Source organism: Adiantum capillus-veneris, chromosome 17 (genome assembly GCF_014529385.1).
Source record: "Adiantum capillus-veneris isolate H3 chromosome 17, ASM1452938v2, whole genome shotgun sequence".
Taxonomy (NCBI): domain Eukaryota; kingdom Viridiplantae; phylum Streptophyta; class Polypodiopsida; order Polypodiales; family Pteridaceae; genus Adiantum; species Adiantum capillus-veneris.
In genome coordinates this window covers 27,154,683-27,226,771 of record NC_140947.1, presented here as the reverse complement: position 1 = coordinate 27,226,771, position 72,089 = coordinate 27,154,683, and the positions used below count along the sequence as shown (strand labels likewise).

Sequence of the window (72,089 nt, the reverse complement as noted above, 5' to 3'; positions counted from 1 at the left end):
CCTCGATTATGAGGTAGAAGAGATAAATCCCTAGTCAATAGTCAATCTTGCTTAGCATGTAGAGGATCTCTTTTTACCCTACAACATCTTTCCAAGATGGATGACTAATCCATTTGGTGCTTGGGAGATGTAGCTGCCGCAAGCATGTCTGCTCTTTACTCCATTTCATTATCCCAAGTAGAGTGACAAATTCTACTTGGTGTTTGAGAGACGTCGTCATCACAAACATGATTCTAAGCATGCATACTATTTAAATTTGTGCATAATAAAAAGAGAACTAGTCTTATAAGACAAAAACATTGGTCATTTAAAAGAAATTTGTACATTTGCTTACTCTAGTGTAGCATTGTAAGCATTGACAAGGTTTATACTATGCTTAAGCTGTATTCCTTGCATCCATCTAGCATCTTCAAAAAGATAATTTTCGAGCTTAATAAGATATCGTTGGATAATCTTACCATGTCGTAGTACTTTGTCTTCATGCCGAAGGATAGCTTCGGATTGTAGCACCTCTTCTTGGTCTTCGATTTCGAGAGGGTCTTCAATAATTGGTTCACTTGGTGGCTCTGCTTTGTAGGGCTTAGTAGGCTCACATGAAAAGCATTGTGTATGAGCCAATGGTTGGGCAACTTGAGTTGATAAGCCATCTCATTTATTGGCTTCAAGATTTGAAAAGGACCATAGTATCTTTTTGCTAATTTAGCATGATACTTTTGATGGCCTGTAGAATTTTTACTCGTCGTTTGCCTCAATCGAGCCTTGGAAAATTTAAGTAAGACTCAATCATTTTCTTTGAATGTTAAAGCCCTTCTGTTCTAGTTAGTAGCAGCTTTTTGCCTTTGTTTAGAGATGGATATAGCCTCCTTAATCTTTTGAAAATATTCTTGTAGGTCATGGCTATACTCATCGACAACGAAGATTTTTCCATGTACTTTAAGTAGCAAGGGACTTTCAGGTCTTCCCTCAATGATTTCGAAAGGTGTTTTTCCCTTAGAAGCATGTACAGTATTATTGGACGCATACTCTACAAGAGGTAAATACTTTTCCCATTGTGAGCGTTGATCTACTTCGGTAACATAAGTCTTTAGTAGATCGAGTATCGTAAGATTGGCTATCTCACTTTGGCCATCCGTTTGTGGGTGATAGACAGAAGAGAAATTCAATCTTGTTCCTAGATTTTCAAAGAGACCTTTCCAAAAATTACTGGTCATTCTAGGATCTCTATCTAACACGATGGAAGTTGGCAATCCATGGTGTTTGAAAATCTGTGATATGAAGTGAGTTGCCATTTGGTGTGCCTTAATAGTCTTTTTGACAGGAATAAAGTGTGTTTGCTTGCTAAACCTGTCAACTATTGTCCATATTCCCGTATTCCCATGGATAGACTCGGGTAATCTAAAGATAAAATCCGTGGATATACTCTCCCATGGTGAATTTGGGATAGGTAATGGCTGGAGTAATCCAGGTTGCTTCCCTCTAACATACTTGGTCTTTTGGCATACCACACATTTTGAAACATACTCTTGTATGTCCACTTTCATGGTAGGCCAATAGAAATACGTCTCTACTCCTCGGAGAGTAGGTTGAATGCCTCTATGCCCCGCATAGGGAGGAGCATGGGATTCATACATGACTTTCTCACGAAGGGAGTGGGTAACACATAGCCTATTTCCATGGAGAAGATAACCACCTGCAAGGTGAATGGTTCCTCTTTCTTCCCCAAAGCAAGGGCGGACATTACATCTTTAAAGTCAAGGTCATTAGCATACTTATCTATCATAGAAGATAGATCATTGTGAGTTGCTATAGACACCGCATTAACTTTTGGTCGTCGTGAAAGTGCATCGGCCACTTGATTGTGCTTACTTGCAATGTGAACAATATGAAAATTAAATTGTGAAAGAAAATTTGTCCACCTCATTTGTTTGTCGGAAAGCTTGGTTTGCGTCATGAAGTACTTGAGACTTTAATGGTCTATTCGTAAAATGAATGGAGTCCCCAATAAATAGTGCTTCCATGTGTCTAGGACATGTAGAACAGCTAAAAGCTCTTTTTCATAAATATTGAGCCTTTGGCTCTCATATACTATCGCATGTCCTTCTTCAAGCAAGATTACTCCAAGGCAATCACCACAAGCATCACATTGGACCTCAAATGGCTTTGAGAGATCCAGAAGCATGACGACTGGTTGGGAGGTAAGCTTCTCTTTGAGCTTTGTCAAAAGCATTTTGTTCCTTAGCAGTCCATGAATACTTAACGTCTTCTTTGTTAAGTCATGTAATGGTCCTGCTATTTGAGAAAATTTTGCTATGAAGCGTCTATAGTATGCACACATACCAATAAAGCTTCTAGCTCATGTAGATTCCTTGGATTAGGTGTGAGTGCGCGAATGCGTTGCGTGTGCAGAGAGTGAGAAGGAGAGAGAGAGGGAGAGTACACAGGATGTGGGTGGAGCTCCCAAATCTCACTGTATGAGCACAATGTGAGAATGAGTGAGAGCTCCTTATTCTTTATATGTATATAAAATAAGAAGATAAATGTGGACGGTCGAACACTAGTTAGCAGACACGAGCAAAGAACGGTGAGGCACACCGCCTTTACCTAACATTCTTCCACTAAAGGCTGTGTGCCGATAAGTGGCGAGAATACTAGCCTACAACTAGTATATACAAGAGGTGAGAGAAGACGACTCTCAACCTATGCCCACTGGCTCACTCTGTAACCGCTCTAGTGTAGATGCAACATGCATACTGCTAGGGATAGAGCTACGATGACACTCCTGATGCAGGTATCCAGTGACGATCTGCATGGCTCCACAATGCACAATGCGAGTGTTGATCATCGCACAACTGACAACTCCCACTGCAAATGCACCAACGGCATAAGCAAGATCAGGTCTCGAGACCAAAAGGTCAAACACAAGAGACCCGAAAGCCGATGAAACATGCACTATGTGTGCCAACCTATCCCTGTCAGCAACCTCAGTGCCATATGCATCCTCATAGAAACCACCTGACTATGCATCACCATGTCAACATCGTCTGGCAAAGGCATATCTGCTGAGAATGACTGCAAAACCGAAAAATCAGCACCCATTAGGAAAGAAATTGACTCATTTTCGGGCCTTTTAGCTCTAGTGAGAGAATGCTCCTTAGCCAATAGGAAGAAGGCTAACGTTACGTTGAAAAAACCTTTTTTCTCATTTTGAAAATGTCTATGAAAACCATTTTGGTGAAATTGTCACTATCATCAGAAAAGTAAGGCGCTTGATAATGACATCTTGCACAAGCGCCGAACGTCTTTTTATGACCCGCTGTTGCTATCCTATAAAGTGAAGTACTTGTACTTGTGCATCTCGCATAAGTATCAATCACCTTTTTATGAAGTACTCGCAATTTAAATTTGAACAGATTGTACTCGATAGTGATTGATAGGTATTATTTAAGACTATGAAGGAGTCAAAACCAAGCGAATAGAGGCCCTTCAGGGGTCTCTGGGACCTCTATTCGCTTGGTTCTAACCTCGTGAGGCCCTAGGATTAAGATATCGTATTTTTTTAAGCCCACAGATACATCCGGAACGTCCAAAAACCTTAGGATAGCTCTTTAAAACGCTGAAATCTCGACTCTTATGTGTTTTCTCTCATCGCATATCACATCACTCATTAAGATTCACAGACATGGATTTTTGTGTACACTTAAGTTGGGCTCTCGAAAATCATTTTGTACGAGCATGCATTTAAGTGATTGAGCAAACTTTTACGTATGTACTATGAGAAATAAAATTCCAAAAAAGAACTTTTGCATTTTTCATAATTACCTCTTTCTATGCTGAATTGGCGTTTCTTACAGGGCCCAAAATTGAGTCCAAGTTTCTCCTAATGACGGCAATCACACAGCTGTCTGAAGGACACTGTCCTCCCCAAATGTATTAGATGCATCATAGAACAATGCATAGGTCTCTGGCTCAACAGATGTCACCTCAACTGATGATTGACAAAGTTGTGCATCCCTAAAGATACCACTGTCTGTGTGAATGTCACCACAAGACAAATGCACAACCTGCTCTCCATGCAACACATCCGCAAAAGAGACACGCCTTGTCTCTCGCTCCAAACATGGCTGCAAATACACAGAGACTACACCGCCTCGTGTGTCAAAAATATGCAAAGGGTATACCATACCACTCCTAGCACCTCTGGCTATCACCAATGATCCCCTATGCATTTGAAATGACTGCTCTCCAAGTAGTACACAGTGTCCACTACTTTGCAATTGATGCATTGAAATGAGACTCTGGCTGAGTCCTGGTACATAATGTACATCTAGTAGCATGAGCAATACACCGCTAGGTAAAGACATGCATACATCTCCAACACCCTCTATGTCATATGCGAACCATCAGCAAACTGTGCACAACCAAGTCTCCCACTAGAGAAAGAGCAAAATAAATCACGATGTGGCGTCACATGGAAAACTACATGCTCGTCTAGTAGAAAACGCGTAAACAATGCGCTATCCCAAGACACAAAGTAGTCTGAAGGCAAGCTACACTGAAAAGTGACATGCTCGTCACATGCATACTCTCTAGCATCTTTCCTCATAGTAGCACCATGCATCTGCCTCTTTCGTTACCTCATATGCCTGGAGCAACGACGCCTAATATGGTCATCGTGGCCACAATGCCAACATGTCAATTGCGATCGTGAGTGAGAACCGCCTCTAACATGAAGCATCTCCATATCCATGCCAAAACTATGGCAAACAATGTTCGAGATCACAAGACTCTCCACCAAAGAGTCTCAAGCAAAGAAGGTGAGCAAACAAACAAGCTCACTAGCCTCTACAATAGGCATATATATCTGGCAAAATTTTGGAAGAGTCTCCTCTGTAACCTGGAGCAAAAAACTCAAGAGTAAATCACAATGGAGACAACAATAAATGCCCAAATGGCTAATCCGGGACTGTACTCGTCCGGAATCACCTCACAAAGTCATACACAGAGCCAAACCGCTCTAGCTGGAGTATCACTCAACGACGCTACAAATGACATACATATGTGAGTGAAAAATTGTGTGCCAATGAATGAACAATGTGCTAGAAAATCGTAGCATACACAATCCTCACTCTTGTGACAGTGGGTACAAGAACACCAAGCTGTGTTCAAGCTGACAAAACTTGTCAATATGAGAGCTAAGATCGATCACAAACTATGGCAAGTAAACTCCAGCCACTATCCCACAAAAGCATACACAAAGAAAAAACTCAAGACACATGTTGTGTCGAAATAGGTATGCAAGCCAAAACAATGCAGAAGATGTCCTCGACTGCAAATGGCAACACTTGTGGGAGTACTAGACTCAACCTGTACTAGCTGGGAGTCAAAACTGGAAGCTCCAAATGGCCGAGCACTCACAACTTAAGACCAAAAATGTAGAGCGAAACACGCTCGTGAGGCACCACCCAAACGGAAAAACACTGCACACGCAAATCATGAGTGCTACAACCAATCACAATCTCGATCGCAGCAACGATGCGCACAAAGCTACTGAGAAAATTTCGTTAGAGTTTCCTAAGCAAAACGGCTACAAAACTAATAACCAATGTGACTACACGCTCAAAACCATGAGCAACCAAAGCGCATCAAATTGCACTTCAAAATGCATACACCAATCCCCACACTTTGCATACATCATTGCAAACACCTGCAAATCTAGTACACAAATACATGCTCTACCTGTGACTGCCAAAAAACATGCTCAAGGCATACATTGCCAAGCTCAAATTGTAATCACATGAGTCTCCATGAGCATCAAACCACATAAGGCATACATTGTATCCTCAACTTTCCGAACACCCTGCAACCTGTCAGCCCATATCTCCCAAACCGTTCAGAATTTGCAGAAACTTCCTTTTGCAAAGTTGTAGACGACGCAAAAATGGTTGGAATGAAGGAATGGACCTAAAAAATGTGTTGTTTTTACAGGTCAAAACAGATCTATAAAACTCTATAGTTGTGTACCCTAGACGTGCAGGCAGTCTGAGTGACGTATCTCAAAATTGGTAAAGATTTCGAGAAAACTTTCTTTTGCAAAGTTGAAGAGGTCAAAAAAACGGTCAAGAATTCCAAGAATTGGCTTGAATGAAGACGTTTTGATAGGCCAAAATAGATCTGCAAAAATGTGCTGCAATTTTTTGCTGCTTCTTCGTCTGTTTCCCCGCAAGCTTCAATGGTGCTCCCAATCCCTGAGCTCTGATACCAATTGTGAGTGCGCAAATGTGGTGCATGTGCAGAAAGTGAGAAGGGGAGAGAGAGAAAGAGAGTACACAGGATGTGGGTGGAGCTCCCAAATCTCACTGTATGAGCACAATGTGAGAATGAGTGAGAGCTCTTTATTCTTTGTATGTATAAAGAATAAGGAGATAAATGTGACACTGGCCGACGGACACAAGCAAAGCACGGTGAGGCACACCACCTTTACCTAACATTAGGCCATGCTTTTATTACCTCTAACTTTAATGGAAATATATGGATACCATCTTGAGAGATAATATGACCTAAGTATTGAATCTCTTGAAGGAAAAATTCGCTTTTCTTTTGGTTGGGAAAAAGCTTGTTCTCGCTCAATGCTTGAAAGATCACTTGGAGATGTTGCTTGAGTTCCTCCACGGACTTGGAGTAGATGATGATTTCATCAAAGAACACTCCAGTGAATTTGTGGTAGGGTCTAAAGATTTTCTTCATTAATCGATTGAACGTGGCTAGTGCATTAAGCCAAAAGGCATGACTAGATATTCATAAAGGCCAAACGTTGTACGAAACGCGGTCTTTAGGATATCTTCATCCACTATCCTTATTTGATGATAGCCACTTTTAAGGTCAAGTAGGTGGAGTCTTGTAGCTTATCAAACAAATCTTCTACCCGAGGCACGGGAAATCTTTTTTTGTTAGTGATATGGTTTAGAGCTCGATAGTCCACACACATACGGTATGTACCATATTTCTTTTGCACTATAAAAGGACTGGAGAACAAAAGGGATAGGAGCTAGGCTTTATCGTCCCTTTGTCAACCAATTCTTGTACTTGCCTCATGATCTCCTCTTGTTGAGATTAGGAAACTCAATAAGGAGGCTTGTTAGGCGGTGAGCTTCCTGGTAGGAGCTCAATTCGATGGTCATCATCCCCTCACTTTGGAGGTAAGTCCATAGGGATATCATCGAGGAACATCTCTTGGAATTCTTTTAGAAAAGTGTTCTTAGATGCACCACTATCAAAGTAACACACATGATCCACACGTTCTACAATACATGCCTCGTGAAAAATAGGTCATAATGAGAATATGCACTAAAAACCCATTCTGCAGCATGCACAACATTTGTCAAATCTACATTGTAAGAAACATTTAGAATGGTTACATTTGCCTCTTTCTTCTAAGCCTCTTTAGCCTTAAGCTTAGGACATTGATTGATGATATGATCATTTGTTGTACAGTAATGAAATTTTAACTTTTTTTCTTGTTTTTACCACCATATTTCTTGGACTTAGTTTTATTTGAAGAAGCACAAGCTACAGAGGCATGCTTGCTACCTCCAAAAGCATTGGAGATGGCAATAGTGGTATTCCTCTTTTGCTATGCAACCACAAATGCCTATTCAACATATTTAGCCCTAGTTTTCTAGATTGAACCTCTTGTAGAAATACATAGATGAGACCATCAAACTTTACGTCATCAAGTTTGTTCTTTATTACAAACTTAAAGGTGGAGGAAAATTTCTAATAAGAATCTAGCAAAGCATCAAGACCTATATACACAAGAGTAATGTCCAGAACACACTCACCAAATATGTACAAGAGATACATCCATATCATCCTCCTCTTGCATAACCTTGGACTCTAGCTCCTTACATATGTAAGAAATTCTTAGTCACATTTGTACCTGCATACAAAGAAGCTTGTCTATCACATGTCCATTTTGATGTTCGTGCTGAGGTTGTGTGTTGGCACTCCTTCACACACAAGCAACAAACTTCACAGAGGAAACGTGCATGTGGCACAATAAAAAGATATTTAGCATTGTAAACAACAAGAGTAACAATGAAATTTTGTTAATAAAGCATGATTTGGAATTATAAACTTCAAAGAGTACAGGTTTAAAAGAGATTATATCACCAAAGATTGGGATTGATGTCTATGAAAAAGGCTTTGATAGGATAAAAGTATTAAGGTCTTTGGAGTTGAAGACAAATAAAGCCTTCACAAACACTAAAAATGTTCTCCACCTGCTCCCTCCTTGGTTGAATTCACTACTTTAGTAGTCAAGAGAGGTTGCAAAGAGGGTGGCAAGCCCAAGTAAACTAGAACAAGAGATTTTTAAAAACCTCCACTTTATCTTCATTTTTAGGATTGTTTTGGACATATTCATTACATATTGGCATTTTTGAACCTTCCACTATTTAATACGTTCTTATCAAGAATGGCTACACTGCTCCACACTGTTTTGATGTTCCCTCATCTATCAGGTTTAAGTAGCAACCTATCAAGAGCCTACACAATAAGGTAGAGACTATCACTATCCAAGTAGACAATACATGGTTATGTAAGCAAGAAGTAGCATATGCAATACCAAGATGTTAATAGTAAAGTGTAACAATCATCAACTAGTAGAACACTATATATCAAGAATGGGAACCATTCTTAGCTTTGTTGCATCTTCCACTCTAGCAATTAGCAAAACAAACAAGCAGAAAAAGTACCATTAGTACTACCAAACTATTGAAACAAAGAGTATTAACACCAAATCTTAGAAAATTTTCATATGAAGAAAACAAATCAGTATCACATCTACTACAACCTCCCTTGATATGCTTGAGATTCTTCTTCCGTCCTCACAATTTATGACTTGGTATGTTCATTTAGCTACATTCCTTATGGCTATAAAGATCCTTCATTAGTGTTGACGACTTAGGAGAAGATGATAAGATTGAGTATGGTGAAGAAGATGATGAGCTTGAATTTAGTGAAGAAGGAGATGCAAAACAGAGCCATTTTGGAGAGGGAAAATCTTTGTATTTTCAAGAATGAGAAGGAAACAAGACTAAGAGGGAGAAAATTCTTGAAAGTGAAGTTCTCAAAAGAGAATAGGGACAAATGTCAATTAATCATGAAGTGAAACGTGTTCTTGACAATGACCACCAAAGTAAAAAGTTAGAGATTCACCCCAATATTTTTGAATCCAGCAATGCTCTTCTCATTTTCTAGAATTCAAACCAGTATTCTCTCTCTAGCATTTCTTATGGGGCAAAAAATTGACCTCAAACTTCCCATATGGTCGAATAGAACCATGGAGCCTGGATCTCACCTCACCACAAGCCAAACCGATGAGCATGGAAAATTGGGACTAAGACGGTTGAGACCCGAGTTTGGTGTGTGCATGGCCTAAGGCGGGGTGCAAGTCAAGATGATGGACTATTGAGTCACGGAGCCATTAAGACCCTAGGACTCAAGTGGTGCCTTGGATGTGCCTAGGTTGAAAATCCCACTAGACAACCCTTCAAGCGGATCTATTCCGTTATAGTTGTGTATAATTCAAGGCATCCTGATATACCTCCCAAGCACAAAGGTTCGTGGATACAAATCCCACTTTCATGTGGTTGCCCATTGTCAAACATAACTCCACTGACTTGGTCCAAGTTGTTGACATCACAAGTGGGTATCCAACATATTTATTGTGTCATCCTCCTTTTCTTCCTCCTCATCATCAACATCCTGGTTCTTAATATACTCTACCAACACTTGATTTATTAGGGCTCTTTTATAATGCTTTGACTTATCTTCCAGATCTAACTTCATTGTTTCTACTAATTCATGCAAGTCCTCCATATACAAAGCCAGATTGCCATCAGAATCCATAATATCCACTAGGGATTGGTAGATATACTTTTCTATTATAGCCTACTTGAGAGTGTGATGATTGGCCATTAATGACTTTAGAGTACCTTTTCTTTCATCCAGTCTACATTGAATCTCTGCTTTTTCTTCTTTTGCAAACCGGTTCTCCTCAACTAATCACTTAATGTCATTTTCAATGTATCTATGTCCTTTTGCTAAGAACCCATGATCCTTACATCATTGTTATGCGTAATAGAGAGTTCTAGCATTTTGGCCCTAAGTTTCTCCGTCTCCCGCCTTGTCTTCTCTAGCTCAATTTTGGTCTCCTGAAGTTCAATGTGTAGGGTAGTAATTGCCAAGCCGGGAGCCTTCTACTGGGCCTCTGCTAGCAGCCCCATGGCATTCACAATGGCGTTCCACCCAGACATCATGGTGGTGACACATCCATTTGTGATGGCATCAATATATGTATGAGAGGATTCATATGCAATGACAGGAGTGGGGTAAGGCACCAGTGCCCTATTTTCTTGTTGGACCACTGTCCTCCCATGCAGTGGTTTCTTCTGGAGTCTCTGGAGTTTGTCTACTCGCGTTTGTTGCACTGAGGAGGATCTAGCAAGGCTAAATGAGACTCTGATGTGGCCTTGTTCCCCGTGTTAGCTGGTGGAGCTTGCTCATCCCCAGTGGTCTTCTTCTTCTCCTCCACTGATGCTGGTAAAGTTTGAGCCAAGTCAATAGGCTGGTCTACTAATGCCCCTTTGCCCTGTCCTTGTTCAGCCAGCTTGGTTCAAGGTGTCTATTTTTATTTCAGTTGAAGGACATTTGTATTACAAGGATGAAGATAAGGTCTTTAAGAGAGTGCCTCACCCAGAGTATGTAAATCTTTCATGTGATTCCCATGTGCTCTCCTATGGACAACACCTACTTTCTGACCAATTGACTAGGCTCCTTAAGTTCCAGGGATTATGGTGGCCCATAAAGCAAGATGCAGCGGCACTTGTACAAGTCTACATGCATTACATAACCACTAAGTTTCACAAGCACTCTATCTTGTACCACCATATAGGATTGTTGGAATATGGCATGCATATCTACTGATACCTCAAAGATAGTATACTCAACACAAACCATTGTAAATCCAAACAATGAAACTTCATCATTGAGTCTAGAAAAGATACCACATATGGGGGGAATAGCTTTACCAATCTAGCCCCGATTCCAAGCTTGCTACCAAGTTGATTTTGAAATCTGGCTTATGGTGGCCTATTCTACACATGGATTCCAATTCCTTTGTAGCCCAATGCAATGATTTTTAAAGGGCACATATGTCAACCAGCTATAAAAAACAACCCCCAACCACCCTTATCACTAGTACTCATGTTTTTGTAAAATGTGATATTGATTTTGTCGGACCACTTCCTCGAACCCAAAACACTAAAGAGAAAAAGAGTATCATAGCTACGGATTACCTTACAAAATGAGTGGAAGCAATGCCCATCACAAAGGCGGACACACATACCACAACCAAATTCTTGTATCAAATTATCTTTGTGTGCTTTGGCCTACACATCAAAATTGTTAGTGATCACGACTATTATTTCTCCAATTTGCAATGAGTTGATTAAAGTTCTCTTGAAAGTGTTCCTCATGACACATAACCGGTCAACACCTTACCATCTTCAATGCAATGGGCAAGCAGAGAGTATGAACAAGGTGTTATGTGCATCTCTCACAAAGATAGTATGGGTGAAGAATTTTCTAAGCATCTTATGGGCCTACCAAACCATATGTAGAACAATGCCATTTGAACTAGCCTCTAGGTTCTTTTGTCTTTAACCAACGTCACCAATGGGGGAGTGGTGCACTTATCTACACGATGGTACATACACCTATGAAATATTTCATTAATGGATCTCAAATTTAAAGCTATGATGCACCACAAACCGACAAGATGCTTCAACGATTGCATGTTTATCAAGACATAAGCACAAGAAGAGGTTGCTGAGAAAGGTCACAAAGCTAGACTCCGATGACACCAAGTAAATTGTCTCATCACAACCTTGAAGGAGGAATTTGAACCATCTCCTCTCATCAATCAACAAGTAAAAACGCACCAGATCACTGCACTACTACTCTCTGGAGCTAACACCAACATTCTCACTTATGAAACTGCTAAATGTGCCCCTTGATCACACCATACTACTCACCCTTCAAAGCTTTGCTAACACACCAATCACCACCATAGGCTCAGTCTTGAGACCATCATGCAAAAATTCACAAGCTCCGTGCTTTTTCCTATGGCACTACCTTCTAGATACTCTACTATGGCTATCCTAGGACGATCTTGGATACACACCACTAAATGCATTATTGAATGTGATGCCAACCATGCCACTTTTCAGACATCAGATGGCACAATGAACATGTTAATGTAAACCACAAAAATGGCGGTATCAATCCCAACCCTACTCATCTTAGATTAGTAGCCACTAATGGTTCATCAAGAGCTATCACTCTTTCTCAGTGGATGTTATGATGTAGATGCTTACACTTCTACACACCCTCTACCGAGAAAACCATCTAAACCTCAAACTTCAAGGTCTACCCAAGCCAATCAATCCACCCAAGCCACCAACACTACCTAGTGGTACTTTCAGTCAAGGCCACAGATCAAAACGTATAGAACCACAAAGAATCACTCAAAGGTGGGTGTCAAAGAAGCTGTTGCAAACCCAAAACTACCATGGAAGTTTCAAAATGATATGAATTCCCAAGAGGACACCTCAACCACCTTTACCTACACCAATTGCCCACCCAAAATTTCTAACCACAGCAACAACACCCTCAAGATTGGGCAAGAGCACTCAATACCAATGGGTACACAAGAACAAAGAACCCTAGGCCCAAGTGCCTACCAAGTTGTACTTAGTGTCCATGGGGCCAACCATCAAAAAACAAGCTTGGGATTTATAAGCCTTGTTAATTGGAATCCATGCTACTAAAAAACATTATCAAGTCGCTCTCAAAAACACAAAGTAGTATAAGCTTCAAAAGTCCGGTTACTTTCTTCAAAATACAAGCATGGTTTAATCGTCCAATGGTGCTTACCTAACTACTACTCATCCAATGATAGACATGTGCTATTCAATATTTTTTCTTTGTTTGGTATGTTATATCCATCTAACTAGATGAGCACATGTTATTATGGTCGCTCATGCAGTATGGCAAGATAGGAGTCTAACAAGTGGAGACGACTGAAGTAGGTTAGTGTCTTCATCATCAAAAGCGCAGTGACTCTTTCTTGCTATTTTGTTTTCCACAGCATTTCATGCCATCAATCATATAAAATTTCACCATACATTAAACATGTATTAGGCACACCTTACTCTTCCAACCCATGCACTAGCACACCTATGGATGGTGTCGTGACTACACCTAGTTATAACCTCAAGGGATTGACCAAGGAAAACTTACCATACCATGTAAGTGCAGTGACTGATTATTTTTTTTAAAAGCTAAATAAGCATGTAAGTTAGGGATAGACCCCCAATAATTTCCTTTCTAGGGTTATAAATAGGGGGCTTGAGATATAAAGTCTCTCGAGGGGGAAAGAAAAAGGGGAAGGAGAAGAGACAAAGATGTATTAAAAGGAGAGAAACATATCCTCTCTCTAAGGATTCTATCAATAACATACATCACCATTGATATATACAGATAGCGAGTTTGATCAATACATTAGAGGCCAACATTCCTAACACAAACTTTGTAATTCTCATATGATATCGCTTGAAAGTCATTCATTGATATTACAAAATCTACATCCTTTCCATATAGACCACCTCAAGTTGCCATCAAGGATTACCTAACGATTACTTGAATTTTGTTGTCTCTTATAGCGTTAGGGTTATTTGAGGCTTAGCAATAAGGAGACTCCCATGAAGGTAGATTGACATAAACTAATGCTTAAAAACACAAAGGAGAGTTTTACTACACAACATTCCAAAGAACCATACATAAGCTTATATATAAGGTAGGGGTATACTAATTTATTTTAACCACAGCTCTTAAAAGTGTAAGAAGAGGGTCATAATCACCCTATTCTAGTTGTAAATAGGGGTTTTTCTTAAACTCTTCACTTGAAAGTAGCATGCCCTTTTCTATAGAGAGTGGATCCATCGGGGTCATAAACAAGGAAAAGCAAGTAATCTAGCACACACGGCTACAAGAAAAGCAAAGGGAGCTGCCAAAGGCCAAGAATCAAGGATAAGGAAGCAATTAAAGGACTTGAAGACCAACAAACTAGGGCAATAAAGCAAATAGACCAAAGGAATGTAGATGGACAAAACTAGACAAAATCCTCTATGGAAAGGCTGGTTTTGGCACACCAAGACAAAACAAAGCACATCTTGAGCTATATGAGGCCAAATCAAGATTTGAGAAGACTAGAAGGATGCCAAAGGCCAAAGTAAACCATTTAGGGTCAAAATTGGCCAAAATTTGATGGGAGGCCTCCAAAACCATTCAAGCCCTTTTTAAGTAGAAAAAACCCATGCCAAGCACATCACTGGACTTCCAAACACTTGTACAACCCATCCGAGTGCAAAAAAGGAAAGGGGGCTCTTAAATGATCTCAACAATAGAGTGAGATTTGGAGGCCATATCAGCTAAGAGACCAAAACCAGGGTGGCCAAAAGACTACCAAAATTTAGGGGAATCAAATTAGGGCAAAAAAACATCAGGGGGCTCCAAAAATATATGAGCCTACGTTGAGTATTTGATGATTTGAGCATTGCACACATACAAATGAGTAAGCATATTGTTCCAAACAATTAACTATAGTAGTAAAAGTGGTTGAGCTTGCAATGCCATCAATATGTATCTCTCAAGACCACCAATGTAGTGGTGTGTATAGATATTTTTCGTGCTCTAAGCTAGGGTCAACTTCCAAGTTCATTGGATCGACAATTAAGTCGATTGGTGGGATAGTATCGTGGCTGAATAGTTCAATAATTTCATATCCTTGAAACTCACTTTGTTTGTTGCACACATATTGTTTTTCCCACTTTCATAACTCGTTGAACTTCCTGTAAGATATTGAACCCTTTAAGGCTAATCCCAAAAATCCTGAAGAAAAGTCTCTTGGCCATCTAAGGTAGGTGATAATTCTTCCTTTTGTGTTCAATTATAGTCTTGCTTTATGATGGCTACCCTACAAAATATTGTATAGTCTTGGTTTCTTTAAACTCTTTGTTCACCCTCAGAAGTGGATGATCTCAAAGGATATCCAAGTTTTTTATGTGATCTACACAAATTGTCAAAAATTACATAGTCTTTTTACCATGTTTGCTTTGAATCCTAGCACATGTTGAAGCATCATCAAGAACTTTAGTCTCCATTCTCAATGCCCTCATGTAAGGTTATCCCAAAATACGTGAATAAGATGAGTGTTCTTGAACAAAAATGTAATGATCATCACTCATGTTCCCAATACATTTAGACATTCTCCATATGAATCCCTTGGTAAGTTTTTGCTGCTTTAATCCTCCATCCATGATTTGTGTCAATAGGCCATCTTCCCTTCAAATACAAACTCTTTGACATAAGATTTATCTCAAAACCATGATCCACAAGTGCAATCATAGGCTCGTAAAAATCTCCTATCTTTATTGTAGTCTCTGTTGTTGCCCTTGCCAAATGTGTCCCTGAACAATGACTTCTTAGTATATATTATATTTCTTGTTCATCAAAGTGAACATGTGTAACATCGCGTGTCCTTGAACAATGATTTCTTAATATATATTATATTTCTTCTTCATCAAAGTGAACATGTGTAACGTTGCGTGACATGTAAAAATTCACCACATTTTTGGACTCATCTCCCTTGAACTCTTCTGCATATCCTCGATTATTGCTTTGATTTTTTGAATTATGCAAGCTTTCTCTGTTTTCGGCTCTACGTCATTGGGCATATGCAGTTTCCTCTTCACAAAACCAATATTTTACATGAAATTTAGACTTTGCTATACCCAAAAGTTCTCCAAGAGTAAGCACCCTTCTATTGAAAATTCTCTCCTCCAAATTTTTTCATCAAACGTATTATCATCTCCATATCTGACGTTAGCTTATATGCAGAATCTTTAGGTTTGCATGATTTCTTATTCTTTTGAGATTCTCCCATAACAATCTCTGGAGTTTCCTATGTTCTTAATCCTTTTACTAGCCCTTGTTACCAATTTTGATGTGCTACAAGTATCATCTTCCCTTTTTCTTGTTTTTCCATAGTTGCTTCATGTGCTTGAGCCGTTACAATATAGGCATATTCACAGAGAGAATCGATTGGATCTTCCCACCTTGTTGTTTTATGGACAAAAGTTTCACATTGGACACGAAGTCTTATGTGAAACCTTACCCTTTTTGTTGTTTTCATGGTGAAGGCCAAAAATTCTTTTCAGTTTTGTATTCCTCATTATAGTTATTATCATCAACCAATGGGCCATATGTCGATGCTTCTTTGCCAGAGGAATTGGATAGCATCTCCTTCATAATCTTTTTTGTGCCCCTTTACAAAAATTAGTTGGAAGAGGTAACCTTGGTTGACTCGAATGAATCATTGTATCCTTCTGGAAGATCAGATTCTTCTTGTAGGCCTCATGATGATCTTTACAATCCTTTGTTGATAATCATCATTATCACATCAAATACAATTCTTTCAAAAACAAATCTTGTTGCCGTCTTTTGAGGTTGATGTTGCACTAAGCTAGGTGTAGCACTTTTAGGTGCCACTGCATTTTCCTCAAATCTTACAGCTTTTAGACTCATATTCAACTCATGTATTCCTTTAAGAAGGTCATCAAGAACTGGTTCATCCAATTTTGAAATAACCCCGTTTTGAGTAAAGATATTCAACTCCTCTTCATAATCAAATTAAATAAATTATTAAATGTCCCCAATCTATTGTCAGCCCTAATTCTCCTTTTTCTTCCAAAAGTCCCATTAAACTTTTTGTAGTGGAAAATTAGCAAATTCCCAAATAACTCCACCTTCTCTATAGTCAAAGATTTTGATGCATCATTGATTCCAGTTTAGAAAACTCTACTTGGTAACTTGATCTTTATCCTTGAGAAAGAATTCCTCTTTCAATGTCTTCTTTCTTCCATGATCCTCCGTATTTCATACGGATGTTTGTAATTGGAGTGTGTAGCTCAGATACAGAAATATAGAAAAGGTTCTCAATCACATCACGTTCTCTCATTCCATTATCCTCCATAGCCTACTCATAAACAATATCAATGTCTTCAAAACAATCCAACTTATTGATTGCCTTGCTTTTTGATCCCTCTCTTCTTAGTTGAATTGCTACTAAATCGCTTGTTGTTGTTACGAGAAAGTGGCAAATTGTTGCATCACTTGCTGCATTCCTTAATCTTATGGATTAGCCATCTCTCGTAATTCTACGTTTCGGTTTCACATCAGGTTCACCAACAAAATATGTCGAGGAAATCTCGATAAGGGGTTCCGTCATCTACCAGACTGGTGGATAGGTGCTAGTCTCTAGTGAGAAGGACACGATACACAAAAAAAAAATTCACCAAGATGCAAAGGTTTTCACGTTTCATGAGAGAGAGAGAGAGAGAGAGAGAGAGAGAGAGAGAGAGAGAGAGAGAGATAGATTTTCCTATCTCTTGTCCACATCAAGAACTTTATGACACTCATCAATACTTGTTCAAGGGCCTCCCACCTACTTCAACCTTCCACAAGTTACTACATGAAAGTCTCTATCACTAATGTTACATGAAATTCTTGACCACATTCATGCATTGACACAACGTCAAGCTAGGAATGTTAAGGATGGTTTTTATGGAAACCAACAACTTGGTTTCAAAGTGGGAAGCAAAAGAGAACTCATTTGCACCGCATGCAGAGAGCACAGAGGTATCATTGAGTCCTCTTTGACCTTGCACCTTCTATGCAAAATCATATTTACTGATTAATTTTTATAGATATGTTCGTAAGTATTGTATAGATGCTTGTTTATCCATATAGATGCTTTGAAATACAGGCCTTGATGACATCACATTTTTTCCTAAGCTTTGGGATACTTTAACCACCAAAGGGTTTTTTCTTCTAAAATCTACATATTCAAAATTCTAGGTAGAATCCAAGTAAAGTATTCTGTAGGAGATCCTAAAGACCCATAATCAAGAGATCAACAAGGAAAACTGAATTTATGACATATTCATGCAAGTTACTTATGTCATTGCACAATTTTTAAGCTATTTCACAATAAGCCTCAATTGCCATATAGGGCAGACCATGGATGCGTGCTGTTGTGTAAAATATGCTGTGAAAATTGAGAAACCATTGGTTGGAGCAACATGTCAAATCTCAATTTCATACTCTACTTTACAAAACACATTTGATTGAATAGCACGCATGCAAGAGTGGGTTTCTGTTGGTGACCTTTAAATGAACTTTTTTGAATGATGTAACAACATCGTAGGCATCCTCACAATTATACAAATTAAAATTAAAATTTCCTTTTATACCTTTTGTGAAATGTCTTAATAATTAAAGTGACATCTCATTTTGAGTAGGTTTTGCAACCTTGCCGACAAGGAAAAAGAGAGAGAAAAACCCACCTTAACAAGCATAAGTCTTTTCTTAGGTCTCAGTCCTTTTGTGAAATGAGTCTCAAGGGTCTTGATTTTCTTCTTTTGCCTCAAAAAGTTTTGCTCTCATACATACAAATACCTTCTACCATTTCAAGGACATTAAGTAATCCCTCTCTATTATGCCTAGCTTCTTCTTTGATTATACAAATAAATTCTTTGCCATATGCTATTGAAACTGTGATCCCTCTAAAGTAATTAAGCTTCACATATCTATTCGCAGGTGTAGTTGTCCCTGACAAATGGAAAGAATTGTTTTATATGCCACTTGATTGAAAACAAACCACACTATGTTCCAATATATTACTAAGACAGAATGCCAACATCCACAAATTTGAACCCAATACTACCAAACTCCACTACAAAAGTTCCTTGAATGGTGCATCAAATATAGTACGACCACATTGATGAAAGGCATGGAATAAGATTAAAGCACAAACAAACTATGGTTATTTTAAGATCTACATGCTTTCCTTTTACTTTTACTATTAGCAAAATTCTCAATGATAGCTTTATTATCAATAGAAGACTTCTTGATGACTATTGGTATGCCATTACACAAGCACATAAGCAAGTAGAAATATTTAGCATGCCCAATGTGTCCACCAACGGCATATGATATTATGAGGCACGAGCCTACACACTCCCTCATCTCACCAAATCTGCTTTGAAAGTGAGTGGTAAAAGTAGGACTTATAGAATCATAGAGTGCAAGCAATGTACAAGTATGTACACCATCACATGTACTAGATTGTGCTTGCATGCAATCCAGAACAAACTTTAAAAACTTGAATAACAACCCGTAAACACTTGGAAAAAAGTACATGGTGCAGCATATAGGTGCATAATGGATAGATGGTACCATCCAATTACCTTCAAGAGTACATCTTTAATAACCATGGCCACTGAGTGAAAAAATTGCAAATGTACATAGAAGAAAAATGACACAAACACTTGTGTGTTATGGCACGTACTAAGGTAGACAAACAAGCTAATATCCTTATCCTTACTAATGAGTGCAAACATAGAGTCATGATGATGGCTTATTCGATGCTAATAGACAAATCTTGATAGAGATTTTTGAACATGATTGTGATCATAGATTCAAGTTTATTGTGTCATACATTTTAGGATGTGAGGCAATGTGCACCAACTATGTGGTTAAGCCAATCGGAAAAACTAAAATTCTATGCATACCTTAATAGCTTACTAGCTTCATAGGTAATTTCCAACTTTTTCTCACATAACAAGCATTGTTGAACACCACAAGAATTGAGGATAGTGTTGCCCTCCAAATATAATTTCATGGAGTGAAGGGAATCAAAAGGTTAGTGAATTCTTGTCAATGATGCTACTTATCCATATCATAATTCTCATCTTGAGGGAGACATAGAATCTAGAAAATAATAATCTACTCATAGCTTTTTTTAATGGCTTGGCATGCCTAAGGATAAGCAATGCATGAAAAAAGTATTTCACTTCTCTCCTACCCTTTTTCCCTAAAAGCTCTCTCTCTCTCTCTCTCTCTCTCTCTCTCTCTCTCTCTCTAATCCCACTCCCTCACCGCCACATTATAACTGCCTGCAAATCCCGTCTATATTCTCTTGCATGGAGCACCTTCAACTGTATATGAAGGTGGTGGTCTTTGATCCTGAGGCTCTCAACTTGCAGGACTTCCTCATTGGTCCTTAGAGCGCCGGTCAATTTTACATGGATCTCCCTACTCAAGTTTAAGAAAAAACACGAATACTTTTCTCTCTTATTTGTGTTTAGCATGGACATCAATAACAAGTGCCCCACTTACAAGACACCTACAGTCTATGAGTGAAGTACTAACTTGTTCTTTTTCTCATAATGGATGCAGGTATCATTTGTGGAGCTTTCTATATTCTACACACAAATCCCTCTAAAAGCACTCTATTGTAACCACCAATCGTTATGGAAGTATCCATTTTTCTTGAAGAATCTCTATATTGTACTTGTATTAAGTTGACGTCTTTGGCTCCTTTCATTGAAAGCTACCTACACACGTGCGCGCGCGCGCACACACACACACACACACACACACACACACACAACACAACAACAACAAGAACAAAAATGTGCAAGCAAGCCCACTTGAGTTCTCACAAGATCTTAACCTCAATTTCAAAAACAGAGAAACGAAAAAATTTCTTCATCTTTGCAAAAATGGTCTCATCAATCAATGTCACATTCCATTTGTAGAGGTGAATGAACAAACACAAACAATTGTTCCAAGGGGTGTTGGTGTGTGCGCTTTCTCCCATACCATCAACTACTCTTGGTCAAGACCAAACACAATTAAATAAAAAAGGATGTGTACGTTAATTTATCTACGAGGATGTTGCAAGTACAAAGACTGCTCCATATGAACAATGGTACTGATCTGTTAAGTTTCAAAATGGTAATATTTGAAGGATCCCTTCTCATAGTCTGCCATTTTTTATCATTGACAAATGGTCGTCGTCTTTTTCTCTTTGACGTTTGCATTCAACCCTGATCATTTATTGGGGATCAAAAATTGAGGCCGAAGAAAATTAAGGTTGTGGAAATTTTATAAAGGAGGTGTGTATGGTGATGCTACCATGAGACCACCTTTGTTGTGGTATGAGGGTAGGAACATCTGAGTAAAGCTTGCTTGCAAGCTGAGAAAGTGGACCCCACATTGCTAGATGAACCACGCTTTGAGTCGTATTTAGTGATGAGGTACCTGAGCTACAAACCAAGAGAGTGGAAATTCCACTTCGGATAACTTTTGGCTAGACAGTTGCTACGAGCAATTTACACTTGGATTGAAATTATTCAAAATGCTAGCTCTCATTTCCTACATAACAAAATTATGGTTAGGATTCATATGGGAACCTAGGACATCCTAGGTGACTACTAGATTTTCACATGCTTTCGTGACATACCTCCTAGGGGGTCTATGCCCTGCAGATAATCCTCATCCCATTTTTTGGAACCATCGTATTGCCTAACTATTTCTTTGCCAAACAACTTGTTCCCTTTTAAAGTGTATGTATTTTTCTGACATCGTCGGCAATGCCACAAAAGAGGACAACCTTCGATATGTTCTAGCTAGGACTATAAGAACATTACATTTTAAGGTACGTAAGTGGATCATCAATATGAGGAGAAAAGACTTTCTTTTCTAATCAATGGTAACTTACAAAAATGTAAATAGAACTAACAATTTTCAAGGATGGAAAGCCAAGGAAGTAAAACCTCTTTTAAAAATTTTAGGCAAAAAGGAGAAAATATTTCTTGAGAGGTATCATGAGACAAAAGTATTACATGTTTTTCATAATTTGTGCCCGTTTTTGTCAATCTTTTTTAGTTTCATTAGGAATGGTAGACATAAAGAAACGAGCTTGTGAGCGCTTACCTCTCAAATTGATTATGCATCAAATCAAGAGAAACAAAGAGGAAGGCCAAAATTGACAGATAAAGAAAAAAATATAAGGGAAGCAAATAAGGACTCAAAGTCATTTGAGCTTAGTGTTCCAATTTCAATATGGGGTAGTAATGTGGATGCAAGGCTACTACCAAAATTAGTGGGTTTTTTGAAAAAAAAGAAACTCTTGTAGGAATGTGTGCAATAAAGAGGGGTGGGACAACTTATCATCACCCTATTGGTTCCAAGGTATTATGAAGAACATATAAGCAAACAAATATACACACATTCCAAGGAATGATTATTTATTGTATAAAAGATATAGATAGACCTCATTTTCAAAATGTCACACACTAGATTTCTCTCGAGGATATCAATCAAGGAAGGGAGCTTTACATACAATATATGGCTGATGAAAGAAAGAACATAAATTGTCTAACCCATGCAAATATAGTTGACCAAGCACTTATGTACTGGAAGTTTAGCCCCTGCAAAATCCCATAGGGCATGATTTTCTTTTAACTTTGCACAAAATGATAAAGAGTGACAAATATTATCCTTCGTCTTCTTGGATACACCATTTCAAGGACGTAGAATGTCAAACAGAAAGATCAATGCACTATGGAGGTGTATGGTCAACCATCAGAAGCCACTTTCAAAGACATCACAAACATATTTGTGATAGATGAATAGCGTGAAAATGCTCAACCTCGTATTCACTGGTTTACAAGGAGATGGCAAGAATCACGTAAAATTAAATCAGTAATGTCAATTAATTCAAATCTTTAATTACACGGTTTGAAGTTAAGTGCATCTAACTTACTCGTTCAGTTTTTCAATAAATGTAGTGAGCCATAAAAAGGAAGAGAGGATGGCACAATTGTTAAGTGCAACTAATTTACTCATTCTATTTTTCAATAACTATAGTGAGCCAGTTGTCAACAAAAAAGGAAGAGAGGACGGCACAATTGTTATCAAGGATGCTTTTCATGAGGAATTGAAAAACAACACTATCAATAATAAATAAATAAAAAATTTTGTTACTCTGATTAAGGATGGTGACGGTGACAATCAAAATAATACAATCAAAGGAACAAAAAGCAGTAGTGATGAAGAGCCACAATTGGAAATGATCACATTCCAATTGTTTGCCAAAAAAAACATGAATGTTGTTGCAGTATAGAATATAACCAGTTTTTCTTAATAATTTTGTCATTTGTATTTTTTAATTGAATTTTCTTTTTAATTAAAATAGTTTTTAATTTAAATTAGTGGATCAATCATTGTAAGTTGTTTTGTCTATAGATTCCAAGCAACAATGGAAAATCATGACATTGTGGAGTCCAAAGTATCACACGATGATACTCTAGCAAAAAAGCTTTAAGAGTGTATAGTGGAAGTCTAAAAACAATTGCGTGGATCAAATGGTGATAAATCAACATCATTGCCGGATTTCATTACAAATCTTTTGAAACATTAAAATTCTTAGTAGATACATAGTCTTGTGCTCTACAAGATCTAGTGAACAAGTTGGTTAACGACATTGCAGTTTTGAAGATACAGTCGATAGATTGAATGCAATGTTGGTTAGGGTGTTTACACACTATACCCACGCCCGCCATTGTATTGTAAATGGGCACTGTTACACATTTTTTGCCCGCTACATTCAAATAGTTGAAAAGGACCCACCCCCATTTGCAACTCAATCATAACAACGCAACAACATATTGGTTGAATCAAAGGTTGGGGAAGCGCGAGCCCACAGTTCGAGTCTTTGGGTGCTGCTCTATTTGTATGGGCGAGATTAGTATACCGTCCATAATTTTGGCGCTCTGCTCGTTGGCGGCTGTCATCTAATTGGCAGATGCACTTGAGCACCAAATGAAGCGCTCAATGTGCAAACCCCCTTAGAACCAACAATGTAATAAATAGATTACCAAATAAATAAATTTCAAGCAAATTTGAATTAATTGTTTAGATTTTCTTTTATAAACGTATTGAGTCACCCGACAAGAGCATCTTTAAAGAAATGTGACAATTATAGAACTGAAGTTAGCCTTGCAAATTGTACATTTTGGTTCCTCCCTAGTACGTAGGTACTTGCCGGCAGCTTATTAACGCTGTGGATGGGAACATTGGGGAGCATTGGCAGGACGAACAAGCGTCTGGCCTCGCTTGCCACATTCACCAGTCCTTTGGTGACAACCACGCAAGGGGAAGGGCTGGGGCAGCAGCAGACCTGCAGAAAGTCCGCACAATCACCAGCAGTTACTGGAGACCCTTCTCCCCTCCACGTGAACGGAGATTTAGGTCCCATGGCCAACTTCCCTGAAGCAGATCCTCGCCGTGATGCAGAAATGGGTTCGGACAATGACTCAGAAGTCTGTGACCTTGCTCTTGATGGTGCCCTTGAAGATGAAGCCCTCAAGAATGCAGATGCTCTCACGGAACAAGAAGTTGCTCGGAGACGATTGCGCAGAGTTAACCAGCTCATGAGGCTGTATCGGATGCACTACTGGGGCCTGCTTGAAGAACTCAGGTCCAAGTACAGGGTTTTCTACATTAAGCATGGCAAAGGGGGATGGAAAGATGACACAGAGGCTGTTGAGAAGGAAAAGCTTGAGGGTACAGTCGACAACTCAGATGGGCAAGACTTCATGTCAAAAGGCAAGTTGCAATTGGGCGACAATTCTGGTGCCATGAAAGAGCCACTTGCACCAGACAAATCTGTAGGAGAAACCTTGAGGTGTACTTATCAAGGTTGCAAATCCAAGCCTTTGGCCCTCAGTGGCTTCTGTTTTTCGCACATTCTCTCAGAGCCACGCCAGCAGCTATATCGGCCGTGTTCGTTTGTTATCAAAAGGTGCACTCTGCCTCCAGAGCTCTACTGAATTGCATTTGTGTGTCAGGCTGAAAAGAGTTTCAATATTATGGCAATTTGTGTTGACATTAATGGGGATGTTGCTTTATACAAGCGCAATGGAGCTATTATATTTGCGGTATTGTTGACCAAAAAACACCAGAGATGTGAGAGTAGCCACTCATAACCATCATCAACCATAGAGAGCCAATCGGCAATAGAAACACGTTGGTGTGCGTGCTCTAAGCCTACCATGTGCCCTTGCCTATATAGGGGTCAAAGGTGTAGGTAGGGCAAATCATCCAACAAACAAAAAATAAACAGGGACGCCCAGAAAATAAATGGGCAAATATGGACAATGGACATAAAATGGGAGGCCGGCCAAAAGTGGGCGATTGAACAAAGATACAATGTAAATGATATGTAGTAGGTGGCAGGTTTAGACATACGAGTATGCCCTAGAACAGGGTAGGAGTGCTGAATACTTTTTAACACTGTCTCTCAGCACTTGATGCTCACAAATCTTGGTCACAAGTTTGTGACATGGCATACTTGCCAACTTAAAAGATTGCCGAGGGGGACTAGAGGGTTAGGGTAACCCTAACCCAACTTATAGAAGATGGTGGAGGTGCCTAGATCCTTAAAATAAAGCAACTTGCCGTACGGATCCCTTGAAAAATGTGGATGTTGTTGATGTGGCATGTGTACTGATTTCTGCGATTTGCGGAACAGCGAGAAGGGCGCTAGCTTTTTGAGGGAGAGCTTTTGAGAGCCAAAGCTTTTCACAGGAGTTGCTTTTGGGAAAGAGGCCACATGTAAAAGTTTATAAGCAGAGTCAAGGCCACCTCTTCTTTGGCAGATTAGCTGGGGAGCACTTGGACCCTTGGACATTGTACCTTGTGAAGCATCAATAAGAAAGAAGTACCAAAAGAGGCGCAAGTCTTTGGGGCCAGTGCATCTGGAAGCGAAACTCTACCGCTTTGTGTTGAGTCTCTCTCTCTCTGTCACGAGGACGTGGCAGTTATTAACCATGTCACAGAGATGTGGCAACTGCTAACCTTGGTTGTTGGTTTCTTTCCAATGGGGTTTATTTTATTTGTTTAAGACCCTCTTTTTGAAGTAGCAAACGGTCGGACATTGTATGGCCAATGTGAACGGTAGATTCACCCGCAGACGGGAAGTGGTCGGCACTGGAATTCGTATGGTAAGAGGATGTCTAGGCTCAGAGCAAGATCATATAGGTCCCCCCGTCGCACTTAGCAAGTTGGTGGATACTAGGAAGTGAACTCAATTAAGGCGTAAAGTCAAGGTGGGACTACCAACAAAAAGTATCCGACAGTTGGGCCACATTGCATTTTTGGATGCGGTCCCAATGAGGATAGATGGTCAGAAGACCAGTGGGAGCCCAACGGAAGCATCTCCTAAAATTTAGGGAACTGCTATTTTGGGCCACGAAATGTGTTCGCGTCATTACCTTCGGTATGACTAGGGGAACACTTTACAACTCTGCCGCGAAGTCAACTGACGCACCAGTTGAGATATTTTTAGCAGGGAAAGCCCAAACTCGGAAACTGGGCGACGTGTCAGCTTGTGAGCGATTCTGCCACTCTGGGAGGCAAAAACGAGCTGCATATCAACAAAGGGGGCGCCATTTTCAGCCACAGGCGGATTGTAACAGGTACAGAAGCTATGGAATGCTTACCTTGCCCTCTATGCACAGTATGGTGACGGGAGTGATGCCCCGCACGCTACATACTGCTCTCTTTCTCCCCTACGTGCAGTTATGTGATGCCCCACAAGAGGGCTACTCATTTGACTGATGTACAGTTGTGTGGGTTCATGCTTTTGTGGTGAGGCAAGAGCCTCCTTGAGCAGGAACAGGGGTAGCTAACTGCTGCTCCAAAGCAGGCACTTGTGAGGGTCATAACCTCACCGTACAGGTGCAAAATCAGCGCTGTGTATGCGCTGTAATTTGACTGTTTTTCAGCCATACGGATGCCAGGATCATTGGGAATCGTGCCCCACTGGCAAAGGACAGTTAAGGGACTGTTTGGGGCTGAAAACAGGGCAAAAACCAGTAAATACAGCGTGCTGAATTTACTGTTTTTGGACAGGAATCAGAGGGTATACGTCAGTGCAAGCGAGTTCCAGCAGGGGAATGGGTTTCGCGCAAGTTTTGGGGCTGTTATGCTGCCGAAATTTGGCCAAATCAAATGGTATCTAGGTGGATACACGTGAAGGATTCCCAGGACCTTACCTTGTAATTTACCCTCCTAAAGAATAAAGAAATACCGAAAGGGGCGCCAATTTTGGGGCCTACAGGTTGTCGGCGTCTGCTCGGAGCATTCTAGCTTCCGAGCCGTGTGTGTGATTAAGTGTTAATTCCCGTCGCAGGTTCTCTTTGCAAAGTGCTCTGTGTGTGTGTTTAAAGTAAAGAATTTCGGGTGAAAGCCAAAGCCTACCGCCCTACGGGCCGGTTTCATGGTTCCATTGCCGGGATATCAATCACTTTTTCCTCAAAGAGTGAGCCTGGATTGTTCAGGGTAAAGACACACAGTGCAAGAACGCGGGGATTACACTATGGCCGACAAGGGGAAGGGAATTATGGAAGAGGGTTCCTCTCCAAAGGACAGGTAGGAGATTCCTATGGTTTTTGAGATTGGCGAGAGCTCACGGCCACGTCAGTCTGTACCTCCTGTCAACGTGAATGTCCCTCCAGTAGTACAGGGCTTTATGACAGGGCAACTTGAGGATGATGCGTTTAAGACTCAGTTAGTTGCCGCGGTGAATGTCTTTTCGCAGCTGGTGCAAAATCCGAGGTTTATGGAATTCTTGCAAGCGCCACCAGTGCAACAACAAAATAGACAACTTATGCCGCGTACGGAGCTTGTTGAAGCTCAAGCCCAGGTACTTCATGAGGCGCAGGAGGAAAGGGAACACTCGCATGTTGCGGAGTCGGGGGCTCCAAAGCAGGTTCCTCCCGTGCTTGAACAGGTGGCTAGAACGCCTATTCCACAGGTTATGCCAGTTCAGCCCGCCACCTTTCAGAGCCAGCATGCTGTCTTGAATGGACAGGGAGCTGGATACCAGGCTATGCACTCAGTTTTTCCACCACACGGTACATCCTGGGTATTTCGGGGGTGGATCAGTGTTCCAAAGTATGGCTGGTTATGCGTCTGGAAGTCAGCCGTACATGCCAGGAACAGTGTTCGGGGGTATGCAAGGCATCATGCCAAACCCCATGTATGGTACTATCGGCATGCAGCAAGGTTTCCACGGCAACCAAGGCCAGTTTGGGGTGCCACAGGGTCATTTTGGCATGGCTGGTTTTTCTGGACAGCAGCCAGATATCGCACCTCTGACGCAAAATGTGAATGGCCAACACGTGCCGATCATGCCTAGTACAGTGCCCATGTTGCAGACCATCCCGTATGACAACTTGGGGGCACTAGAGAAGCCGAAGGCTTACAAAGAAGGTGGTGCAGCAGTAAAGTTCAGTACCTTCAGTGGTTTCGAGGATAAGACAAAGGCACTCACTTTCCTCCAGCAGTTTGATACAGCTTATGCGGGAGGGAATTTTACAGAGGCCTCGAAGGTCAGGAAAGCTGCCACTTTCTTAAAGGACAATGCGCTTACCTGGTGGACGACATTGTTAATGCAAGGACAGGCACCCGCCACTTGGGTTTACTTCAAGCAAATGTTTGCATCTGCTTGGCTATCAAATGAATTTGAAGCCGATGTCCTGACAGATTGGCACCAGCTTACGGCAGCTTTGTGCAAGAGCTTGCTGGAGTACAATAGGAGGTTTTGTAAAGCATTACTCTCAGTGACCTCCTACAGATTTGTGCCATTGACAGAGCAGATAGAGAAGTATTGTTGTGGGCTGCCTAAAGGGCTTCGCGATTACTGTACAAAGAATAGAGTGGCTACCCTTACTCAGCTTATGGAAGTTGCGAACACTGGTCTTGCCTTGTTGAAAGGAGAGGACAGTGGATTTCCGAGCAGTGATAAAGGAGGGCAGCAAAAGAAAAATTCAGCGAAGAAGCCCTTTGTGAAGACGGCTCCTGATGCGTCACAGGGGTCAGAAAAGGCCACCAAGGACAAGGATTCAGCTGGGACTTCTGGAGCGCAGGCGAAGAAACAGAAAAGGAAGCCTTTTGTGCGCAAGTCGCTCGAGGAAAAGAAGGTCCTAATGGCTGAGAACAAATGTTTTATATGCGAGCAGCCTGGTCATATTTCTATCAATTGTCCACAAAGGAAAAGGCCAGCTGACTCAGAGGATAAAGAAGACCAGAAAGGCAAGAAGCCTAAACCCACAGCAGGTTTAGTGCCAGACATGGTGGGTGACAGGCCCAGCACAGATGCCAGTGAGTTATGCAGGGCATGGGGTAAAGTTAGGGATCAGACGGCACTCATCTTCTTTGATCCAGGTGCCAAAGCCAACTTTATCTCACCAGAGTTAGCTATGAAGCTCGGCATCAAAGCTGAAGAGATGGGGTACATAGCAGAGGCAGGGTTGGCATGTCCTGGCCACTCAGAGTGTGTTACTCCCATCATTGGAAAACTGCGTCTGCATATTCAGTCATATGTGGACACTGAAGAGTTTTACATCATGCCGCTGGAAGGTTGTGACGCCTTGTTGGGGATCCCGTGGATGTTCCGAGTGCATGGAGTCTTGGATGCCTACAACAAAAAGAGCACTGTACAGCATAGGGGCAAAACTCACATCTTGGATGTAAAGCTTAAAGGAGAGTCAGTCCCTATTGTATCTGCTTCTGCTATCACTTCTATAATAAAGAATCATCTTTCTGTGTACTTGATTTTTGCACGTGATGTCTCAGATAGGGATCAGTCAAATTTATCTGTGTTAGATAAAGAAAGGTCAGCATTTTTGCAAAAGTTTAGTGACTGTTTTTCTGATTCATTACCGTCGCAATTACCGCCAGAGAGACCTGAGGACCATCGGATAGATTTGGTGCCAGGGTGTAGCCCACCAAATAGACCTCCCTACAGGGTTAGTGCGGCGCAGCAGAAAGAGATTATGGGCCAGGTTGAGGAGTTATTAGAGAAGGGGCTGATTCAGCCTAGTTCTTCACCCTTTTGCTCCCCAGTGCTCCTAGTGCAGAAGAAGGATGGCTCATGGCGCATGTGTATTGATTACCGTGCGTTGAATAAGAATACCATCAAGAATAGGTTTCCTATTCCTCGCATTGATGATATTCTCGATCGTTTAGAGGGTGCTGCAATTTTCAGCAGGATAGACCTGAAGAGTGGGTACCATCAGATTCGTATAAGGCCAAAGGATGTGCACAAGACTGCGTTTAGAACGACATTTGGTCTTTATGAGTTTCTAGTGATGCCGTTTGGGCTAACAAATGCTCCTGCCACGTTCAACAGAATGACAGTTTGTTGGAACATTCTTCGATGACAAAAAAGTTGGGACTACCAACAAAAAGTATCCGACAGTTGGGCCACATTGCATTTTTGGATGCGGTCCCAATGAGGATAGATGGTCAGAAGACCAGTGGGAGCCCAACGGAAGCATCTCCTAAAATTTAGGGAACTGCTATTTTGGGCCACGAAATGTGTTCGCGTCATTACCTTCGGTATGACTAGGGGAACACTTTACAACTCTGCCGCGAAGTCAACTGACGCACCGGTTGAGATATTTTTAGCAGGGAAAGCCCAAACTCAGAAACTGGGCGACGTGTCAGCTTGTGAGCGATTCTGCCACTCTGGGAGGCAAAAACGAGCTGCATATCAACAAAGGGGGCGCCATTTTCAGCCACAGGCGGATTGTAACAGGTACAGAAGCTATGGAATGCTTACCTTGCCCTCTATGCACAGTATGGTGACGGGAGTGATGCCCCGCACGCTACATACTGCTCTCTTTCTCCCCTACGTGCAGTTATGTGATGCCCCACAAGAGGGCTACTCATTTGACTGATGTACAGTTGTGTGGGTTCATGCTTTTGTGGTGAGGCAAGAGCCTCCTTGAGCAGGAACAGGGGTAGCTAACTGCTGCTCCAAAGCAGGCACTGGTGAGGGTCATAACCTCACCGTACAGGTGCAAAATCAGCGCTGTGTATGCGCTGTAATTTGACTGTTTTTCAGCCATACGGACGCCAGGATCATTGGGAATCGTGCCCCACTGGCAAACGACAGTTAGGGGACTGTTTGGGGCTGAAAACAGGGCAAAAACCAGTAAATACAGCGTGCTGAATTTACTGTTTTTGGACCGGAATCAGAGGGTATACGTCAGTGCAAGCGAGTTCCAGCAGGGGAATGGGTTTCGCGCAAGTTTTGGGGCTGTTATGCTGCCGAAATTTGGCCAAATCAAATGGTATCTAGGTGGATACACGTGAAGGATTCCCAGGACCTTACCTTGTAATTTACCCTCCTAAAGAATAAAGAAATACCGAAAGGGGCGCCAATTTTGGGGCCTACAGGTTGTCGGCGTCTGCTCGGAGCATTCTAGCTTCCGAGCCGTGTGTGTGATTAAGTGTTAATTCCCGTCGCAGGTTCTCTTTGCAAAGTGCTCTGTGTGTGTGTTTAAAGTAAAGAATTTCGGGTGAAAGCCAAAGCCTACCGCCCTACGGGCCGGTTTCACTCTCTCTCTCTCTCTCTCTCTCTTCAAGTCTAGTTCAGTTGTTTGGATTTTTCTCTCGTGTTGCTATAGATTTCTCGCTTGGAGTGTCCAAGCCTATTATAGTGGTATCAAATCTTGGATGATTCTTCTACTATGAAGGATCCGATCCCTTCTCGTGCAGCGCACATGCATTCTCGGACTGAATTTGGTCAACTGTTCCACCGACTATCCGACTTCAAGAAGACGAAGTCAACCCCAATCCCAGTGGGGGAACAGTAGAAACCAATGGAGATTCCAATAGGAGCCGACCTCCTTTCGAGGAATCGAGGGAAGACCATGGCCTTTTCACACGAGGAGATTGTGAGAGGATAAGAGTCTCGGGGTCAACTATAGCTTGACACCTGTGCCAAAAAAACAATGATCAAGTACTCCAAAGATTCAAAGTACGCAAAGAATCCGAAGAACCACTTGCTTGACGAGGTTTAGTCACAATAATGAGATGATGTCCATTCACCTCTCAAGTCATCTATGAAGAAGAAAGCAAATTCGAGTGTAGAAAAGCAGAAACTGTACTCACAAGAGTTTGGCGATGCTCTTGAGTAGAAGGTCAACAAATTGATGAAGACTACAAAGCAATCTGGGAAGAAGAGTCATTCAAAGAATTATCTTGGTTACCTAGGTTGGAAATCTACTTTCGAGGAAGCCGGTAGATATAAGAAGTGTGTCCGCTTCGAGGATGACCCCAATTCTCTGTCTTCTAGTCTTCAGATAGCTTAGAGAGTTGTTCTTCCTCTGTGTAACAAACTGTTGACGTGTCGACCTACTGAAGAACGGAGCTACCAGCCGAGGGGCCTAAACCCTGGAAGAAGCAGAAGCAGCAACAGATTTTTTAAAATTGCATAGCTGTTGATGACGTGGCAGATTTTCGAAAATTGCGCTGGCATGATGACGTGGCAGGCTGTACGGATTTTCGTAAATTACTTTGGTAGCTTTTGGCTTTGCTTTTTGGACCAGAAGCTTTTGAGTTTTGAAGGCTTTTCATTGTAACTGCTTTTCAGGCCAAGGGCCTATTAAATATGAGGTTAGGGCTCATTCTCTGCATGCTTCCTGGAGAAGGTGCAGAGTCTGGTGTACCGGCTTGTACTGGGTTGATGCAATATAAAGAAATACCGAAAGGGCGCCAAGGGAAGACAACCTAGCGTTTTCAGCCAACACCAGCAGCTAGGGTTTTTGGAGCAGCTTCTCTAGCGTTTTCTGCTACAAATCAGCCAGGCGTTTTTAGTCTGCAGATCAAGCCTAGCGTTTGCAGATTCCGGCTCCAGATCAGCCAAGCACATCAGCGTTTTCAGTTTTCAGCACTTAGCCATTGCAGGTTTAGCCCCTAGCCTCACAGATCGCACCTACCCGCCACAGATCCTCGCCTACCGTCGAGTTAGCCAACGTTTATAGTTTCAGCCCACTGTTTTCAGTGTTCAGCATCTGCGTTTTCAGCGCATCGTCGTCATCACCATCCTCGCCGACACAAATGTCAGTGTTCAGCAAAAAGTCAATGTTTTACAGATTTCAACATTTCAGCCCTAGCGTTTTCAATTTTCAGCCCGTCCTCGTCCTCGTCATCATTGTCGTCGACATCGTCGGCAAGTCCATTGCATCTAGACCATTGTACCAGATTTGTGCAATCTATAGCATAGACCTCTCTCGCCATAGAGAGGGGGGCCCTTGGAGAAGGGTTTGAGAACCACCTGGTCTCATATTCTTCTTTCTCTCTTCTCTCAGTCTCAGCACTTTCATTCATAGTAGCATTCACTTTGTTTGTGATCATTGCACTCTCTTTCTAAAGGACGGAAGGCTCTCCCTTCCGTAAGTAAAAGGAACCCTTGAGCACAGTTCGGAGCACTTGTCTTGAGCAATATCAACATCCACTTCCGCTCCACCTTACATGCATTTGCCAAGGTCCGGGAGGCTTTAGCGAATCTCAGGAACGACACAAGAAGGTAGCAGATCGACACCGTCGCGATTGAAATTAAAGGAAAATGATTGGGTGCTCTTACGTTTCGAGAAGGCACGCCTAAGAAAGAAAAGGGAAAGGAGCGGCTTTTTCCTAAGCTTAGCATGAGATATTATGGGCCTTTCCAGATAAAAGAAAAGATAAATGATGTCTACTTGAGACTGAAGCTGCTTGATACGTGGAAGATTCACAATGCTTTTCATGTGAGTCTATTGAAGCCTTTTAAAGGCGATGTGCCCGGTGACGGGGAGTCTAATGAGCAACCTGAATTGGAGGAAAGCGAGGAGATACTCGTTCCAAAACAGATTTTGGCACACAAGGACAGAAAGATAAAAGGTAAAGCGATTAGGCGGTTCTTGGTTAAATTCAAGAACTATCGTGCATTGGATGCGAAGTCAATGGAGGAGGAGGACCTAGCAGATACTCCTCAGATCTTGGAACTTTACCTTGAAGCATTCGGTTTAGCATAGTCTACTCCGATAGAACCCCAACTTCAGCGAGGGTGAATCTAGTGCAGCGGGTTTGCTCAAGAGGGGAGTCGCTCCTTTGTCAATGTATTACTACGATTTTGAATAGTGATTGATGTCCCCTTTGGGTTTCAAGGATACTAAAGGGCTGAGTAGTATTCTGCTATATGACTTTATAACTATAATTCTCGAAAATGAAAATGATTGATTTGTACATGACTTGTTTGAGTGCAGGAACTGAAAGACAAAATGACTGCAGCATTTCGGTCTCATAAATCTCTATAGACATGATTCCAATAAGGGTTAATTAATCGGGCATCCGTGAAGTCCGGAATGGATCTAGATGCGATTACTAAATACGTTGCCGATTGATCATTGTCTGAAATTTGGAATGAATTTATATGTGATTTGTCAAGTGATGTCGTGTGATGTGACTGTCGATTTATACAAGTGCTAGATGTGTCGTGTCTAGTGTGTCGGTACTAACAGTCAGTGTCTACTAAGACAGATTATGGCCTTTGTCTGTTTTGCAGGTCTAATCGAGGGCGATTACAATTCTTTCAGGAGGGGGATATATCAGAAACTGGTGACGTGGCAGGCCCCCGGATACACACCCTGCGGTAGGAAATGCCGCGTGGTAGCAAGCCTGAAAAACACGCCAAAAAACGCGCTGACAGGCGGACATGGCAATGCCGTACAGATTTGCGCAAAATCCGTTGATTGCCGACTATTGGGTTAAAGGCCTAAATAACCCCGTTTTCTACATTTTTATACTTTGTCCAGGTTCAATGTTGTCCAGGTTCACATTGTACAGGTCCAGGTCCGGACACATTTTTTTAAAGTCACTTATAATAAAAGTGGGAAAACCCAAAACTCACTTATTGAGTTTTCCCCAAAAACGTGAGCTCTCTCTCTTTCCCTGCTTCGATCCCTAGCGCTTCCTCTCTGCTGCACTCTGCCTCCTGCTTCTTGCCCCAATCCTGCACTACATCGCGACGTGCACCTACCGGTACCCTCTGCTTCGTGCTTTCAACTGGTATCAGACCCCTAGGGTTTCACAAGGACCTATGCAAGTGGTTGGACAACAAGCAAAAGGTGTTTTCTTGCGACAATTTCCACTTCTATCGCGAACGCCCTTGCTTCCGGAATCCGGTGTCATCGGGGATACCTAGAGTGCCAAAGCAACCCAAGACAGGCTGTTTTTAGGTCAAAAACAGGTTATTACAGCAAAGTACAGGTTCTCTCATGATGTATTAAGTTGTGGGAACACTTGTACTTGGTCCCTACTACCCTAAATCAACCAAATTTGCTGAAAAACAGGTTCTATAACAGGTTTTTACAGCAAATTACAGATTTACGCAAGTTTATGCAAATGTACATTTGATGTATTTGGATTGGGGAAAGTATTAAATGCTGTAATTCTCGAGCATTAAGCAAGTTTTGGATGCAAAATGCCCTCTTCGAGTCAATTTTTTGCACTTTTATGCAAAAAATTAGGGCTTTTGTCCATACATGCTCCCAAAGGCTGTGTTTTTGCATTATGTACACTCTTTGAGGTTAAAAACAACAACGTTTGTTGTTTTTGGGCAAAAATTTGCTTGCTGAATTTTTCGCACAAAAAAATTTCAGAAATTGCTATTCTTACTTAAACTTGCATAGTTTTGGCTCAAATTGCTTCTGTGACACTTTGGAGTTGTTGTGCACATTGCAGTGAGGTTATATTCTGTTTTTGGTGCATTTTGCCCAAAAATTTCAGCATTTAAGCCCTCTTGTCTGTGCAACTATGGCATCGACTTCCTCTGATGTTAAGAATCTCTTCGAGATCAAGCGGTTTGAGGGAATAGGTTTTGATCTTTGGAAGGATAGGGTTCAAGGAATCCTCTTTCTTAAAGATTTTGACAGGGCACTTGAAGCAGAGAAGCCAGAAGATATGTCAGATGCAGCATGGCTTACATTGAACAAGAAGGCCATTACCTACAGTAAAATGGCCGTCTCTGACGAGATCTTGGTAGATCTCAAGGGTCTTGTCAATGCGTTTGAGTTGTGGGAGAAATTGAAGGCAATGTATGAGAATACGACCCCAGTTAGTCAGGTGCATTTGATGCGGAAACTTGTTGGCATGCAATTAGATGAGTCCAAGAGCGCTGCAAAGCATTTGTCATTGTTTACAGGCACTCTATCTCAGTTACAGGACTCAGGTTTTCCCCCTTTTGATGATAAGCTCAAAGCTATCTTCTTGTTGATGACTCTACCTGATTCTTGAGAAACATTGGTGGTCTCACTGTCAAATAATCCCAACTTGATTTTTGATGGAGTTAGGGGTTCAATATTGAATGAAGAAATCAAGAGGAAAGCAAGTGGAGAAGGAGGTGGCTCAGCCAACATGGTTAGAGGCAGGACACAGAGGAAGAATGCCTATGCACAGAGAAGTAAGAGTAAGAGTAGAGAAAGGGGAAATGCAAGCAAAGGCAAGGGTGATGTGACATGCTATCAATGTGGCAGGAAAGGTCACAAGAAACCCGACTGCAGATATTATAAGGCAGAATTGGAAAGGAAGAACGGTGGAGGCAAAAAGAAAGAGAAGAAGGAGATCAAGACAGATGCACAGGACAGTCCAAAGGACAAAGAAAAGGCCAATGTGGTCTCTAGTGTTGTTATTGAGGAGCTGTCAGATGTTGAAGACATCTTATGTGCCACTTTGTCAGCTGATGATGCTGATAAGTCTGATGCCTCTCTCAATGTTCATACACAGGATATGCAGATCACCAAGAGTGATCTAATTGATGCTTTATTGACTGTTAATGATGCATTATCCCAGACTTGGATAGTTGATTCCGGTGCTTCATTTCATGTGACTCCTATCAAGGAGTGCTTTTCTACTTTTGTTGCAGGCAGCCATGGCCATGTTTACCTTGGAAACAATCATGCATGTTCCATTGAGGGTATTGGCACCGTGCATCTTTCTATAGATGGCACAAATGAGCTTGTCTTGCATGATGTTAGATATGTGCTAGGAATCAAGAAGAGTCTGCTTTTTGTTGATATGCATGGTTAAATCATTTTGTTTGAGAGAGGATCATGGAAGATGACAAAAGGCTAAAGGTTGATTGTAAAAGGTACAAAGAAAGGGACACTTTACTGCTTGCATGGAAAGGCCTTGTTGGGCAAATTTATTGCTTTGGCTGAAATTAACTCACATATGGAGTTGTGGCATAAGAGGCTTGGCCATATGAGCCAAAAAGGCCTTACTAAGATTTGTAATTTGAACAAGCTTGATGCTAAAGGCACAAAGCTTGATTTTTGTAATGAATGTCAATATGGCAAGCAAGTAAAAAGTTCTTATTACTCTCGTGTCTCTTGCAAATCTAATGTGCTTGATCTTGCACATTTTGATGTTTGTAGCATGCCCACTAAATCTGTGGGGGGTGCACATTATTTTATCTCTTTCGTTGATGCTCATTCTAGAAAAATCTGGGTTCATTTGCTCAAATCTAAGGATGAAGCCTTTGCTGCATTTAAGAAATTTCATGCATTTGTGGCCACCCAAACAGGTAAAAAGCTGAAATACTTGCGTACGGATAATGGGGGTGAGTTCACAAGTGGTGAATTTAACAAATTTTGGGAAAATTTGGGCATTAAGAGGGAGCTTACTGTTCCATACAGCCCCTCTTCTAATGATGTGGCTGAAAGATACAATAGGACTTTATGTGAGAGGGTGAGATGCATGCTGTCCACAGCTAATCTCCCTCATGGATTTTGGGGAGAAGCTCTAAAAACTGCAGTGCATATATGTAATCGATTCCCTCACGTCTTTGAAAGGTGACATCCCTGAAGAGGTTTCGTCTGGTAAACCTGCTTCATATGATCACTTACGCGTCTTTGGTTGCGAAGCGTTTGTGCATGTAAGACCTGAGTTGAGGAGTAAGCTGGATGCAAAGTCCATTAAAGGCCTCTTTATGGGATATGGTGAAGAAGGTGAATTGGGCTCCAAAATTTGGTTACCTCAGCTCAAAAAGGTTGTACGCAGCCGGGATGTTGTTTTTAATGAGGCAAGGCTGCTTAAAAACAATTGTGCATCTAATGGTGACCATAAGAAGGTCAAATTTCAGCATGTACAGCCACGTATTAGGCCTAATTTTGACCCTCGAGATGCACCACATATGGCTAAAAATGTTGATGAACATGTGCTGTTTGAGCCAGATGATGTTGGACAACAAAATGAGGCTCTTGAAGGGCATGTGCAACCACATAACAATGCTGAAAACAGGGCTGAAAATGATGTACAGCAGCCCTTTGTTGATGATATCATTGTTCCACGTGATGTAGACCCATTTCCAGATAATATGGATCATTGGGTGAGGCGTTCTACTCGTCCAAGGCGGAATGTGAGTAGATATAATCCCTCTTTGCATTATATTATGCTGATAGATGAAGGGGAGCCTCTCACTTATAAAGAGGCTAAGACATGTGAGTCAAGCAGTAAGTGGGAGCTTGCAAGAGGAAATGAAATCCTTGTATGCAAATGATACTTGGGATCTTGTGCCATTGCCTAAAGGGAGAAAGGCTCTTTCTAACAAATGGGTATACAAGATTAAGATTGTGGATGAAAAACCCAAGTACAAGGCAAGATTGGTTGCAAAAGGATATGCACAGAAAGAAGGAATTAATTTTCAAGAAATCTTTTCTCCTGTTGTAAAGCTTACAACTTTGTGTCCTTTTTGCTCTTGTTGCGGTGCTTGATTTGGAATTGAATCAAATGGATGTAAAGACAGGGTTTTTGCATGGCGACATTGAAGAGAACATATACATGAAACCATGTGAAGGTTTTGTAGTTCCTATACGCGAGGAACTTGTATGCAAACTGAAAAGGGCTCTGTATGGTTTGAGACAATCATCACGGCAGTGGTATAAGAAGTTTGACACTTTTATGTTGTCTCAAGGCTTTAAACACAGCCATGCAGATCATTGTTTGTATATGAAAAGAGATGAAGATGGTAGTCCCATCATACTTGTTCTCTATGTTGATGACATGCTGCTTGCTGGGAAACATAAGACTAGTCTTGTGTAAGGTGCAGCGGAATGAATGTTTGAACTTTGCTTACGATGAGTGCTCCGAACTGTGCTCAAGGTTCCTTTTGTTCTTATGGAAGGGAGAGCCTTCCGTTCTTAATGAGAGAGTGCAATGATCACAAACAAAGTGGAGGGACACTGTGCGTGCAAGTGTATGAGACTGAGAGATAGAGAAGAGAATACAACACCAGAGACGTAAAACCCTCCTCTGAAGGCCCCACTCTCTTCGGTGAGAGTGGTCTACTATTAATTGCACAAATTGGTAGAAATTGAATGCATGTGACTGATGCAAGTCTAGGCTAGATCGATGACGACGACGGGGATGGCGAGACCGATCTAAGGGTTGAAATCTGCTACTCTTTATCTGCTGTCCAAAAACGCTAATGGGCTAAAATCTGCTACGGCTGAAAAACGCTGATTTGGGGGCTGAAACTACAGGTCTTTAGGGCTGAAAACTGATGGGCTTTGGCTGAAAACTACAGGTCTTCATCTGCTGAAATGGCTATGCAAAAACGCTGCCCTTGCTGGTAGAAAACGCTAGGGCTACTGGTGCCTGGCGATAGAGGTGATGGGATAAAAAACGCTAGGCTGAGGTCCTTCTTGCGGTGGAGCTTGCTGATGAAAAAACGCTAGCAACTGAGAGAGGCTAGGCGATGGTACTTGATGAAAAACGCTAAGGGGTCTGCTCGAGGGAATCGCCCCCAAGGGGTTCTTGCTTGAGAAGTTGCCTGTTGAGCGGTTTAGCTCCTGCTGCCTCTTCTGCCAATTAGTGCTAGTCTAGGTTTGCTTATATACAAACTTACTCAATTTGCCCTACCTACTTTCCAACAAAAGTCACTTAAAAATAATAAGTGAAAAATATAAATAATAGGTAAAGTAGGCTAAATGCACTGGAAAATTTCCCTGAAGGATTTTGATGGAAATGCTTATGATCATGCTATGTGCAACCAGAGGATATGCATCTACACTAAGTGTCTGGGCATGCACGATTTGCGAACAGACTCACAAAAGTGCCAGATCACTTCTAAAACTAGACTGACTGGACTGACTGAACCCTTGTCGTATTGTAGCTTGTCCACGGACACATAGGGTTGGATGTGTCAGGTGACATCCCCTCCTTTTCAAAGTGAGGTACTGATACCGAACTGTATGGCGTCGAGGGAGATCGCCAATAGCATCCGGAATCTTGGAAGGGACTCTTCGCCGGCCCACTCTGATGTGTGGGTCGTGCGGTACTTGAACTTCATAAAGGTCTGCAACGCTTGCTTCTTTGGGCCGCGCCGAAAGCGACACAAAGTCTTCTGTGGCTCCTTCAATGCTTCAACTTCGTTGAGAGTCATGCTTCTTTCTTCTTCAAGAATCTCCATGGCTGAAAATTCTTGAACCATTTCCAACACAAAACCATGAACATACCTATTCCATGTAAAGTGAGTGGAAAAAATCTTGTCTTCCTCACAGACTGTGCATGCAATGCAAATGAACAAAGAGACGGAGTGTCAAACCGTTCACCACACACACGCAAACAATGAGATCGAATATTTCTCTTATGATCTAGAGCAATCAACTATGGCAATTCACAATGGAAATGCTCATGCTTGGTGCTCATACTTTCATGTGCTCTTTCTACAATTGTGTTGTGCCAAGGAAGAGACATGGAATGTGACTTCCTTGAATGCATACTTTTCAGCTTTTCGTGATTAATCCGCATTCTTCTGTGCTCATCCATGAGTGAAACGTGCTCAACGTACAATATGTCATGCCTAGGAAAAGGGATCACATAAAGATGCTAATGAAAATACAGGAACCGATCACGAATGAAACACTCGGTTCTTCGTCGTGTTTGATCAAATCTTCCTGTGGGGGTTCTGTGGACCTCAACTCAAGAGCCAAGATCGGTTCTTCGTGATTCATCGAATTGGCAATGAGGTTAGCTTCGCTAGAAAAAGCATCAACTAAACCATCATCCTTGTGAACAATCACGTCTTGATTATACAAATCATCATGCGTGTGAGAAATCACATCTTGATCATGCAAATCATCATGCTCATCATTGTCATTCAAATCATCATGCTCATCATTGTCATTCAAATCATCATGCAAATCATTGTCATTCAAATCATCATGCAAATTCTGTGTGTCATGCTTGGGAGAAGAAGAGACTGAGAGAGTCTCCGTCTCTTGAATCTCTTGCATCTGTGCTTGCACTTGAGAAAAGAGTCGCAAGAACGCTTGCATATGTCGATCGCTCTGTTCTTGCCTTGCTTTGACTGCCTTTCTTTTTGCTTTGCTTTCTGTGTGTCTGCGATCCATTTTTGCTTTTCTTTTTGCGTGTCTGCGATCCATTTCTGCTTTTCTTTCTGCGTGTCTTGCTTCGCGTTCTAACTTCATGTCCATCACCATCTTGTCGAAAGCCTCCATACGAGTTAGTGCAATCCTTGACGTAGATGGGGAAGGGGGAGGGTCGGAAAAACCTCCTGGTGGGGAAAATTCTTCTTCGCCTCTCTCATGCTCATCACCTCTAAGCGAAGTATCCATTCCGCTTCGAGTGATGACCATTCTGAAGTCGTGGGTTCTTGTGGTCTTGGGTCTTAAGTTCACGAGGAACTTGGGTTCTTGGGAGTCTTGGTTCTTGGGGTTCTTGAGTTCTTGAGGTTCTTGCGGGTCTTGAGGTTCTTGAGGTTCTTCTTTCACTTGCAATCTGTGTTTGAGAAGGATATTCTTCACCCGAGTTCTGCTCTTTTCCGCGGGCGCACCCCTTGGCGGCCTTGTGCTCACACCAAGGTTGCTTTTTCCCACCTCTCGTCGATTGGGCGGCTGTGCTTAGTTCACGATCCGCTCTCAATGAGTGAAAAGAGGCACAAGGGGAGGCTGGACAAGGGCTTTTTTTTTTGGATTCCTGTCACTCTGCAAAAACACGATTAGGAATCGACACGCCCAAGTGAACTTGGGTTTGTGCGACCGCAACAAGCAAAAAAAATTCTGTGATTCCTGTGGTTCTTTCCTTGAGTGATATAGAACACTGCCAAAGCTCTGATATCAATCTTAGGTGCAACAAAATGAATGTTTGAACTTTGCTCAAGATGAGTGCTCCGAACTGTGCTCAAGGTTCCTTTTGTTCTTATGGAAGGGAGAGCCTTCCGTTCTTAATGAGAGAGTGCAATAATCACAAAGTGGAGAGACACTATGCGTGCAAGTGTATGAGACTAAGAGATAGAGAAGAGAATACGACACTAGAGACGTTGTAAAACCCTCCTCCCTCCGAAGGCCCACTCTCTTCGGCGAGAGTGGTCTACTATTGATTGCACAAATTGGTACAAACTGAATGCATGTGGCTGATGCAAGTCTAGGCTAGATCGATGACGACGACGGGGATGGCGAGACCGATCTAAGGGCTGAAATCTGCTACTCTTTATCTGCTGTGCAAAAACGCTAATGGGCTAAAATCTGCTGCGGCTGAAAAACGCTGATTTGGGGCCTGAAACTACACGTCTTTAGGGCTGAAAGCTGATGGGCTTTGGCTGAAAACTGCAGGTCTTTATCTGCTGAAATGGCTATGCAAAAATGCTGCCCTTGCTGGTAGAAAACGCTAGGGCTACTGGTGCCTGGCGATAGAGGTGATGGGATAAAAAACGCTAGGCTGAGGTCCTTCTTGCAATGGAGCTTGCTGATGAAAAAACGTTAGCAACTGAGAGAGGCTAGGCGATGGTACTTGATGAAAAACGCTAAGGGGTCTGCTTGAGGGAATCGCCCCCAAGGGGTTCTTGCTTGAGAAGTTGCCTGTTGAGCGGTGGAGCTCCTGCTGCCTCTTCTGCCAATTAGTGCTAGTTTAGGTTTGCTTATATACAAACTTACTCAATTTGCCCTACCTACTTTCCAACAAAAGTCACTTAAATGTAATAAGTGAAAAATGTCAAAAATAGGCAAAATAGGCTAAATGCACTGGAAAATTCCCTTGAAGGATTCTGATGGATTCTGATGGAAATGCTTATGATCATGCTGTGTGCAACCAGAGGATATGCATCTACACTAAGTGTCTGGGCATGCAGGGTCTGCGAACAGACTCACAAAAGTGCGATATCACTTCTAAAACTAGACTAACTGGATTGATTGAATCCTTGTCGTGCTGTAGCTTGTCCATGGACACATAGGGTTGGATGTGTCATGTGACATCTTGATGCTCTGAAATGTAAGTTAAATTCAGCATTTGCTATGAAGGATTTGGGTGATGCAGACCATATTTTGGGCATGCGTATTAAAGAGATAGAAAGCTGAAATTGCTGTTTTTATCTCAAGAAAGGTACATTGTAAAAGTACTTGACAAGTTTAATATGGCTGATGCTAAGCCGCTTGGAGTACCTTTACCTCCATACACTAAGCTTAGCAAAGGAGATTGCCCAAAGGATGAGGTGGCACTAGCAAGTGAACTCAATAAAGGCCCAAAGTCAAGGTATGACTACCAACAGAAAGTATCCGACAGTTGGGCCACATTGCACTTTTGGATACAAAATGTGTTCGCATCATTACCTCTGGTATGACATGAGTGTTTTGTATATCTGAAAATTAAACCTTCGTATCTTCTTCATTTTCCCACTTATCTCCAAGGCTTTAAATCTTTCCTTAAGGTCATTGTATTTAATTTGCAATTTTTTAAAGAGTTGTTTATTGTATTCACAACTTTGCCGCGAAGTCAACTGGTCGACTAGTTGGGAGATTTTTAAGCGGCGAACCCGAAACAGGAAAATGCTTGTAAATGCGCCAAGTGGCACATTTCTGTGCACTTGCCTCGCAAAGGAAGAGTTGGCGCTGAATTTTAAGCTGAGAGGAGCCTCATTTTGCATCTGCCCCACAGGTTAAGAGCTATGGAGTGCTTCCTTTCCCCCTTATGTACAGTGCGGTGCCAAGAGTGATGCCCTGCACGCTACGCACTGCTCTCTCTCCCCTACGAGCAGTATGCTATGCCCCACTAGTGGGCTTTTCATTTGACCAATGTACAGTTTTGTGGGTTCATGCGTGATTGCCGACTTGCACAGGTACTGGATTAGCTAGCGGCTAATCCCTCGCAGGTACAAGTGAATTCGGAGAGGTTTCATGTCAGAAATCTTGTCTGATTCAAAGGGCAAGTAGCCCTACAGGTACGGGAGCTCAAGGTCTTGCTATAGATGCGACCAGCACGCGAAACGGAGCCCAAAACAGGGAATTACTGTTTGCTGTGTATTTTTGCAGGTTTAGGGTTTTGGCCCTAAATGGACCCTAATACCCCCAGGAGGTTCGGGGACGCGAAGGGACCGCTGTACGGGTGAACTGGCTCATTTTCGGGGCAGAAAACAGAGAATTCAGCGTGCTGCAGATTCTCGCCAGGTTTTGCAAAGTGTCCGTATGCGTCGGGAAAGTCACCTATTGTGTGGGGATACTGATTGTGAAGCATCCTAGTACAGTTATGTTGCCGAAATCGGGCCAGAACAGGTGTTTCTTAGCCTAGATTGTGCGGGGCAGCTTGTAGGAGATCACAGGTTTTATTCCCACTGTTAAAGAATAAAGAAATACCGAAAGGGGTGCCAATTTTGGGGCCTACAGGTTGTTGGCGTCTGCTCGGAGCATTCTAGCTTCCGAGCCGTGTGTGTACTTAGGTGTTAATCCTCGCTACTGGTTACCTTTGCAAAGTATTCTGTGTGTGTTTAAAGTAAAGAATTTCGGGTGAAAGCCAACGCCTACCGTCCCATGGGCCGATTTCATGGTTCCATTTCCGGGATATCAATCACTTTTTCCTTAAAGAGTGAGCCTGGATTGTTTTTGGGTAAAGACACAGAGTGCAGGAATGCGAGGATTACACTATGGCCGACAAGGGGAAGGGCATTATGGAAGAGGGTTCCTCTCCAAAGGACAGGCAGGAGATTCCTATGGTTTTCGAGATTGGCGAGAGCTCACGGCCACGTCAGTCTGTACCTCCTGTCAATGTGAATGTCCCTCCAGTAGTACAGGGCTTTATGACTGGGCAACTTGAGGATGATGCGTTCAAGACTCAGTTAGTTGCTGCCGTATACGTCTTTTCGCAGCTGGTGCAGAATCCAAGGTTTATGAAGTTCTTGCAAGCGCCACCAGTGCAACAGCAAAATAGGCAACCTACGCCGCATACGGAGCTTGTTGATACTCAAGCCCAGGTACTTCATGCGGCTTAGGAGGAAAGGGAACACTTGCATGTTGCGGAGTCAGGGGCTCCAAAACAGGTTCCTCTTGTGCTTGAACAGGTGGCTAGAGCGCCTATTCCACAGGTATGCCAGTTCAGCCCGCCACCTTTCAGAGCCAGCATGCTCTCTTGAATGGACAGGGAACTGGATACCAGGCTATGCACTCAATTTTTCCACCACCCACGGTACATCGTGGGTATTTTGGGGGTGGATCAGTGTTCCAAAGTATGGTTGGTTATGCGCCTGGAAGTCAGCCGTACATGCCAGGAACAGTGTTCGGGGGTATGCAAGGCATCATGCCAAACCCCATGTATGGTAGTATCTGAAGTGCTAGAGGGGCTGGCGATGGATGTAGCAGACCACACGAGCAGAGAGAGAGAGAGTGCGAGCTCTGTTGCAGAGAGAGGGAGAGAGCGTACGATTTTGTTAGTGTGTTTCTTGGGCACACAACTAAAAGCCCTATGTTTTATTATTAAGGGTACAAACTTGTGACCATTTAAATGGCCTTTGGGTGTGAACACACCCAAGTATAAAAGAATGAATAAATGAGTAAGAAAGGGTATAAGAGGGCCTTTAGACCCAACAACCTCCCACTTAAAGGCTCGATGTGGTACCTTTAAGTAACTCCCACTAAGTGTAAGCAATGCTGATGTTGTGTCTTAGCAAGACACTTAGTGAGAACATCTGCAGGGTTATCCTGTGTCTTGACCTTTGTCAATGTGACAAGGCCATCATCCAATTCCTGTCGTATAAAATGGTACCCACATCAATGTGCTTGGTACGAGCATGGAACATGGCATTCTTAGCTAGGCATACAGCACTCTGACTATCACAACCAAGCATTGGAGCATATGCAGGAAGACCAAAGTCTTTGACCAACCTGCCAAGCCAAATAGCTTTCTTAGAAGCCTCTGTGGTTGAAATATATTCAACCTCTGTAGTGCTCAGTGCCACAATCTTCTGTAACCTTGAACACCATGAAATAGCACCTCCAGCAAGTGTGAATACATACCCACTGGTAGACTTTCTAGTGTAAGATCACCTGCCATGTCCGAATCACAGAATCCCCGCAATGATAGTGTACCCTTGCCATAACATATACATGTGTCCAGTGTACCTTTTAAGTACCTGAATATGCTCTTCACTGCCTCCCAATGTGGTTTGCCAGGATTAGACATGAACCTGCTAACAACTCCCACTGCATAAGCAATGTCTAACAACTCCCACTGCATAAGCAATGTTTGGTCGTGTAGCAACCATGGCATACATCAATGAACCACAAGCTGAAGCATAAGGAATACCTTTCATAGCATGAGCAGCTATATCATCTTTTGGGCAATCTAGCTTGCTAAGCTTTGTGTGCGTAGGTAAGGGCACACCAAGAGGCTTAGCATCAGCCATATTAAATCTCTCAAGTACTTTCTTGATGTACTTGTCTTGAGAAAGGAATAAAAGACGCTTCTTTCTATCCCTCCTAATACGCATACCCAAAATATGTTCAGCTGCACCCAAATCTTTCATCGAGAAAGCAAAATTCAGCTCCTTTTTCAAAGCATTCAAAGTCTCCTTATGCTTGCGAGCAATCAACATGTCATCCACATATAGGACTAGCACAATAAGACTACCATCAGGAGCCTTTTTAGTGTAAAGACAGTGATCTGCTTGACTGCGTTTGAAACCATGATTGAGCATAAAAGTATCAAACTTTTCGTACCACTGTCTAGGAGCTTGTTTCAGCCCATACAAGCTGCGTTTGAGTTTGCATACCAAATGCTCTTTCCCTGGAATGACAAAGTCCTCAGGCTGCAGCATATACAGCTCCTCATCCAAGTTACCATGTAAGAAAGCAGTGATCACATCCATTTGATCAAGCTCCAAATCCAAGATAGCACATAGAGCAAACAACACACGGAGAGTAGACATCTTCACTACAGGTGAGAAGATTTCTTGGAAGTCAATGCCTTCCTTCTGTGCATAACCCTTGGCAACTAAACGCGCTTTGTATTTGGGTTTGTCATCAACACATTTGATCTTATAAACTCACTTGTTAGGAATAGCTTTCCTACCTTTGGGCAAATGCACAAGCTCCCATGTATTATTTGCATACAGTGATTGCATCTCAGATTTCATAGCAAGCTCCCACTTACTTTTGTCGTCACAAGACTCGGCCTCTTTGTATGTAAGAGGCTCTCCCTCATCAGTAAACAAAACACAATCCAAAGATGGATGAAACCTCTCTGGTTGACGTCTCTGACGTGTAGATCTCCTCACCCAATGATCTACATTTGTTAGTAAAGGGTCTACATCCTCAGGAATGATTTTGTTATCATTTAGCGGCTGATTTTCAGCATTTATACCCTGCTGTAAATCATTTTCAGCCTGCTGGTCATTGTGTTCTACCCCATTTTGTGCATCTATCTGTTGTCCATTCTCTTCTAGCTGTTGCACAAATGGTTGCTGCTTAATTTCAGCATCAATAGGCACCATATTTTCAGCTAAGGAAGGCTTTATGGCTGGCTGGTCATTATGAAATTTGACCCTCTTTTTATCATGGTCTACTTGTGTAGCATTTTGGAGCAATTTAGCCTCATTAAATACTACATCTCGGCTGCGTACAACCTTCCTGTAATCAGGTAGCCATACTCTATAACCCATCTCACCCTCATCTCCATAACCCATGAAGATGCCTCTGATGGATTTCATGTCTAGCTTAGTCCTCTGATCTACAGGCACATGTACAAATGCCTCGCAGCCAAAAAACACGCAAATGGTCACATGAAGCAAGTTTGCCAGACCAAACCTCTTCGGGGATGCCATTGTCCAAAGCACGATTTGGAGAACGGTTGCATAAATGAACTGCAGTTTTCAAAGCCTCTCCCCAAAATTCTTGCAGAAGATTAGCTGTGGACAACATGCAACGTATCCTCTCACAAATTGTGCGGTTATATCTCTCAGCCACGCCATTAGATGATGGATTATAAGGGGCTGTTAACTCCCTTTTAATACCATGCATCTCACAAAAACCATTAAATTCACGTGATACATACTCTCCCCCATTATCTGTTCTTATGGCCTTTAACTTGAGATCTTTTAAAAGCGTCAAAAACATCACTCTTGTTTTTAAGTACATACACCCAAGTCTTTCTACTGAAATCATCAATAAAAGATACAAAATAGCGTTCACCACCATGTGAGCTCACAGGCATAGTGCAAACATCTGAATGTCTAAATCAAGAGCATGCAACTTTTTAGAGACACCAGACGAAAAGAGAACTTCACTTGTTTACCATAGATACAATATTTACAAAATTCAAGGCAAGGACCTTTTACATCAAATCTCCTAAGAGAGGAGAGAACCTGTAGTCCTTTCTCACTCATATGGCCTGTAAAATCTGTAGTCAGGCTTTTTATGCCCTTTACGTCCACATTGATAGCAAGTTATATCTTGAGATTTTCCCTTGCTCTTACTTCTACTCTTGCCCCTGTTAGTTACATTGTTCCTTTTCTCTGACCTGCCCCTTACATGATAAGCTGTGCCACTGCCTTCACCACTGGCTTTCACCACTGGCTTTCCTCCTAATCTCCTCATTGAGAATGGAGCCTCTTACACCATCATAGGTTAAAGCAGCATTGTTTGACAATGACACAACAAGCGCTTCCCAACTGTCGGGCAAAGTCATCAAAAGAAAGATAGCTTTCAACTTGTCATCAAATGGTTGCAGCCCTGAATCCTGAAGTTGACTCAAAACACCTGTAAACGCATTCAAATGCTCAGATGCAGGCTTTGCCTCATCCAATTCCATGTTTAAAAGTTTCCGCATGAGATGAACTTGATTCACAGGAGTTTTATTCTCATACGTACTAGTCAACTTCTGTCAAATAGCATGTGCAGTGTCAAGACGCTTAATATCAGTAAGCACATCATCTGACACAGCCATTTTGATATAAGCAACAACCTTTGTCATAAAATCTAATATCTAACCAACCGAAATGATTTTCTCATATTAAATTGATCACTTAATGTGGGAGAATAAACGGGAACAAGTGTTAAGATATAGATATGTGCTTATAGATCTATCTCAACACGGGGCCAATAGTAAAGGGGCCCAAATGGGAGATGGTCTATCAAGAGCAAGGCTAACCAATGGAGCATAAGACCTTAGGGTTAGCTTCATTGAAGACCTCCAATAATGTGTGTAAAAGTCCTTTGACCTTAGGTAAGCTAGGGCTGAGCTTGAGGTGGGAACCCGGCCCAAACTCGAGGTGCTTGTCGTGCTTGAGGTGCTTGTCTTGCTTGAGGTGCTTGATTAAGATGCTTGAGGTGCTTGACTGGCTCCATGCTTGAGGTGCTTGACTTGATGCATGATTAAGGTGCTTGAGGTGCCTTGAGAAGCTTGCCTGAGATGCTTGTGGGAACACCCCCTACTTCAAGTGCTTAGTCATGCTTGATGACTAAGGGGCTTGCTCATCCAAAGTCAAAAAGATCCCTACAAGGGGGGGGGATGAGAGAGAACACACACACACACACACACACACACACACACACACACACACACACACAAGGGAAGCCCCAGCTTGAAGAGGCAGCAAGGACACTTGTCAAGTTCCTCCTCATGTTGCCCTCATGGTGTGCCTGAAACCTATTGGTTGGCCACCTAAGGGGTCCAATGATAATAAAGGATATTTAATTAATTGATTTTGCATTTATCAAGTCCTCAAAGGGGAAAGGGGGACACTTGTCCCAAGGCTATCTCTGTTACTTGTAATGGCTCCTGCTTGTGATTGGCTAGGCCTGGAGGGGTCCAATGAGCTTCAAGCATGAGCTACAAGGGGGGGTCGACCCAAGCAAGCTAGGGGGGTGCTTAGGGGGTATACTCACCCACACACACTCACAAACACTCTCAGTGTGTACTATGCAAAGTGCAAGAGCTCCCTCTCTTTCTCCAAGCAAGTAGATGTTGAGAGCCTACACCAACACTCTTGGCTATGGAGTGCAAATCCATCCAAGAGCCATGCTTCAATGCTTGAGCTTGCCATCTATTTCTTCTTCATTACTATGCTATTATGTATGCTAGCACAAGAGTTATGATAAGTGAGGAATTAGCTCTTTCTCGTATGAAATGTTTCTTCTTCCTCTTCCCTACCCTCATTCCGTGCTAGCTCTCTCCACCTTCAAAGGTGTTTGAGGTCTTGGGACTGAGGCTTGGTATTGTTAAAGCTTTCTTCAAGTTTAGGTTATGCTATGATGGTGATGCATGAAGCTTTCCATCTTCATTGCTTCACCTAGGTCACAAGGAACACAAAGAATGTATTGTAACAAGTCTCTCTTTATGGGAGAAATCATAATACAAATGCCTATTGGAGGGGGGACCGGCTCCACATAAATCCGGTCCTCAACCGTTGTCATGTTCTCTAGATTCTCTCTCTTGCAAAAGTTATGTCTATGCCAAGTTAACTAATTGCTATGATTATGTTGCTATCTTCAATTATGTCAACCCGCTATGCTCACAAAATCATTTCTTGAAAGTACTCTCATTAAATTCCGCTACTCTCAAATTGAATAGGCAAATTCCATTACAGCCTTTTTGTTTAGCTTTGCCCAATCTGCATCTGACAAGTTTTCAGGTTTTGTTGCGAGCAATGCATCTTCACAATCTTTAAGGAATAGAATGCCTTGCATTCTTTCCTTCCACAAATCAAAGCTAGTGCCATCAAATCTTTTGATTTCCATCAAAGACTTTGACTCATTGCTACTTGTAGATGCATTGGAAGCCATTTCGATGCAAAATAGACCAAAAATTCACTGCTGTAAATTTTTAACAGCAGGCTGCAAGTTGCAATTTTAGCCTCTTACAGGCTCAGAGAACACTATAGAAGTGCAAGGAAACGTAACACTGGGTTACAAACACTTTATCCAAAGTGTACAATAGTAAAAGAGATAAATTTCAGTAGTAAATATTGAAATTTCAGCACACACATGAAGCATACATCCTGTGCATGAATGCTCCCACTTCAGCAGTAAAACCAAAGTGCATTTGCAACAACCTCAAACCTGCAACTGAGATAAAAGCTGCTGCAAAATGTATTTTCAGCAATACATAGACTCAATGGGAAGCATCCACAAGTAAATACATGTGTTTATTGTCACATAAACCTCATGTATATGTGAGAGAGGTCTCAAACTTTGCTCAATCGTACCACAAATTGCAATACATGACACAAAATGTCAAGAATTACATCACATTTGCAAAAACCCCAAAAGTTACTGCACAATTTGCTGAAATTTCTGAAAAATCAGCAAAAGCCCTCAATTTCTCAACTCGAATCCCCGAGAATTTCTCCTGTAATTACACCTGTAGGCGTAGACTTGAATAATCTTGCACTAATGTGCAAAACCCCCAAGTTTAAAGTGACAATTTGCTGAAATTTACTGAAATTTCAGCAAATAGGGCAAAATTCCCAATTCTCCGGGTGGATTGGTGCTGCCCAAAGTGTCCCAAATGTACCCGTAACACTTGTGCTTGCTGTAATTAACAATAAAAAAACCCGTTTTTGAAGAGAAACAGTCCGAAATGACCCGTTTTCAACTTGTTTTCAGCATATAGGCACTTGTGGGCTGAGGTAATTCACTTCCCTGAGTCCGGAGAGGAGAGAGAAAACACCTGCGCTTGCTGTTTTTAGAGAGAGAAAATTGCGCAGGAGAGAGAAAATGAAGATTTCTCGCGAGGGAATGTGCGCGGAAGTAGAGAACTATCAATTTGAAGTGCTAGAGGGGCTGGCGATGGATGTAGCAGACCACACGAGCAGAGAGAGAGAGAGAGAGAGAGAGAGAGAGAGAGAGAGAGAGAGAGAGTACGATTTTGTTAGTGTGTTTCTTGGGCACACAACTAAAAGCCATATGTTTTATTATTAAGGGTATAAACTTGTGACCATTTAAATGGCCTTTGGGTGTGAACACACCCAAGTATAAAAGAATGAATTAATGAGTAAGAGAGGCTAGAAGAGGGTCTTTAGACCCAACAGTATCGGCATACAGCAAGGTTTTCATTGCAACCAGGGCCAGTGTGGGGTGCCACAGGGTCATTTTGGCATGGCTGGTTTTTCTGGACAACAACCAGATATCGCACCTCTGACGCAAAATGTGAATGGCCAAGATGCGTCGATCATGCCTACTGCAGTGCCCATGTTGCAGACCATTCCTTATGACAACTTGGGGGCACTAGAAAAGCCGAAGGCTTACAAAGAAGGTGGTGCAGCTGTAAAGTTCAGTACCTTCAGTGGTTTCGAGGATAAGACGAAGGCTCTTACCTTCCTCCAGCAGTTTGATACAGCTTATGTGGGAGGGAATTTTACAGAGGCCTTGAAGGTCAGGAAAGCTGCCACTTTCTTAAAGGACAATGCGCTTACATGGTGGACGACATTGTTAATGCAAGGACAAGCACCCGCCACTTGGGTTTACTTCAAGCAAATGTTTGCATCTGCTTGGCTGTCAAATGAATTTGAATCCGATGTCATGACAGATTGGCACCAGCTTACTTCAGCTTCGTGCAAGAGCTTGCTGGAGTACAATAGGAGGTTTTGTAAAGCGTTACTCTCAGTGACCTCCTACAGATTTGTGCCATTGACAGAGCAGATAGAGAAGTACTGTTGTGGGTTGCCTAAAGGGCTTCGCGATTATTGTACCTTGAACAGAGTGGCTATCCTCACTCAGCTTATGGAAGTTGCGAACACTGGTCTTGCCTTGTTGAAAGGAGAGGACAGTGGATTTCCGAGCAGCGATAAAGGAGGGTAGCAAAAGAAAAATTCAGCGAAGAAGCCCTTTGTGAAAATGGCTCCTGATGCGTCACAGGGGTCAGAAAAGGCCACCAAAGACAAGGATTCAGCCGGGACTTCTGGAGCGCAGGCAAAGAAATAGAAAAGGAAGCCTTTTGTGCGCAAGTCGCTCGAGGAAATGAAGGTCCTAATGGCTGAGAACAAATGCTTTATATGCGAGCAGCCTGGTCACTTTTCTATCAATTGTCCACAAAGGAAAAGACTAGCTGACTCAGAGGATAAAGAAGACCAGAAAGGCAAGAAGCCTAAACCCACGGTAGGTTTAGTGCCAGACATGGTGGGTGACAGGCCCAACTTTGATGCCAGTGAGTTATGCAGGGCATGGTGTAAAGTTAGGGATCAGACGGCACTCATCTTCTTTGATCCAAGTACCAAAGCCAACTTTATCTCACCAGAGTTAGCTATGAAGCTGGGCATTAGAGCTGAAGAGATGGGGTACATAGCAGAGGCAGGGTTGGCATATCCTGGTCACTCAGAGTGTGTTACTCCTATCATTGGAAAGCTGCGTCTGCATATTCAGTCGTATGTGGACACAGAAGAGTTCTATATCATGCCGTTGGAAGGTTGTGACACCTTGTTGGGGATCCCGTGGATGTTCCGAGTGCATGGAGTCTTGGATGCCTACAACAAAAAGATCACTGTACAACATAGGGGCAAAACTCACATCTTGGATGTAAAGCTTAAAGGAGAGTCAGTCCCTATTGTATCTGCTTCTGCTATCACTTCTATAATAAAGAATCATCTTTCTGTGTACTTGATTTTTGCACGTGATGTCTCAGATAGTGATCAATCAAATTTATTTGTGTTAGATAAAGAAAGGTCAGCATTTTTGCAAAAGTTTAGTGATTGTTTTTCTGATTCATTACCGTCGCAATTGCCGCCAGAGAGACCTGAGGACCATCGGATAGATTTGGTGCCAGGGTGTAGCCCACCAAATAGACCTCCCTATAGGGTTAGTACGGCGCAACAGAAAGAGATTATGGGCCAGGTTGAGGAGTTATTAGAGAAGGGGCTGATTCAGCCTAGTTCTTCACCTTTTTGCTCCCCAGTGCTCCTAGTGCACAAGAAGGATGGCTCATGGCGCATGTGTATTGATTACCGTGCGTTGAATAAGAATACCATCAAGAATAGGTTCCCTATTCCTAGAATTGATGATATTCTCGATCGTTTAGAGGGTGCTGCAATTTTCAGCAGGATAGACCTTAAGAGTGGGTACCGTCAGATTCGTATAAGGCCAAAGGATGTGCACAAGATTGCGTTTAGAACGACATTTGGTCTTTATGAGTTTCTAGTGATGCCGTTTGGGCTAACAAATGCTCCTGCCATGTTCAACAGAATGATGAACTGGATTTTCTGCTCGCATCAACAGTTTGTTGGAACGTTCTTCAATGACATGATAGTGTATTCGAAGAATGAAGAGGAGCATAGGCGTCACTTGACCATTGTGTTCGAAGAGCTGTGCAGTCATCACAGGTTACTTGTCAATCCTAAGAAAAGTGAATTCTTCCTCGAAGAGATCCACTTTCTTGGCCACATAGTCTCAAAGGATGATGTTAGAATGGATGCCGTAAAGTTCGAAGCTATCAAGACATGGCGAGACTTGAAGACTGTGCACGATGTCAGAAGCTTCTTGGGATTGTGTTCCTATTATAGAAGGTTTATCAGAAATTTTGCAGAGATAGCATCGCCTCTTCACGCTTTGCAAAAGAAAGAGGTCACTTTCAGATGGACCCAAAAAGAGATTTCAGCTTTTAGTCTCTTAAAGGAAAAGTTGACTTCAGATCCAGTTATTGTTTTGCCAGATCTCAAGAAGTCATTTGTGGTCCAGTGTGACGCGTGTGGCAGTAGCATCGGAGCAGTGCTAATGCAAGATGGACGGGTAGTGGCTTATGAAAGCCGAATTTTGCAAGGGCCAGAGTCTATGAGAAAGAGCTCTTGGCCGTGATTCATGCGCTTTCTAGCCGGAAGCACTACCTCTTAGGTGCTGATTTTGTTGTCCAAACAGATCATCAGACCTTGCGATACTTCTTGACAAAGTCAAAGTTATCCGAAAAGCATATGCGATGGGCAAACATTCTTTCCATGTTCCACTTCCAGATTGTGCATGTGGAAGGCAAGAAGAATGTTTGTGGCTGATGCGTTATCAAGAAAGCCACAAATTTCAGCTGTGTCAATTCCTTATCATCATGAGTTAGATGACATGAAGGAACAGTATACTGCTGATGAAGATTTTGCAAGGATCTTTGAACAGTTACAAGAGGGGCAACATCACGAGCACTACCTCCTCAGAGACGGTTTTATGATGATGCATGGCAGACTTTGTGTCACTAGGCCACTGCGACATAAGGTCATGGAAGAGAGTCATGTCCCACCGTATACAGGGCATCGTGGCATTGATACAACAATTAAAGGGGTAGAGACATTCTTCTATTGGCCTACCTTGAGGAGAGATGTGGATGCCTTTGTGCGAGCATGCATAGTTTGCCGAAAGGTCAAATTGACAGGCAAAAGGCACCAGGGTTGTTACAACCACTGCCGATTCCGGATAAGCCATGGGAAAGCATTGCTATGGACTTTATCTTTGATCTTCCAAGAACGCCAACAGGGAATGATGGTATATGGACCATTATTTGCAGGTTCAGCAAGCAGGCCCATTTTATCCCTGTCAAGAAGAAGATAAAATCTGATCAGATGGCACGCTTGTTCATGTATATTGTGTTTAAGTACCATGGTATGCCACAATCGATTATCAGTGATCGTGATCCTCGCATGACCAGTTTGTTCTGGAGAGGATTGTTTGAGAACATGGGCACTACGCTCAAGTTCTCGTCTTCGTTTCATCCACAAACTGATGGACAGTCAGAAGAGGCTAATTCTACTGTCTTAGATCTGTTGAAATGCTATGTGTCAGATAATAAGGGCAAGTGGGAACAGTATTTGCCTATGCTTGAGTATGCGTACAATAATACGGTGCATTCGTCTACTGGCAAAGCACCTTTTTAGATTGTTGAAGGCGGCAAAAAGGTTCCTCCCATTTTGCATACAAAGGACAAGATCTTTGAGGCAGATTGATATGTTGAGAACATGGATGAGATGTATAAGAAAATTAAAGTTACCTTGGAGAAGACTCAGGCAAAGCAGAAAAAGGCTGCTGATCGTCACCGTCGTGAATTGCTGTTATCACCTGGTGATTGGGTTCTGTTAAGTTTCGAAAAGGCAAGGTTAAAGAAGATGAAGGGCAAGGAACGGCTGTTTCCTAAGCTCAACATGCGTTACTATGGGCCTTTTCAAGTGCTTGACAAGAGCAACGATGTGGCTTACAGGCTGAAATTGCCTGATGCGTGGAAGATTCATAACGCGTTTCACGAGAGTCTTCTAAGACCCTTCGTGGGTGATGTGCCAGAAGATATGCCAGATGAGGTGTCACAAAAATACGGAAGCGTAAACTGACGGTTAATTGCACTTCAAATACTCAAGAGAATTAGAGAGAGAAAGCTTGACACTTCATTGGGGACCAGAAGATGGGTTGGTCCCCCCCCCCCCATAAAGAGAATATCTTTATTACTAAGGGAGAATCTTTACAAGCATAGGAACGGGGTGAAAGCCCGTCCTCTATTCTTTCTTGGCCTTTTTCTACTTCTGACTGAGAGAGTAGAAGAACTGCTCTCTGACTACTGAGAGGATCTATCCACTTGTGCGAGATTTTGGGAAGCTCTCGTAGGGGAGAGTCTACCTTCCACAAAACTCATCAGAAGCTCTCACGAATGAGGGTCTATCTTCCGCTAACTGTGCCACTTTGGACGTAATCATTCCTGCAATTAACCAACCACATAAACATGCAAAACACACACACACACGCTTGCTGTAATTTTTTGCACATAACTAGAAATTGTTACCTGAGCGTGTTCCAATGCCAAATTGGAGGTCCTTTTCGCGATGGAAATGCTCCAAACTTGGTGTATGTGTAGAGTAGGTAGTGGGGAATGAGATTCTATTAAGACTTTGCTGAAATTCACCCTAATACAAGTGATTAGGGGCTGAAAACAAGGAATTTGCAGCAGCTAGACAAGGGAGAAAGAGAGTTTTCTACTACTTTACGCGATGAAACTTCTCCCAAAGCTGCAAGCAACCATGAGAGGCCTTGTTTTGGGTGATGGGTGCTCAAAGGCTCCACATACACCACAAGGTGCTGCTCTCAAGCTTCAATGAAGAGCTTCACTACGTAGAGGATGGTCAACTTGGGGGGGGTAGTACACTGCCAACCTGGCAAGAGGGGGAGGGGCTGCTCTCTTATAGCCTCCCAGAAGAGGGGGCGCTAGCATGAAGAGAGGGAGTGAGGGAGAGAGAGAGATTGCATGGGAAAGTGTGCCACTTGGCACACTTACTGTAAAACTTTTAAACCATTCAACTTTTGACTTTAAAAATCCTATGTTAGTTAATGAAATGTGAAATTAAGTGCACAACTACACACATAGATGCAACAAATGAAAACTTTATCTGCTCCCTAGCGCATTGCCGTACCAGCAATGCTCTGGCATTACCTGTTCGCACTTGTCCGGCCATTTGGTCCAGTGCAAAATCATTTAAGAATACTTTTAACTAACTTATCCTAAGGCCGTAAAATAATTAGACCTTAGGGTTATTATTCTAAGGACCCCATCTCATTCCTGTGCTTGCACTAGCGCGCGTAATTTTCTGAGCCTGAAATCTGAGGCTACTATCTACCCCTTCATTGAAGACCCGATTTCCCAATCGCTAGGGCTTCAGGGTATTTTCTGCTAGGGTCTCCTTGAGGTGCACTGGCCCAAACTTGGGCGCACTTGAGGCCCCAGAACTGCTAAATCTATTATGATGTGCACACAACTAATTAGATAATTCTTTTCTCGTAAATAAATTAATTATTTACAAAGTCTGACATAGTTACATGAGGATCAGCCAGAAGTTGAGGAACTTGATGAGATCCTGGTACCTGAGCAAGTTTTGGCACATAAGGACAGAAAAGTTAAAGGACAAGTTGCAAGACGCTATTTGGTGAAGTTCAAGAACTATCCGCCTATGGATGTAAAGTGGATGGAAGAGCATGAACTGTCAGAGTCACCAAATGTATTGCAGCTTTACCTTGAAGCCTTTGGGTTACAGTCTAATTATGCCCCAACCCAACGTGTGCAAAGGAGGGGTAATGATAGAGCTAGTACATCAAATGTACATATGAATTTAGTGTAATAGATGGAAATGACAAAAGTATGGAGGCCTCATTAAGTCATTTGTATCTATCTGTTATGACCTTTCTTGCGGATACATGTGATGATAGAAGAGTGTTAATAGCACAAGATCATCAGTGGCGTGTATTTATGGTAAGCAATCAAGGACGTTTGCGATTTCAAGAGGGGGTATGTCACGGGGACGTGGCAACTGCTAACTTTAGTTGTTGGTTTCTTTTCAATGGGTTTGGTTTTATTTTTGAGACCCTCTTCTTGAAGTAGCAAACGGTCGGACATTGTATGGCCAAAGTGAACGGTAAGAGGATGTCTAGGCTCAGAGCAAGATCATATAGGTCCCCCCATCGCACTTAGCAAGTTGGTGGATACTAGGAAGTGAACTCGATAAAGGCCCAAAGTCAAGGTATGACTACCAACAAAAAGTATCCGACAGTTGGGCCACATTGCACTTTTGGATGCGGTCCCAATGAGGATAGATGGTCAGATGACCACATGGAGCCCAACGGAATCATCTCCTAAAATTTAGGGAACTGCTATTTTGGGCCACGAAATGTGTTCGCGTCATTACCTCTGGTATGACTAGGAGAACATTTTACAACTCTGCCACGAAGTCAACTGGGCGACCAGTTGGGAGATTTTTAAGCGGCGAACCCGAAACGAAAAAATGCTTGTAAATGCGCCAAGTGGCACATTTCTGTGCACTTGCCTCACAAAGGAAGAGTTGGCGCTGAATTTTAAGCTGAGAGGAGCCTCATTTTGCATGTGCCACAGGTTAAGAGCTATGGAGTGCTTCCTTTCCCCCTTATGTACAGTGCGGTGCCAGGAGTGATGCCTTGCACGCTACGCACTGCTCTCTCTCCCCCCTACGAGCAGTATGTTATGCCCCACTAGTGGGCTTTTCATTTGACCAATGTACAGTTATGTGGGTTCATGCACGATTGCCGACTTGCACAGGCACTGGATTAGCTAGCGGCTAATCCCCTGCAGGTACATGTGAATTCGGAGAGGTTTCACGACAGAAATCTCGTTTGATTCAAAGGGCAAGTAGCCCTACAGGTGCGGGAGCTCGAGGTCTTGCTATAGATGCGACCGACACGCGAAACGGAGCCCAAAACAGGGAATTACAGCCTGCTGTGTATTTTTGCAGGTTTAGGGTTTCGGCCCTAAATGGACCCTAATACCCCGAGGAGGTTCGGGGATGCGAAGGGACCGCTGTACGGGTGAACTGGCGCATTTTCGGGGCAGAAAACAGAGAATTCAGCGTGCTGCAGATTCTCGCCAGGTTTTGCGAAGTGTCCGTATGCGTCGGGAAAAAGTGTCCGTATGCGTCGGGAAAGTCACCTATTGCGTGGGGATATTGACTGTGAAGCGTGCTAGTACAATTATGCTACCGAAATCGGGCCAGAACAGGTGTTTCTTAGCCTAGATTGTGCGGGTCAGCTTGTAGGAGATCACAGGTTTTATTCCCACTCTTAAAGAAAAAGAAATACCGAAAGGGGCGCCAATTTTGGGGCCTACAGGTTGTCGGCGTCTGCTCGGAGCATTCTAGCTTCTGAGCCGTGTGTATACTTAGGTGTTAGTCCCTGTTACAGGTTACCTTTGCAAAGTATTCTGTGTGTGTTTAAAGTAAAGAATTTCGGGTGAAAGCCAACCCCACGGGCCGGTTTCAGTCTTCCTCCATTTGATCAGTGCGCCTGATGCACAACAAAACGTCCCTAGAGCCTGGGTGGAGCATGTGGTGCGAGACCCTTGGCCAACACTAACAACGTTTGAAGGAGGTTTTGATGGAGTGTGGACTTCTCCTTTCTCCATGTTCTCTCCTTCCTCAGTAGTAGTGTGGCCCTAGAGATTTGGTCATTCCTTTGTCCTTTTGTGAGCTTGTTAGTACTAGTTGTGGGACAGGTTTACGATCTCTTGTGAACTTGTCAGCGCCAGTTATGGGATAGGTTTGCAACCTTTCATGGGCGGTTTTCTTGATGTGCGACAATTGATTTGTGAGATTCTTTGGATGACGTCTTTGCACGTACTGTTGACAGTTAGTGGGGACATCTAGTTCCTACTCCCGCGATCAACTACATTTGGATGCTTCTTCCATACATCCATTTGGAGAGCTCCAACCTTGGGGGCAGCCCTTTAGAATTGTGTGCGACCACTCACTCCAAGATCTGAGCAATTGAGGCTAGGCCTTATATTTATAGGCACTTTGCTTCAAAAAAGAAACCTAAAGTTTATAACTAAAAACAATCCCTAAAAGGATATGCTTTCCAAAGTAAATCCAGAAGTCAACGGCTTTAATAATCTGGCGCCCAAGAATTAGTGTAACCGGCCTGTTCAATCCAAAAAGGGCGGTAGACTTTACTTTAAACCTTGATTTAGCTTTCATCCATTATTAGTCGTCTATTTTACCTGTACTTTCAAGACACAACAAAGGGGAGAGGGATACAGGCTGCTAGATTGCACCTGTATGAGTAGACAGACACCAGATTGGCCCCTAACTTAGGCGCCCCTTTCGGTATTTCTTTATTGTTCAAAAGAGGGAATAAACGCTGTGGTTCCTACAAGCTGCCCCGCACAAACTCGGCTGAATTTCCAATGTTCCAGCCCGATTTCGGCAGCATAACTGTACTAGAACCCTTCACGGTCAGTATTCCCACGCATTGACCGACTTTCCCGACGCATACGGGCACTTTGCAAAACCTGGCGAGAATCTGCAGCACGCTGAATTCTCTGTTTTCAGCCCTGAAAATGCGCCAGATCGCCTGTACAGCGGTCCCCTTGCGTCCCCGAACCTCCTGGGGGTATTAGGGTCCGTTTAGGGCCAAAACCCTAAACCTGCAAAAATACACAGCATGCTGTAATTCACTGTTTCGGGCTCCGTTTCGCGTGCCGGTCGCATCCCTAGCAAGTCCTCGAGCTCCCGCACCTGTAGGGCTACTTGCCCTTTGAATCGGACGAGATTTCTGGCGTGAAACCTCTCCGAATTCACCTGTACCTGCGGGGGGATTAGCCGCTAGCTAATCCAGTACCTGTGCAAGAGGCTCTTGCCTCGGCAATCGCGCATGAACCCACACAACTGTACATTGGTCAAATGAAGAGCCCACTAGAGGGGCATAACATACTGCCAAAGGGGAGAGAGAGGGCAGTGCGTAGCGTGCAGGGCATCACTCCTGGCACCGCACTGTGCATAAGAGGGAAAGCAAGCACTCCATAGCTCTTAACCTGTGACAGAGACTTGCAAAATGAGCCTCCCAACTATAAATCACGTTTTTGCCTTCTCTATAAGTAGTAAACTGGCCTCAAAGTGCCAAGTGTCACTCATTTGTGCATTTTCCCGCTTTAGACCCTCGGGTCTAAAAATATCTCACCTGCAGCCTCTGTTGACTTGGCCACAGAGTAACAAAATGATCCCCATGTCAAACTGCACGTAATGACGCGAAGACATTTTCAGGTCCCAAAATAGCAGTTCCCTAAATTTTAGGAGATGCTGCCATTGTATCTTTCTAGGTCATCCGACCCTCTTTGTACACTGCGGCCACATCCAGAACTGAAATGTAGCCTCTGTAGCAAAGGATTCCACTTTGGCTAGTCAATGACCCCACTTGGCTAACCATAGTCCTTGTCCAACCTTAGTGCTCTCTTGCCCTCAGGCCCGGACTCCCTCTGGACAGTTCCACACTAGCTATGCAATGCAGGGCAGTTAGATTTCCCGAGGGGTGTTTCCAAAAAGTGAAAGTAAATAGATAATAAGAAAGAAATCAACAAAAAGGATAGATAGTAGTCACACGCTGGTGACAATTAGCCCACGCAAGAATATGCCGCATCAACAATCTGCCATACAGCAACCCGCGATTTGCGACACAATTTATCGGTTGTTAAGCTGTACTTTAAGTCCTTTAATTTCTGGCTCCTTATGCTCTTGCTCTAGTGCTCTGCCACTAGCTGTGTGTGTGCGGGTCCAAACAACCACTGCCACTTCACAAAGGCTTCACAGTGGCTGAGGTTTGTACTATCCTTATGGGAAAAGTTAACAGAGGATGATGTCCTGGTAGTGTTGCATCTCTTGAGGGTGTAGTATCTCATTGGGTAGATTTGTGTTCCCGTGTTTTGGCCTCCTTGTCTCCGCCTATGTTCATACGAGTACTGATCTATCAATTTTCTCCATAGGTTTTGTGCTACCTACTGTTAGACCTTTGGTTGATTGTTGTGGCTCGGCTTCGAGCTATGTTTTGAATTGGCAGTCCCTTTTTGGTAATACTTATGTAATATCAAAAGATAGAGGCCCTTTATATATATATATATATATATATATATATATATATATATATATATAGAGAGAGAGAGAGAGAGAGAGAGAGAGAGAGAGAGAGAGAGAGAGAGAGTGCACTTTGCAACATGAGTCTTTAAGGTGCACTTCGCAACATGAGTCTTTAAGGTACTGTTTCTGGGCGCTCTACCGATGATTCCAAATGCTGCCCATCAGTTGGACCTCTCTTAAGAGGGATGCAGTTTTTACTACAATTTGGAGCATCACTCTTTGGACCTTTGTAGCATCACTCTTTGGACCATGTGGAACTTTCGTCATGCTCACATTCTGGGCTTTAGTCTTCCCCTACATTGGCCACTTTGATAGCTATTTGGACTGAGCCGCTTCACACTATTCCCGGCCAGTGGGATACTACAGTGGGCTCCTCCGAGAGGCATAGACTCTTTTCTTCGGACATGGGTTTGATCTTCAGTTCTTTTCAGTCTGGACCATGAACACATCACATGGCATTACTTACCTCCCTATTGGTTCGTTTTGCATCCTTCATACAGGCCACCTTGTACACATAGCCTTCACATTGTACTCCCTGTCTTGTACATCTGCTAGGTGATAGACTTTTGGGCATCTCCAACAGTCTCCTTGTACACAATATATAGCCACTTTTGTTTGCAAACTGCCCATTGGCAGCATGTTAGAGTGGTAGCCTCTTTCCAGAGGAGGTCGTGTTGACCCCTGTTTTCACTATTGGGGAGGCAGTTTGGCAGGGAGAGTGTAATGTGCGGCGGAAGTGATTGATGGTGTATGCACATGTTGAGTGCTTAGTGCGTACCCAAGGTTCCTTTTAGTGAATGAGAGTTCCTTTTACTTCATGAACGTGTGCAAAGACTAGAGAGAGAAGTGAGAATGTTACTGTGAATGAAGGTTTTGTGAGTGATAGAGAGAGAGAAGACTAACACCAGATGGGGTCCCAAAACCCCCTCCAAGGGCCCCCTTCTCTATCGCTAGAGAGGTATTTGCTTTGCACAAATGTTGATACAATGGTCCTAGATGTTGAGATGCTAATGGGATCTTGCGGTAGATGCTTGGATCTGCGAGGCTAAAGGTTGAAAATGCAAAACGCTAGGGATGCAGAATGGGATCTGCAACTGTAACGAGGCTATGGGCTGATATGTTATCGTTGATGGCGGCGATGGGCTGAAATTTGAAAAATGCTAGCTGATCTTGGTGTCTTGGGCTGAAAACTGAAAACGTTGGCTGATCTGATGCTTGGGCTGAAAACTCTAGGGCTGATCTGGTACTGCGACAATGCGGCAAGGTTACGGCTGAAAACTGAAAACGCTGGTGCTGATGGGTTGATTTGGTGGAAAAATGCCAAAGAGGCTGAGGTACTGCGGGTACTGACTTATGGTTGAGAAGTTGCCCTTAGGCCCTAGGGTCACTTATATATTGGATAAAAGCTGGGTCGGGCAATGCAACTTAAAAATCCCATGATTTCTAAAATGATGCAAAAATGTCACTTATTAATAAGTCGATAAACTAATAATAAGAGGTGATTCACATGCAAATAAATACCTAGGCTGGGTACTAATGCAACTGTATGAGAACACTCCCCAATGCCTACACGTAGCAGACACTGGCTATGCTCATGTGCAATTAGAGGGTATACTAATCTAAAGTGCCTGGACATGCACGTCCTGCGTACAAGCTCACAGGGGTGCCAGAACACTTCCTAGGCTGTCCTAAACCCCAGTAGTAGGAGTTACAGCTTGTCCACATGCACATAGGGTTAGATGTGCACGTGACAGAATGCCACTTGTTCAGTTGGACTCGCATGCTCGTGAGTGGCAGTGTCCTTCGTTGAGCGATGATGGAGCCCCTTTATCCTTTTTGAGTACTGTGTCTCCCTGGAGGCTTCTTTTGCTTTGGTCATGCATCTGGACCCTCCGGATTAGCGGCAGGATATGTTTTTTCATGTGGATGATAGCACATGCAGGATTGCCTATTGGTACTTGGTCAGTAGTCAGGTCATGATCCGACTTTAGAGCGTGAGGTTTTAAGGCACTATTTGTGGGTTTGTCCTTCTGCGTAGCTAGCAGTTTGTTGTTTGTTGATTAGAGCAAGCATCCATGATGGGTTCGTGATGTGGGGGACAATTGCATGGCTTCCCCCAATTTCTGGGGTCGCACACCTTTTTTCAAGGCGTGCCGACACACCTGATCTTCTTGCTTACTCCCTTGGATTATATACCGGGCACTCTTCAGATGATCCCAGATGAAGGTCACTAGTTGGATTTTTGCCACAGCGAGAGACAGTTTTCACCACGATATGCAACATCACGCTTTGGACCATGTGGAAGGCTCGATGTGCCCACATTCTGGGCTCACAGTCCCCCCCTACGTCCACCATTTTGATAGCCATCTAGACAGAGATGCTGCATACTCTTTGCAGTCAATGGGATTCTTCAGCCGGCTCCTCCAGGGCAACGGAGTAGTGTCTATGCGTCTTTTTTCACAGGTGCGCGGTCGTCGATTCTTTTCCATCGGGATCAAGGTCACATCAGGATTGCACCCTCACAGTGGTTCATTAATATCATCGTATAGATCGCCTTGATGTTTACATAGCCTACACATTGTCACTCCTGTACATCCTCTGGGTGATAGGCCATTGAGCATCTCCCGAGGTAATTATGGTATCTTATGTACACATAGTGCAGTTCATTTGAGAGAGAGAGAGAGAGAGAGAGAGAGAGAGAGAGAGCTAGGGCTCCCTTCAACCTACATGTCTGTGTTAGGTGCAGTGGAAGGGTTTAGGGATTTAGCTCAGATCTAGTACTTTGCACAAACACAAGGTTATTTTACTTCACGTGAAAGAGCTGAGTTGAACACAATGAAAGAGAGAGGCAGAGAGAGAGAAAAGAGAGACGACACGGCATGTCAAGTCCCAACCACCCTCAAGGGCCCCCTTGCTCTGTTGCAAGAGCAAGTACTTGCTTTAATTACTTGCATGAATGCTCATACAACTGCTAAATGCTGAATACTGAGTGCTCCCTGCTGATGATGTGCAAAAATGCTAGATAATGATGCTGATGCAAAACCGCTAGGGCTGATCTGGTGCAAAAAGGCTGGTTGATCTGATGCAAAAACGCTGGCGGATCTGATGACGTTGAAGGTGCTGGCGATGGAAACACTGATAGATGCTGAGGTAACACGCTAGGATACTGCTGGGTACTGGGTACTGATCTTCTGATCCAATGGGGACCAAGGGGTTGCTCATATAGGTTCTTTGTGATTTGCCCTACCTACTTTCTATAATGTCATGTCAAAGTCTAAAGTGATTGTTCATATGCCTATATGCTCAAATGACTATATTGTGCAAGTGAGGGTATGCAACTATGACCTGCCTGATCATGCACCTCCTTCTGGAGGCTCAGAAATTGCCAGGCTAGATCCTCAGCTAATTAAGACCGACTGTAAACTGTAACAGTAGCTTGTTCATGTGGCTCCAGTGCAATGCGCACGTGACAATCTGCCTTGTGCTCTGCGCTCAGCCTCTTTTGCTGCCGGTTGCCCTCATCGTCCATTGCCAACGCCCTCCTGGGGCCCGCATCTGCAGCTGCTCGGGGACAGAGTTCTATGTTTTTGTTGCCCGCCCTCCAGAGCAGCGCAACCCCTTGGGGGTCAGCACCATTTTTGGCGCTCCAAGGGGGTTAAAGTAACAGAATGTCAGCTATGCGTTGAGAGAGAGAGAGAGAGAGAGAGAGAGAGAGAGAGAGAGAGAGAGAGACGTATTTTTTGCAGTGGTCAGGGTGGGCCAGTCACCTGTGGAAAGCCAGTTCTGAGATCATTAGTTCCAGCTCACTGTGCAGCTCACATACAGAAGCAATCGTCACGGAGTGTGAGAAAAGCAAACACCAATGCAGCACCCAAGGCTGGGCCAAAGCTACACCTTGTGATTGCAGAGTATGTCCGCCTTATACAGTGCAAGCGACGTGCTGCTCGAGATGCTTCCTTGAAGAATGTGGCCATCACTAACTTGAACAAGGACACAGACAATGCTGCCAGTTCAGGGATGCAGTAGGAGCAATTGCTTACAATGCCTCCATCTGCATAAGCAAGACAGTACATGTTTTGAAGACTCTTTACGATCTAACATAACAGCTTTGCTGCAGTGTTTGCTAGGGAAGAACATTGTCGAATGACACTGACCTGATATAGCCAGGAATTTGTGTAATACTGGGTAGGGCCTGTTCTGCTTTTCTGAAGTGGGTCAATGTATTTTTCTTATCAGAGTGTGAACTAACATAGTCACGCTACCGACACATGATTCGTTACAAACAAACAGCCATCTGCAATTTTTGATGCGTGATAATCCCAGAATTTTTTTGATAACAGGCTCTTTGTATATACATTATCGAAGACATTGAATAGGAAAAAAGGGTATTTTAAAGCACCACCGGTTCTTTGCATTGCTTGCTGGCATTGCCCAAAGCTTTTCAGTTTTTTAGCCCCCTTCTTTGTGTAGAAGCCAAGATAAACAAATTCCTGAGCATTTTGATTGGATTTACGTCACAATGCTGAGGATGGTTGACTTGCCTGTTGCTCAGTATATAAAAGGTGCTGTGGGATCATTGCATGCAAGAGTACAGTAGCGTGTTTTTTTCTTTCCTACTCCCCCAGACACACATAGAGGCAGAGGTTTGACTTTAGTACATGAGGGATTAACATCCTTATGTATCATTATTTGTAGGAACAGGGAGAACTACCTTGAAGCTATTTTGGGAGGAATTGAACAAAGTTGAGAGACAAGCGAACTGTCAAAAATGTGAACAAGAGAGTGCGATAGGATGAGCTACAGCTAGTGAATAGCAGCTACACTGTGTACAAGAGTCGGAACAAAACAAATTGCTGAATCTAGTTTATGGTGGGCTGCATAATACAGATAGTTGCTTAAATTTTTGTTTGTGCCACAAAAATTAGACCTTGCTTTTGCACGAAGGTCTCAATTGCACAAAAAATGAAAGTCTACCTCCTTATTGTTGGGCTCTGAGAATTAGTGTGCATTTGTTGTGGAGCATATGCTAACTTAAAGAACAGAGGCACGAGAGCTCAAAACTGAGAGAGTGAAAGATTAGGCTTGTTGAAACCAAGTATATAAGATGCAGCTGGAACCTGATTTACATTGCAAAAAATCTCCTTGAGGAGAAAATAGTGCGTATATGTAATCAGATGTAGAACCTAATGTACACACACCCTTGCTTTGTGCGCTTTGTGCGCGAGAAAGAACACTCACACCTGTGAAATTTTTGTCTTATTTTTTAAAGTCCTTTCTTATTTCTGTTCTGTTTTCGTGTGGTCTAGAGGTGTGCGCAAACATACCAGGAATGCACTGCAAACTACCTTGTTTAAAGCTGATAAGTCACATAAAACTGTGGGGAAGTCTTTGGGAGTCAAGGGGGGACAAGGTCAGGGGACAACTTAGTATCTTCTATACCAAAACAAGTGGAAATATACACGGAACTTTATCTAGAGTGTGAAGTTGGCTGCTTACATAATTGCAATTAAAGAATTTAGCATCTTTGTTTTAAGATACTACTTTACGAGTCATTCACATCCATCTTCAACGAGAATCCCTTGTGAGAGTTAGGATGGATAGAGCAAAGAGGCATTCATAAATAGTACACAGCCAAAACAAGCCCCTACATAGGTGGGTTGACCCTAGAAGAGTGTGAGCTCATTTGGCACTATGCATGCTTCATTTGACACGTATACAACTAGACAAAGCATATGGAACATCACATGCTCATCGCCAATTGAGATTACACTTGATTAGAGATGGTACACATAGGGCTCATGCAATGCACGCAACGTAGAGGGTTTCACAAAGAGCAGTTGGTGTCATGGATGTGAGACTCTCCAAGGGTTTCTACAAGAAATATAAAATCTACATTTTAATCAATATAGCAATTCTTAATACATTAGAGTGAGGAAGCAAAAGCATAGAGAAGGGAATTCTCATGCCCAACGTAGCATGGAGTTTAAGCTATGAGTCGGAATGCACTCAGAGGTACTTAGTGCTTAGTGCTACCCATGAATGTGTATGAATGAAGATGTATCCAACAAAAAAAAGACCAAATGGAGGGTGAAGGTGAGCATAGAGAATCTCATTTTACTACGATATAGAGAATCTCATTTTACTGAGAGCGAGTCAGAACATCTCCATCTCGTGCCACCAATGCAAATGAGGTTGCTTCGTTTCTCTTGAACTCTAAAAGGGTTTCAAATACCTATTGGTGGTAGGATATCAACACCAAATGAACAAATTTAAGCGCCATGCTTCTTTCGCAAATCTCATCTCCAAACATGAATTGGGTCTTACATACTTGACATAGATCGTTCTGATCGATTCAACAGTGTAAGTCCCTTGAAAATTCCTACCTTGGTTTACATGGACACAACGGAGCCGACCCCGTTAGTCTACCCTTTATTGTTGTGCAGTAAGGGTTGCTTCATATGCTATGGCATGCCCTTCTTGAAGCAATGCCCACAAGAATCACATTGGACTTCAAAAGACTTAGAGAGGTCCGATAATATTAACACGGGTTTAGAGATAAGCTGTGCTTTTAGATTTTCAAAAGATTCATTCTCTTTTGCAGTCCATACAAATTAATGTTCTTTTTAGCTAAACCATACAATGACCCTGCTTTGGACGAGAATTTTTCTATGAAGTGCCTATAGTATGCACACATTCCTATAAAGCTTCTGAATTCTTGTAGATTTGTTGGTATACCTCCAACTTTTCAGCGTCCATTTGGATCCCTACTTGGGAGATAACATGATCTAGATATTGAATCTCCTTTAAGAAAAATTCACCTTTTAAAAAAATTAATATGAAGGTTATTATCTCTCAAAACTTGAAATATTACTTGAAGATGTTGCTCGTCTTCCTCAATAGACTTGGAGTAGATAATACCGTCGTCAAAGAACAAGTACTAGGAATTCATATAGGCCAAATGTTGCACAAAAGGTCGTCTTATGAATATCTTCAGGCACAATCCTAATCTGGTGATAACTACTTTTGAGGTATATTCTACTAAAGTAGGTAGACCCTTATAGCTTATCAAATAGATCCTCTATCATGGGAACATGAAATCTATTCTTTATGGTTATCCGATTAAGTGCCCAATAGTCCACACACATTCTATAAGTACCATCCCTCTTTTATATTAGTAGAACTGGTGAACAAAATGGAGAGAAACTATACATGACCATCTCTTTTTACACAAGCTCGTTCACTTGTCTCATAATCTCCTCTTGTTGAGCCGGTGAGACTCGATAAGGAGGCTTATTAGGAGGTAAACTACTAGGTAGAAGTTCTATGGTATGATCATCTTGTCCTCTTTTGGAAGGTAGATCCCTAGGAATTTCATTTGCAAACACATCTTGAAACTCATTTGGGAAACTGGATAATTCTAATTCCTCTTTAGGAGGCTTATTAGGAGGTGAACTACCAGGTAGGAGTTCTATGGTATGATCATCTTGTCCTCTTTTGGAAGGTAGCTCCCTAGAAATTTCATTTGTAAACACATCTTGAAAATCATTTGGGAAACTAGATAATTCTCATTCCTCTTTATTTTCATTTCTGACCTCATTAGGAACACATGCATCTTTTTTAGACTCTGACAAAAACCATGTAACAAAAAAGGGAAGTTTTTATTACTTTGCGTAAAGCTTGAGTCTGTACAAGTGGTATAGTGTTACCCACACTATTTACATCAAGTGCAACATCCTTGCCCTAATAGAAAAGATTTTTCTTTCAAGAAACTTCATAGTGCTAGCCATGCGATCAGACCATGGTGCCCCTAGGATAACATCTTCATGCTTGAGTGGGAAGATAAAGAAATCTTCTTTGTCTACATAACTTTGTACATGGAGCCTTAGCTTCCCAATCAATGGAGTGATGAGGGAGTGACTGAGGCCTCTTGTCCTTTGAAGGATCCATCTGCTTTCACTACATTCCCCATTTCAAAGTCATGGATTCCTAACTTGGTAGCTAGCTCAACAAAGATAAAGGTGTGGGTAGAGCTAGGGTAAAAAAGGAAAGCATCATGCTCTCTTACTTTTCTCCAAGCATAGGAGAGTAGTGCTCCTTTGCAATGGCCTTCCTCTTTTACTTCCATCATGGCAGCTCTAGGAGGATCATTACATTCACTTCCCTTATGGCATACCCGTGAAACATGTCCTTGCTCCCCGCACTTGAAGTAATTATTATCCTTATGATAATGCTTTACCTCTTTAGGTGGAAGTTTGTTTTTACCTTTGTAGCCTTTATCCTTCACCTTTGCTTTGTTGTTGTTGTTGTTAGCTTGGGAAGAATTTTGCATCGTGTTGTTCTTTCCCATTTGCTTAGTTTGTTCCTTAGCTTCCATAGTCTTGGGGTCCTTCTTATTCCCTTGTTGAAAGTGAATTCTCAAGGCAACCATCGTGTGATGTATGACCGTCAAGATAGTTTCAGGCTGTTGTGAGTTGATATACTCATCTCTTCAGATAGACAGGCACAAAACTGTTGCTTTTGTTCTATAAAATCTATCTTCTTGCAGACAATGGCTTTGAAATGTAACTCCCAAAACTTATCTACACATAATAGCAATTTTTAAGGCCGTCTATGTCTTTGGGGCTTCACCTTGGGCACATAGACTTGCCCACCATTGATGGGCTGACTTTTGGAAATGCATGGAGACATTTCATAGTTTTGAAGAGTCCTGAGAAACCTTCATCTCCAAAAGTCACATCAAATTGTTGGTGGACGAAAGCCAACACTTTATCAATTTCTCCAAAGGTTCCATCATAGGTAAGGAAAGTGATGCTCTTTCCTCCTTTGAACTTTTTAAGCTTGCTGATCTCTTCCATGTGGCATAGCTTCTTCGCCTACCTCTTCTTTTTGATTTCTTGGGTGGTGAATCACCACTTTCCTTATCGGAAGATGAAGAGGAAGAAGAAGAAGAAGAAGGAAAGGATGGTGATCGCTTTATCCGCTTCCTCCTTCTTAGGATTGGCAATGGAGGGAGTGCCCGAAAACTTCCTCTTCTTCTTGGGAGGGCTGGGTGACCATCATACTTGCCGCCTTCTTGGGGCCGCATAACTTTCAAAGGTAATGGAGGTATCACTTTCATACCTCTCCCTTGAAAGTTCTTGACACATGGATTCTTCTTGAATAGTTTGCCTTGGATGTCCTTCCGGTATTTTCTCCTCATTACCCAAAGAGAATCCTCTTTTGAAGGTCTCACTTGGAGGCCTTGCAAAAGCTCTCTCTTCTTGGGTACTTGGAGAAAACTTGAAGAGCTTGCATTCAGCTTTGAACCTCCGCTTGCAAAGTAGGGTTTCCCACAACTCTTCAACACCGTGGTTACACCATGTGCTAAATCCAGGTTGTCAGTATTAATTATATTCTCTTGATTATGTTGTGCCATGATTAGGGTTCCTTCTCTGTATATACTAGCTCTTTCCTTGCACTTCCAAAACCTTGGCTACTACTCCTCTCAACTTTTGAAAATAAGCACTCAAGTAACTACACCCGTGGTTTAAGATATTGTTAATTGCAAATAATAATGGAGTGGGTTGAACAG

At 42.5% G+C, this 72,089-nt stretch overlaps 1 protein-coding gene and 1 pseudogene across 1 annotated transcript; both read left to right on the top strand.

Annotated features, from left to right (window-relative positions):
- Positions 1-24,055: 24,055 nt before the first annotated feature.
- On the top strand, positions 24,056-66,916 carry LOC147436963 (uncharacterized). The gene is made up of 2 exons (XM_086486360.1): positions 24,056-24,835; positions 66,265-66,916. Exons 1-2 carry the CDS (start codon positions 24,099-24,101, stop codon positions 66,542-66,544), a joined length of 1,017 nt encoding a protein of 338 aa, XP_086342486.1. The 5' UTR covers positions 24,056-24,098; the 3' UTR covers positions 66,545-66,916.
- On the top strand, positions 37,860-38,422 carry LOC147436964 (uncharacterized; annotated as a pseudogene).
- Positions 66,917-72,089: the final 5,173 nt, after the last annotated feature.

Bases quoted from the DNA above. Each gene is read 5' to 3' on its own strand.
- LOC147436963 (XM_086486360.1), top strand. From the start codon at position 24,099: ATGGGAACATTGGGGAGCATTGGCAGGACGAACAAGCGTCTGGCCTCG. The intron at 24,836-66,264 runs GTGCACTCTGCC...TATTTTTTGCAG, and splicing joins TGTTCGTTTGTTATCAAAAG to TGGTCAGGGTGGGCCAGTCA.